The following is a 72,089-nucleotide window of genomic DNA, read 5'->3' as shown; positions in this document are numbered from 1 at the left end:
TTTGGCAGAAGAGCAGTTATCCATTGAGTATTTCTTCAGAAGTTCTGTGGTGTATATCTCTTGGTGAATGAAAATTCTTTGCTGAATTTGTTTGACTTGAAGACCTAGAAAGAAGTTGATATCTCTATTCATGCTCATTTTGAATTTGTTGGTCATGAGCTTTGCAAATTCATCTACCATATCTTGATCAGTAGACCCAAAAATGATATCATCCACATATATTTGTACCATCATAAGGTGGTTACCATTTGCTTTTCTGAATCATGTGGGATCAATCACTCCTCTTTTGTAACCGGATGAGACAAGAAATTCAGAGAGTGTCTCATACCAAGCTCTTGGAGCTTGTTTCACGCCATAGACTGCTTTTTCAAGCTTATAGCAGTAGTATGGAAATTCATCATTTTCAAATCCTGGAGGTTGCTGAAGGTAAACTTCTTCTTTTAGTTCAACATTGAGGAAGGCACTCTTAACGTCCATTTGGTGTACCTTGACATTTTTGTGGGCTGCATATGCTAGAAAGATCCGGATGGCTTCCATTCGTGCTACCGAAGCATACATTTCATCGTAGTCAATGCCTTCTAGTTAACTATAGCCCTTGGCAACAAGTCTTGCCTTGTTTCAGATGACTGAGCCGGATTCGTCTAGCTTGTTATTGAAAACCCATCTTGTACCAACAATAGTATGACCTTGTGGAAGAGGAACAAGTTGCCATACTTTGTTTCTTTCAAATTCTTCTAATGCTTCTTGCATTGCAGTTATCTAGTCTGGTTCAAGCAAAGCTTCTTTGATCGTTCGAGGTTCAACTGAAGACATAAATGTTGCATAATGGCAGTGGTCAGATAAATCTTTGGAAGATCAAGTCTGGATACCTGCTGATGGGTTGCCGATAATTTGACCTGGTGGATGGTCTTTTGTCCATACATGAAGACGTGGCATTAGATGATCAACAGATGTGGTAGAAGGAATGTCTTGGATATTAGAGGAATCTGCGGTTGGGGAAGGCAGTTCCCCCTGGACTTGAGAACATCCTGTTGAATCATCTTGATCTATTAAAGCAGGGTTTACTTGAGGAGTTGGAAGAGATTGAGGTTCCCCCTGGACTGCAGATGGGAGTTGCTCTGGAACTTAAGAAGGTTCCCCCTGGAATGCAGATGAAAGAGTGACAATTCTAGGATCGGATCTAGTGTCAATATTCTCTATGAGTTCGTTATCTGAGTCGTCCGAAGGTTCGTTTAATGGTGAGACTTCACTTCGGGCAGGAATGTAAGCAGCATCAGGTACTGGAACCTCAACGGTTGTAGCAATATCCGGAGTAGAGCTTTCCCCCTTAACCGGAGAGGTGGAAGCATTGAGTGATACGACTTCAGATAGAGAAGGTCCAGATACGTCGGCATGTTGTTGTTGAGCTGCAGATGACACTAGGACTTCGGATAGTTTCGCCGTTTCAATGGGATCAAACAGATCATCATAGTTGATTTCAACTAGATTTAGAGGTCTAGAATTGGCTGGAATGTCACTTTTCGTGATTGCATTTGTTTCGGTGGACGGAGGTGCGCTGCGGATGTGAGAGTCATCAAATTTCACATCAAAGCTTTCAATGATCAACCATGTTCTTCTAATGAGCACTCGATATGCAACCTTGTTAGTGGAATAACCAAGGAAGATACCTTCGTCAGAATTTGGTGCAAACTTATTGAGTTGATCTCTGTTGTTGATCACGAAGCATCTACATCCAAAGATATGAAAGAAACGAACATTGGGTTTGTGATTGTTGAGCCCTTCATATGGCGTTTTATTGAGACGCTTGCATACAATACTTCGGTTTTGAACAAAGCATGTGGTTGCTACTGCTTCAGCCCAAAAATAGAGAGGAAGTTGGGCGAAGTTAAGCATGGATCTGGCTGCTTCAACTAGTGTGCGATTTCTTCTCTCTACTACACCATTTTGTTGTGGTGTATAGGGTGCTGAAAAATTGTGAGAGATGCCTTTGGAAACTAGGAAACTGGTCAGAAGATGATTAGCGAACTCAGTTCCATTACCACTGCGGATGCGTCTGACTGGAAGCTTGATTTGAAGTTCGATTTCTTTGATGAAGTTAATGAAGACTTGTGATGTCTATGATTTGAGTCTGAGAAAGAAGACCCATGTGAAGCATGTATAGTCATCAACAATAACCAGTATATACTTTTTGTGGTGAAGACTGGCTACGGTTGAGGGACCGTAGAGATCGATGTGTAGTAGCTCCAGTGGTTAAGAGATAGAAGAATCCATTATCAGATGGTGACTTGCTTTGGATTGCTTACCGCATTCACACGCTGGGCACAGAGTTTCGTTGCTGAATTTGAGAATGGGGAGACCACAGACCAGTTCTCATGTGACGAGGTTGTTGATGTAGCGAAAATTGAGATGAGCGAGCTTGCGATGCCATAGCCAGTAGACTTCGGATACAGCTTTGGACAGAAAACACAGCTGCGGTTTGCCAATGATGAGAGAAACATCAAGAGGGTACATCGTGCCTTCGCAACATGACTTGATTAAGCAGGTGCTGCGATCACTCATCATTATGTAACAGAATTGATTGTCAAATTCAATTCGATGTCCTACTTTACATAGTTGGCCAACACTGATAAGATTGTGTTTAAGACCTTCTACATAAGCAACCTTCTGAATAGAAAAGTTCCCCATAGTGAGAACACCGTAACCTCGGATGACACCGTTTGCATTGTTGCCAAACGTGACATTTGCACCGTTGCATATAGGCCTGAAATCCCGAAGGTACTCTAACCTTCCGGTCATGTGCAAGGAGCAGGCACTGTCAATTAACCATTCTTCTTCTTGTTCCTCCTTGCACAAAGCCTGTGATTTAAACGGCTAGTTTAGGCATCCAAACAAGTTTGGAGCCAAGGACGATTGATGTATTCTTAAATGATGCATGGTCCGAGGTTGCATGGACAGGTCTTTTGTCATCTTTTAGACCGAGTCCTGGGTGTTTGTTCAGATTTGGATTGTTACGAGTTTTCTGAAAAGTATGAGATTTCTGACTTTGATTTGACTTGACATGAGATAAAAACCTTTGACAGTTGCACTGACATTTGCAAAAAGAGGGTTTGTCATTGAATCTGACATTGTGCTTGGTTAGCAGTTTATAGGGTGTGTTGGACTTGAATATAGTCCGAGGTGGGTAACTTTTGAAAGATTTGATGTTTGAGTTCTGAAAAGTTTGTTTTGAACGAGGTTTCGCACATGTAAATCTTTGATTTGCTCTAGGTGGATTTGATAAAATTCCTTTCCATTTGTTTTGATTTGATCTTAAAAGTGTTGGAGTGGGTAAAACTTCTTTCCATTTCGGGTCAGTTGAAGAGTAGATCTGAAAAACATAGTTTCTAACAAGTTTGACACCTTTTTGGGTTGTGTCAGAAGTAGTAGGAGTGACTTTTGAAACTGAACTTTTCTTTTTTTTTGTTTTCATGAAAGAATAATTTTTTGAAATGTAATTTGTGAGAACAAATTTTTCTGGACTCCTGGATTTAGGAATTCTTACATGTTTTCTATTTTCTGAAAAACTTTGTCTGCTTTTGTTTTGAAATCTGATTTCCTCTTTGAAAGCTCTTTTTGCCAAAAATTTTGGTGAACCGCAGTCATTTTTATTCAACTGCGGTTTCCTGGACCCTTTTGGATTATTTTGAAAATGTGGGCTAGAATCATCAGAACTTGAAGATTCTGGAATTTGAGAGCATTGGCCTACCTCAAAATTTTCTATAGACAATTCATGAAAAATTGGTTGAAGAGTTGTAGTTCCTTGAACTAAAGAGTTACAGTCAATGTTTTTTAACTGCGGTAAAGATGACTTGACTATTGCAGAGTAGGTTTTAGATGAGACTGCGGTGGGACATTTCTGGAACAGTTGATTATAGTCTGAGGACAAGGATGGAAAGTCCTCTGAGACTTCGGGGCCTTCGACAACAATTTCTTCATCAACTTCGGATGAAGTTTGAGAATTTGAGTGAGTTGTGCCACTGATGGGAATTTGATCACGTATGTGACTAGAATCCCCAGGCACAGTTTCCTCAATGATAGAATTATTGCTCAAATTGTGTAATCTACCGAAGTGAGTTTCAATATCTTCGGGAAAAGTCTTGTCATTGACAGGGAAATGAAATTCTCTATCAGGAGGGACATACACTCTGTCTTTGTTGAACCGGGGTGAGGAATCCATTGTGGTAGGATATCCATTTGACCAACCCCAATTATATGTATTGTCTACGGTTCCATTGTTTACCAAATTTTCAATAGGCTCACTTTCATTAAACATTTTTTCAATTAAAAGATTCAAGCGTACAATTTCTTTCTGAGCTAAATCTTTTTGATTCAAGGTTATTTCTAATTGAGTTTCACTTAACATTCTAGCATCTTTCTCTAACTCTAGATCTCTTTCTAGCATTGCCATCTTAAGTCACTTGTTATCCTGTCTTCCTCTCACATGGAACATCTCTTGGGATGCTATGTTCTTCTCATCTAAGGCTTTGTTATAGTCTGAAAGGACGGCAGCACAAGTGTCATTAAGATCATCTATGTAGGGTTGACAATCATGCATGCTATAATTTAAAGTTTGGATCATGAGTTTTACCTGTTCAACGATGCTTAGAGTACCATCTTTCGCCATGTAGCAGTAGTTTTTGTTCAACATTGCTGACCCATCATCATCAGCAGTGGCCAACATGCAGATTTTCCCTTTTCTTGTAACACTGCCGATGGTCTCTTCTTCATCTCCTGATGACCAAACTTGATGGTCTCGTTTAACTTGAGCCACATATGCCCTTGCCTTTTCTTTTTCTTCTAACTCTTGAGCCATTCTGAGATAGAATGCTCTGTCCTTGACTACGTTGGTCTTACATTCTTTTGCGAAGTGATTTTCTTTTTTGCACTTGTGACAAATTACAACATCAATCTTGTCTTTTGATTGAGTACCGAAGTCTTTGTTCTGAGGAGACTGCGGTACCTCCTTGGGTTGATTGTTCTAAGAGACTTTAGAATACCGAGAGTTGTTGTTCTGAGGACCGAAGTTACGGTTGAATTGTGGTTTGTTGAAATGTTGATTCTTGTAAAAAGAGGAAGGTGGTATGTGGTTAAACTGTTGGCTAACTAGAGCAATAGCCTTCTGAAAATCTTCTTCATCTTCATACTCAGAATCTGCTTCGTATGACTGTGGTGGGGTGTCATACAATGAAGAGTAACGTGACTGCGGTGGAGCTTGTGCTATGAGAGCAAGCGGTCCTCCGAAGTCAGCACAGTCTTTGAGTACAGTGGATTCTTGTGCTTGAAGTTCTCCATAGAGTTTGTAGAGTGATAAAGAGTGAATCTTTCTGTCACCTTGGACTATCATTTTGGCTGTAGTCCAATGTCTTCCTAGACCATTAAGGAACTAGAGATTGGTTTCATGGTTGCTGCGGATCGTACCAGCATTTGATAACTTTGTGACTATTAGGTTGAATCTTTTGAAGGAGTCTTCCAAACATTCACCAGCATGGGCTTTGAAGTTGTTGAAGTCGTTATGTGCTGTTGTGAGCTTCTTATCTTGTGCTTGTTCTGAACCTTCGTACAAGTTTTTGAGTACATCCCAGATCTCTTTTGCTGACTTGCAGTTTATGATAATATCAAAGTTTTCAGGAGCAACACCACATGAAATTTCATGAAAAGCAACAACATCATTTTCCATTTTATCGAGATCATCTTTGGTAGGACGGCTCATAGTTGGTTGACCTCCTCCTAGTCTGGTTGCAGCACCGTCAGTTTGGATTGGTGTGAGGACTGGGACATGTGGTCCTTCTTCCACGGATCTCCATACATCTCTACCCAATCTTCTTAAGTACCTCTCTATTCTTTATGACCAGTGATGATATTCATTTGCTACTAGTATTGGGGCTCGGTTAGAACCACCAACACTATTGGAGACATTCAGAGATAACGATTGTGGCATTTTGTTTTTTTTTTTTGTTTTTTTTTGTTTTTTGATTTTTTTTGAGAAATGAGCTTTAGTGGTATAGAAAGCTTAATGAGAAAATCAGAGTTCCGATATCCAAAAAGCAACCACTTCGGCTCTGATACCAATTGATGAGAGAGCAACTTGGAGACACACTTGAACAAATGTTAGAACAAGTAAGTTGCAGAATAGTTAATCTCTAAGGATCTAAAAGCTCAACAATAATAAAGTTAGATAGTTAGATAGTTAGTTGCGGAAAGTAAAGAAAGATAAATGACAAAAGTTATATCAAGAATACACTGAAACTGATTCATAACAAGGAATGCAATCACTCCAAGTTAGTAAGCGAGATTAAGTTTAGTGATTAAGTCTAGAAGACTTGCTCTGAAGAGAGGTTATGTTCCAGTAGCAGTTTGAGTGTGATGAAAATAAGAAAGATAACTGATGAAGATAAGAAAGATGATTGAATGAGAAAGCTTGTGTATTGAGAAGTTAAGAGTTTTCACACTCAGATATATCACAAGTACATAATACATAAGAAATAGTCTCTATTTATAGAGTTTAGAAAAGAACAACTCTATGAGCAGCTGTGCAAGGCATGTTGGACAATAGAGTGAATTACAGAGTAAAAGAAATAACTAAGACTACGGATAGGAAAGACTTGAATACTCTGGATGCTGATATGGTTGCTGATGGAGAATGGTTGCAGTCAAAGTTATAGAGATTGACTCCGGTGCTGAATTGGCTGCAGGTACTGAACCGTTGCGGTAGATAAGTTCAAGAGGGTCACTTTTATGTTTCAACACTTCGTACAATCCAATTCAGCATTCACTAACGAAGCAAATTAACATACGGTACCATTTCATAAAAGATGATGTCTTAAATGGCAACTTTGAACTCATTTTTGTTCCATCTGATGATGAAATTCCTGATGTCTTTACTAAGGCATTAGACGAAACCAAGTTCAATGGTTTTCTGAACAATATGGGTATGATAATGCCCGATCCTTAGTTCTATCAAGAAACTTGCACCTCTCTGATGGAAACATTAGAATGAAAATTAGTTCTGAATTCAAAATCATATTTCATCTCGGAACTATTGTTTCTCGGAATGCATATGATCATTTTACTTGTCTATGTTTCTATTATTTCATCCGTGTAAGTCCCTAATTTTCCTGTGTATCAATCAGATCCGTTTGATGGTGCTGAATCCTAATCAAACGGATGATGTAAGATCAAATAGAAGAGAAGGAGAAGAAGAATAATATGAATCTCTGTATGAATTGATTAGAATTAAAGTTCCAAATACAAAAGATTCACACCCAAAATGCTCTCTAGTTTCTCTCTTCTCTCGTTCATCAATCTCTACTCCTCACCCTAACACCTATATTTATACAAGGGGAACATGGGCCGGAGAACATGGACCGTAAATGTGTGGACGGTCGTAAACTTATTTACGGCCATAAACACATCTGTAAACACCATATGGCCGTAAACACCAAGTTGTTTACGGTCCAAGACAAAAAATACATTTTTCTAGAAAAGTAAACTATAAACCATATTTTTGACCCAACAATCTCCCCCTTGGTTTATAACTTTCTTTTCTTAATTGACCCAACAAGCTCCCCTAAAAAGTAGCTGGCATTTCTTGTTAAAATTCAATGGGAGCTTTGGCTTCAGCTTTCCTCTTCGATGACTTCACGACTTCAAGATGAACTTGATGAATCTTCAATAAATGACTTCATATTGAGCAGTTGGGAATTTCTTCAGAATATGACATTGAACGCACGTTGGGTGAGGAGGCTTGACGTACTGATTCTTGAAAAATAGCGCTTTCAGCTTGAGAATCTTTAGAGAGAACATCAGAGAGAACAAATCTTCTGGATCACTTTAGCAAGTACAACAATAGCGGCAGACTGATTGAGGAGGCTTCAATGCAATCTGTCACATAAACTTCAATTTCTACTTCACCTTGATTATGGGGTTTAAAGATTGAATGTTGAAAGAATAATCTTCATTTCTTGCTCTTTCGAATGTGAATTCTTCGATGCTCACGGACGAGGCTTTGGCTTAGAAATCTTCAACACAAACTCCATGAGTTTTATCTTCACCTGAAATCACTTTTCAAGACAAAACTAAACTAAAAGAAAAAATTAGCACATAGTATTTTTGGATTTTTCATATTTTCTGAAAAAGAAATAAAACAAAAATAACACTATTTTTGGATTTTTAATTTTTTTGATTTTTGTTTGTTTGTTTTTTTTTTAATTTTTAACTCTCCCCTAATATTTAAATTAGAAGAAACTATGAACATATTTAACAAAAACAAAAATAATAACTAACTTTAAGAGTGATTTGAGATCAAAGTTGTTAGACAGCCTTATTCCACTTGTCGGTACCCTTATCTTCACATCTTCGTCTGATCGATCGCCAGTATTGTGGTCCACTTAAACACAAAAAATTTGTGACAATTTTGGACAATTTACCAACGACATGATACATGCATATATCTAACTGTAACTTTATTATCATGATTGGCCCTAATTCTTAAATAAATTTTTCTGATTACCATTTAACTGACTACAACCAGGGATATTGTTGTCCACCTAAATCAAGCAGCAAGATCTACAGACAATCTGTATGTGTTCAATTTTAAGTGTACTAGAACGTGTTTCCCGTTTCCTGATATGCCCCAACCATCAAGAACTTCCAGAGTACTCCTTACACCGGGTGAGAAGAAAAACTTCAGAGAGAGGATAGATTCAGAATTCTATTACTTATTGTTTCAGAGGGGTTGAGAAGTAGAAGGTTGCATATGTTGTGTACTAGGTCGGATTAGAAGTCACGCAAAAGAGACATCATATGGCTAACAGATAAGAGGGATTTCATATATATATAACATGCAGAGAAATAGAGTTACATATGTTGTGTACCAGGTTAGATTGGAAGTCATGCAAAGGAGACAACATATGACTAACAGACAGAAAGAAAGAAAACGATTTTCTATAGACCTAATTTATCGGAATTTACCAGTCGCCCCATCCAACCGGAATTAAGGACAGAATCCGCACATCGAGGAAAAGTGAATCCACAGCTCTAGATACAGGTTATTTAATGTGACATGTAGATTCCCATGTATATCTCCCTGCTCAACCTATCCGAGCGTCGTGAAATCAGGTTAAACGGATCTAACTAGGTCAAAGTTTGTCAAGTCCTTCAATTTGTTAGGTTCAACTCTCCCTAGTCAAGTCCATTTAAAATCTTTCGTGCCTACCAGCGCATCGAGCACAGAGCATAGACGATTCAACTTAGGTACGTTACGCCGATTCAGATTGCCCGTTATCACTTGCTGATTTCATTTCCCAAAACATCTCCCGCAAGCACATTCCATTAACACCACATTTTTTATTTTCTGATTTTCTAATGTTTTTGAATTTTTTTAAATTTTCTAATTTTTGATTTGTTTTTATTTCTCCCCCTAAATTTGTGCATAGGAGAGAAACGAAAGTAAATGCGCAAATTTAAACTATGCTAAAACAAAAATTAGTCTTTAAAGCAAATCAGCTTAAGAAAAACTCCGTAGTATAGAGAAGAAAACGCAAACCGTAATTCACCGATTGAATCTGCATTCAGAAGGTCTGAGAACAACAAGCATAATCTCAGAATAGATCCAAAAATTCTTCATATCATTAAGCACTAACCCCATTTGTGATCTCTTCCTTTCTTCCTTTCCCACAAAAGGACACATACTAAATTTATCATTTTCGGCTCTTATGGTTGGTCTACTGTTGAAAGGAGTTTCTCATTGGTAGTGGGTGGCTCAACCTCTTTTTCGTATCAACATTCTTAATTTCTACTTCTTCTTCGACAACCTTCTCCACTTCTACTTCTTCCTCCTCTTCCCCATCTTCTAATTGCAATCTTGGGTCATCAACATTTTCACCATCGTTCAAGGTGATGGAAGAAACGGTATGCCTTGGGTCCTCGTCCGTCTGTGATGGTAGTTTTCCCTAAGTTTCCAATATACTCATAGATTGAGTAAGTTGTGAAATTTGTTGCTCTAAGATTTTGACGCTAGCTTTGGTTGTTTCTTGGAAGATCTGGGTAGTAGTGGCAATGCTTTTGACAATGTCTTCCAAGGACATGCTCGACGTTTCAGGTTGTTGGGGAGGTGGAGAATATGGTTGTTGGAACTGTGGAATTAGTTGGTATTGGTCATTTCCCCAAGCTTGGTATGGGTTTTGGCATTGGTTGTTTCCCCAAGCTTGGTTGTTTTCCCAACATTGATCATGTTGAGATTGATCATAACTCCATTGGTTTGGCCAGAAGTAGCTTCCCATTTCATGCACTTCCTCCCATTCCCCTTGTAAATATGGACACATGTTGGAATGATGTCCATTTTGGGTGCAAAAATTACAAGGAATAGGTGTAGGTTGCGCACTTTGGTCATTTTCAATCATCATAACTAACTGAGCTAGCTCAGAAAGTTGGTCTTCATATGGAGTATTTATTTCTGAGCGACACTTTTTGTTTTATTTTTTTTATGTATTTTTAAAGAGATTTACCTGCTCACAAAAATATTGGCATAAACAATTAGTAACACTGTGTCCCCGACAACGACGCCAATTTGTTAGGCGTGTCAAACCCAACAAATAAAGGGGTACAATAGACTCCAAATACACTACTTTAATGCACTAAAAAGTAGTACAAGACAAGCAGGGTCGAACCACAGAGACACGAAACAAAAGTCTATACCTCTTTGCGCAAGGTACTTTGATCAGAAGAAGGGGGTTTATTTGCAAAAGTGAAATAATAAAATAAAATTCGACTTGGGAACATGCAGAAAATGAAATAGATTTGTAAACAAGTTGTAAAAGTGCTTCCAGGTCTACTTCTCAATGTTGTTGTTCAACTTGATTATGACTTGATGTAATTCAAGATTGCTATTCTAAGTTGGTACTGAAAGATATTAACACGCTCTAATTCCCCTCGCTTTCCAAATTATCTAACCAAAATATGATCTTTGACTAGACCTAGCTTCACTAATTCAACCTAAACATGCTCCTAGATTGTATTGAAAAACTGCATTAAGTTTTGTACAAGCTTCCCAACAATGTCCATTTCTTCTCATACGCTTGGAAATGCGAAAACTTGTGACATATGTTTTACAATAAGAAAACTTATTGCTTGTTACCAATTATTAACTTAATAGAACGATTAGGTGCTCTAAAAGTTAACTAACCGCACAAAAATTCAATTCATGAAAGTGGCCAATCAAACACAAATCAAATTTAAGGGTTCTAGTTTAAACAAAACATAATCACTAGAATAGAATCACAAATCAAACATCAAATCATATGCTTCGAGTCAAGCAGTCAACATGTTTTGAACAAGAACTAGAAACTAGGGTTTCTTAGCCACATATGGCTAAAAACAAATCAAACAAGAATAAAGATGGAAATAATGTGCAATTACAAGTTAAAAATACTAGAAATAATGTTTCCAAATGATTACAGATCAAACCCTTGCAAAAACCTTCGAAATCCCCTCTTCAAATGTGCTCTGATATGATGTGTGTTTCTAAAAATGGCCCTCAACCCATAATATGAAAGATAGAAAAAAATGCCAAAAGTTGGTTTTTGGGTCGAACACGGCCCGTGTTGATTTGCACTAAACCGACACGGCCCGTGTTCAGCATGGTCAACAGCTCTCATTTAGGTCAACACGGCCCGTGTTAAAATAGGCTAAACTGACACGGCTCGTGTTCAGCATGGTCAACAGCTCCCATTTTGGTCAACACGGCCCGTGTTGATTTTGCAGTGTAAATCCAACACGGCCCGTGTACCCCTCTGACTCCAATTCCAAACTTGATTTTTTTCAACTTTTCCGTTCTTCGCCTGATTATCCCGAAATCTTCACCAATGCTTCCTGAAACTTCCCAAAGTGTGTTCCAACCTCCAGTTTACCTGAAAAATACATAAAAGTGTGCAAATAAGGTTGTTCTAGAGACTAACATGAATATGATGAAATGCAAGACAAATGAAGAACAATTATGCTAAATAGATGTATGGAAAGGGACTAAATGGTGCACAAAAAGGTGCACAAAATGCACCTAACATGTTTCATTCAAGAATAAATCTCCTATCAAATCGAATCTTGAGGCGATAGTTATTTCCAGTAGTTTTGTGGAAACTTCTATAGTGGAAACAACTACTATTCTTGATGATTCCACAAAAATATCAACTCCTGAGCAGACTTTCATCACACCACCCAAGGATTCGTTAATCAAGTTATCTCATGAGGTGGTTCGAACCTCAGACATATTTACACACGTATGTAATACGGATGTAAATGTCAATATAGGAGAAGGAATTTCGAACACTGAAAACCCAGCTTCAACTCAAGGTATTTTCGAAACTACAATCATCACTAGCAATACTTCTTTGCCACCATTTGACATCACAATTCCCACTACATAACACTCACCCACTTTTGATATTGTCATAAATCAACCCATTACTTCTCTATTTTCGTCTCAATCCACTGAGCCACCCAAACCTATCAATGATGATGATACTGATGATGGAGGGATTGGTGGATCATTTTTTGTCTTAAAATTTGATCCTGGAGAAGAAAATATACTAGAACATATGTTAATGTCGGGGAAGCATTTCGAAATTCTCAACAGAAAACTTAACTCTTTGTTACAATCACAAGCAGATGCAGGGGATAGGAATTATGTTTTTGGTATTGAACTTGATGTAATGATCAAAGTTCAAGAACTTCGTCTTTTGAATAAATTGAATGTGTTGGTTCAAGAAACTGGGTCTCAAATTCAAGACAAGCTTGATGTCTTGGATAAAAATAATGAGTTACGAGTGAAGTCTTCTTCTTCGAATTTTAATGATGAGCTCAAGGATTTGAAAAGGGTTGCTAAGGAACGTCATGTTCTTTTTGTGCAAGATGTAAAAACTATTCATGAAAACGTGAATAACAAGCTTGAAGAAATAAAAGTGAGTGTCTCTACAGAGCTTTGTGAGTTCGATCAAAAGTATTCTTCAATTCTTGAGAAAGTTGACATTATTGTTCATGTTGTTACTACGTTTGTTCAAACACATCAATCTTTTGTTCCCAAGTTTGATGAGAAAGTAACTGTTGATGTGAATAGCTTTGGTAAACTTAATACCATTTTTGTCGAGTTAAAGGAGCTTGTTTCGAAGTCTGGTCCTGCCTCTATTATAACTCCTGAGTTTTTAGCTCAGAAGTTTTGTCTCTTCGAGGCTCAAGTTCAAAAAGTATTGGCTCCATTGTCTCAGTTAATCAATCTCTTACTAACAAATGCCTCGCCTGTTGCTACAAGGGTGCAAGGGGGAGAAAAGAAAGATGTTGGTAAAGGAGAAATAGCAAAATCAACTGAAGAAAAAAAAGTTGTTGGAAAGATTTTCAAAGCTCAAATTCCTACAACAAAACCAAAATTTTCGAAGGCAGAACAAACAATGGCAACTACTGTTACTACAAGGACAATTGCTAAAGGCATTGTAATTGGTTCTACTAGTGAACCAATATCTTCAAAACCTAAGTCTTTAGATGCCGATAAAGGAAGAGGACAAGGGATACTTATTGAAAAATAGAAGTATGAAAGAAAAGCTGAGATAGAAGAAAAATGGAGAAGCAACGAAAAATTCAAATCATAATGAGACTTCTTGAAAATGATCCTCCCACAATGGATAAAGGTGATCCAAAGAAGTTGCATAACTATGAAAATATTGAAGCAAGAATGTCATATAATGAAATGTATACATTCGAGAAGAAACCAAGAAAGAGTTATTTAATAGAAAATACAGATATGAATCAACGTGATTTCCCAATCAATGAAATGTTGTTCCATCATAGCTCGATACAAGATTATTGAGTAATTCGAGAATGAAGAATACTTTCTTCATATGAAATTAAGGTTTCATGCTATAATGGGAAAAGAGCAGGTGGAAGTTTGGTCCTTTATCAAGATTCTTCGTGTGATAATCGTGACTAAGGATGTGTTGTTTGAAAACATGATTCAAATTTTTCGATTTCATGTTGTCAGGGAAAACAATGTGATGTGTACTTTTACAGTTGCTGACTTTCTATTAATGAACTTGAATGATCTTATTTAAGTTGCAATGATTCTCAAAGATATGGATGCTTCGAAACTTCAAGGAACAGGCAAAGAGATTTTGAGACTAGGTCTTCGTCACATCAAAATTTTTATAGACAATTACTATGATTGTCTAGCCTTAACTTATATGAGTTTTGTACTACATTAGGAAAGGAAGTAAAAGTTGCTCCTGAAATTGTGAAGTGTCAAGAAGAACTGAAGAAGTTTGTTGATGGGGAAATCTGTTTGAATCCGATGGGATTAGTTTTGTTGGGAAAGACAAGAAAGGAAAAGCTAAGAAACTCTTATTTCAAGCTTCGGAAGTGGAACGATATACTACTACTCAATATATGAACTTTATTGTTTGTATCAATAACTGTAAGAAAAAACAATGAAGGAGATAAGGCTAATCTGAAGAAGGTTATGAGTTGGTATATACAGAGGTTCGAAGGTTAATGCATATGGCTGCTCAAATACTCACAAACTGAGTTCAACACTGATTACAAAGGGGGAGAATGTTATAGTCAATTATGTTTTAATGTGTCGAAGTCAATTGAGTCAGTTTCAAAAGTCTTCTTATCTGTTTACTAAGGCATATTAGTTTCAAAGTCTTTATGATTAGTCCTTAGTATTTTTTGTATACTTTCTTACTCTCCTATAAATAGGAGTTGTACTCAGAGATAGATAGAACTGTTTCCATGTACTTCTGTCTAATACTCTCTCTGTATTCGAAAGTATAAGTGAGCTATAAAAAATATCTTATTTACTCTCTGTGTTCATATTACTTTGATTACTATGATTACGTTTATACTCGATTAAATCGAAACTTCACTTAGTGTATGCATCACGACTGTATATAACTAAGATCTTATAACCTGATAATGTTTGGCTTGGCCTTATTTCTTATTCTTGTTTCATGAAGGGCTTAGGGTAGGATTAGACATTCGAATGTCTATAGGGTCCAGTGTTATGTATGGCTAGCATACACGAGTGTTGCAAGGTTGGTGGAAATTTCATGTGTGAGTTGTACGGGGTCAGTCGGCCAGTTGTGAAGTGTTTAGCCTTCCTCTAGGAGTGAGGATTGAGCGCCCGCCTATGCTTATATATATTGCTAGGGTGATGTGATGATCCTTGAGACAAATATGGGTAGGTTTGGATGGTAGTATGGGCATGTACTATAGAAAGCACAGGACCCATACGTGTTACAAGGAAGTCACAATCCCTAGGGTTTTGTTGGGAGTTGGTTCCACGTTATTATATGGAATGTGTGATATCTTCCTTGTGTATTTTTGATATGGTGGTTATGAGGCGATTTGAGGCTGGGTCCGGATCAGAATCGAGAGCTGGCAGCTATGATAGGCTAACATTGATAGAGGAGCGCGTCAGGGAAATCATCCGTGAGGAGGTGGTTGAGATTTTCTGAGGTCAAATCCCAGAGATATTCAGGTCTATCAAGACTGCGATGATGGAGTACTTTGATGACAGATACGCAGCCATTGTTGAGACTGTTGTTGCGGCAGCCTCCGCAGCTATGGCAGCTGCGGGTGTTGGATCAGGACGTGTGTTTCAGTATCAGGACTTCAATAATACGAAGCCTCGACTTTTGATGGAGTTCAGGACCCGATTGTAGCCATGATGTGGATATATTGTGTGGAGTGATACTTCTTCACCTGTTTATCCCTGCTGACTAGAAGGTCAGATGCGCTCTAAATCTATTGAGGTATGGAGCGAAGTACTGGTTGAGACTTATTACAGGATCATACTTCAATGAGTAGAGGGTTGTAGTATCTTGGGATTAATTCAGGTATATGTTTCACACTCGCTACATTCTATGTATCGAGCGGGAGAGGTTGGCTCAGGAGTTTCTGGATTTGAGACAGGGATCAGAGACGCTGATGGAGATCACCTGGATGCTTACCGAGAGGGAGATGTTTTTCCCAAAGTTTGTTTCCGATCAGGATCAGATGACTTGTTATCTGAGCATGCTCAAGACTAACATCAGACAGTTCGTTGTTACCCAACATTGCGATACTTTATTAGAGTTACAGCAAGCCATTAGGCGGTGTGAGCTTGAGATTGAGTTGCAGTTGAGAGAGTTGAGGTAGGCCCTGGCGTTGTCACAGCCTTCGCCAAAACGGTTTAGGGTCACTGACTCCAGGTAGGGGAGTCAGAAGGGTCACACTTGTGGGAAGTGCGGCAAGGTGCATGATGGGGTTTGTCGATCTTCTTCAGGGTGCCATAAGTGTGGTAAATAGGGCCACATTGCTAGGGATTGTAGGAAGCAGACTCTAGCTTCTATGGTCAAACTTTGTTACCATTATGACCAGGTAGGCCATATGAAGGCCCAGTGTCCCCTACTAGCTGCTATGTCGGCGCAGGATACCTTGAGGATTACTGACGGCTGTCAGGGTAGACCAGATCCCCCAAGGGCTCGGGGACGTGCGTTCCAGCTTACTACCAAGGAGGCCAGGACCGCACCAGATGTTGTGGTTGGTATGTTTCTATTTCTTTTTTCATTGATTATGTTTAATGTATAGTCATATGTTTGTACCTATGTTAGGTACGTTTTTAGTGAATTCCTTGCCTGCTGTTGTATTGTTTGATTCGGGGGCGAGTCGGTCATTTGTCTCTCAATCGTTTAGTAGGGAGTTCGGTTATCTCATAAGAGAACTAGAGCATCCATTGCGAGTTCCCATCGCCAAAGAACACGGGGTTTCTGCTTCATCAGTTTATCGTGGTTGCGTTCTAGAGGTCTTTAGGGTATCCTTCCTGATTGAATTGATTCTGATTCACATGGGGGATGTTTGCATTATAGTGGGTATGGATTGGCTAAGTCGTTTCAGTGCCATGATCGACTGCGAGGATCAGCGTGTGGTAGTCCGAACCCCAAGTGGTGGAGAATTGGTTATCTATGGTGAGGACACCAGGTAAGGTTCAGGGTTTTGCTCGACAGCTAGGGCTTGGTAGCATATTCAGCACAGGTGTACTGTTTCTTTGGCGTACGTGGTAGATACGTAGGTCAGGGATCAGGTCTCGGTTTCTAATGTTCCAGTTGTTAGAAATTTCGCAGATGCATTTTCGGAGAAGTTACCCAAAGTGCCTCCTGACAGGCAGGTTGAGTTCAAGATCGACCTTGTGCCAGCTGTTGCCCCTATTGTTAAGGCGCCATACCGATTGGGACCGCCTGAGATACTGGAGCTGTCATCTCAGCTCAAGGAGCTGCTATGCAAGTAGTTCATTCATTCGAGCAGTTCACCGTGAGGAGCACCGATTCTCTTCGTCAAGAAAAAGGATGGTTCACATTGGATGTGCATTGATTACCGGGAGCTGAACAAGTTGACGATGAAGAACCGTTATCCACTTCCACAGATAGATGACCTCTGTGATTAGTTACAGGGATCATCTTGGTTTTTCAAGACATATCTGAGGTCTGGGTACCATCGGGTCAGGGTGAGGGAGGAGGACATGGAGAAGACCACGTTCTGGACTCGCTATGGACATTACGAAATCATGGTGATGCTTGTTTGGCTCACCAACGCACCGACAATATTCATGGACCTGATGACTTGCATATGCATGTCGATGTTCGATCGCTCAGTTATTATGTTCATCAATGATATCATGGTGTATTCCAAGACCAGAGAGAAGCATGGGGAGCATCTCCGTGGGCTTTTGGGAGTTTGGAGGCGATAATGGCTTTATGCCAAGTTCTCAAAATGGGAGTTTTGGTTGCGAGAGATTTGGTTCCTTGGACATCTCGTTAACAAGGAGGGCATTTTGGTCGATCCGACCAAAATCGAGGCGATGATGCGATGGGAGGTTCTGGAATCTCCCTCAGATATCATGAGTTTTCTGGGTTTTGCAGGCTACTACCGAAGATTTTTACAGGATTTCTCCAAAATTGCAGTACCCCTCACTCGTCTGACGAGGAAGGGGGTAGATTTATGGTGGGGCCTTGAGTAGCAAACAACATTTGAGACCCTCTAACAACGACTTTGCAAGGCTCCAGTTTTGACAATCCCTGAGGGAGTTGAGGATTTTGTAGTCTTCTGTGAGGCGTCCATTGCTTGGTTGGGAGCAGTTCTCATGCAGAGAGGACGAGTGATAGCATACGCTTCGCGGCAGCTGAAGTTGCGTGAGACGAGATATCCTACACATGATCTTGAGTTGGGAGCGGTAGTATTCGCCCCAAATATCTGGAGACATTACCTATATGGGGTCCGATGTACCATCTACACGGACGACAAGAGCTGGTGGCCGGACGTAGTCATTGATCAGCCGAACCTAAACATGAGGCAGCACTGGTGGCCGGACGTAGTCAAGGATTATGAATGCGAGATCCTTTACCATTTGGGTAAAGTGAATGTAGTGGAAAATTCCTTGATCCGCAAGTCGGCTGGATCTTCTATTCCAACATCTTGTATGAGGATTTACATGGACTCTCCACTTGTGGGATTGATTAGAGAAGTACAGACCGAGGGTCTGCGGTAGGATAATTGCAAAATTGAGAGGATCAGGGGAGAGATCACCCAATTCGTGCAGGATAGTCATGGATTGTTGACCCGTTGCGGTCGGGTGTGGGTGCTGATGTCTGGTGGGGTCAGACAGATTGTTTTGGAGGAGGCTCATAAGTCTCGCTTTTCGATTCACCTAGGGGCCACCAAGATGCACCTGGATCTGAGGTTGAGCTACTGGTGGCCATGCATGAAGAGAGAGATCGATTGATATGTCAAGTGGTGCTTCACCTGTAGGATGGTCAAGGCCGAGCATCAGAGGCCGCATGGCAAGCTGCAGCCTCTGGAGGTTCTTATGTGGAAATAGGAGCAGATCACGATGGATTTTATCACCAAGTTGTCGAGGACGATGAAGGGATATGATGTTATTGATGGGTTTTGATTACTATAGCATTCATATGGTGAACATAGAACCCTAATGCTTTGGATCTAAGTTTTCTCTAGTTATACATGCAATAAACAATTTTCCATAGCATGATTCCTAACTAGCATGCAACTTGACATATGATTAATAAAATCTAGTTAGAAAGTTACCTCTTGTAGTAGCTTGAATTACTAGGCCTTTAAGAACTTAGCACCTCAAGTGTGATGCCTCAAATGGTTCACAAAACACCACCAATAATTGGAGAACTTGAGAGAAAGGTTAGGACACTCAAGAATTCGACTATAGTATTTCTAAGATCACTAGTGTGTATCAATTTTTGCCAAGGGGTTACATATATATAGTGTAGAATTCCAAGGGTTGTGTGTAAACCCTAATTCTTACACTTAGGCTTGTAATGGACCAACATTATATGAAAGCTTACATAAGCTTAGCCCATCACTAATCCACCATGGATTTTTAGCCCAACCTATATGTATCATTGATTTACACAATCAGCCCCTATATATTTAATTAGTTTGTTTTGATCACCAACTTAGTTCCAAATTAATACTTGATTAATACTAATTAAATAATAAACCTCTTTCTCAAATATCCATCCTATCAGATTGTTCTGGTGAATGCAACCCAAAATGGACCATGCTACTCTCGAGTCAAGTACATACCATTTATAGTTATGGGATTAGACACATAGTCCAACAGTCTCCCACTTGGATAAGTCTAATAACTATAACTGCAAACACAACTTAAAACCGACTAGCAATTGTAGCTCTTAAAATCCGCTGTCGAACTCTGACGTTCCATTTTAGATAAGGGATCGTATAATCCTCTGTTCTTCAAGATATTGTGCAGACAAATACATGGAACATAGTCATGCTTAGTGTCCAGTAGTTTGTTTCCCGCTTTCCGATTTGTTTGACATAGAACTTAATTGAACACATCAATTGAGTTCTGACAGGTCCCGACACATAAGTCAAAAATTAATCATCGAGGGGCCCAAGATATCGCTTTTAATCCTCCATGGATCAAAAGGAGCAGATAAACTTCGACTTATATGCTTGTACTAACTACTCGTCAAATCATACACAATAGCATGTTTTATAACATCAAGTTACTGATGCGTTTTCGCACTCTCAATGTACAACCAACACATAGTCAACAACTCATACATCTCAGTTTGAAGAATATTTGATATTATATTCTCACAATCACTCGTGATAAATTCCATGAAGTGATTCATGTGAGCGTGGGTTTAATCCAATAATCAGACCTTATCAGCACTCATGAATGTTGTAGCAAACTAATGTTATGTCTAAACACTTTAGACAATCTACAAGCCACATTCATGACAGTCTTGCCTCAATATCTACTTCCAAAGTATGATTGACTGTGGATAGTTTGAATAATTTTATTATTTTGGAAGTCAAAACATGCAAAATGAAACAATAGTAAACAGTTGACACAAGATAGTAACTTTACTCATAAATAAAACTTCTTTTATTTAATCATCAAATGTCAATTACATTTTATCTATTACAAGTTTCAGAATAGCTATCTAATCATTAAAACTAATATCGTCTTTTAGCCCAATGCTCCTTGCATGCTGCAAGTGTTTAACCCTACTCAGTCCCTTCGTAAAGGGATCTGTTGGGTTCTCCTCTGAAGATACCCTCTTTTCTATGAGGATTCCTTCTTCTATTCGATGTGTTATGAAGTGATATTTTCTATTGATGTGTATGGATCTGTCGTGATCCCTCGGTTCCTTGGCAAAGGCGACCGCACTCTCGCTGCATAGAAAATCTACATATGGTCCTTTATAGCTGGTATAACTCCAAGGTCTCTGATGAAGTTCTTCAGCCATATCACCACCTTCGACGCTTCTCTTGTTGCTATGTACTATGATTCATACATTGAATCAACTAAAGTCTCCTATTTGGAAAATTTCCAATTTATTGCTCCTCCATTCAGGGTAATATACCCAGCCCGACTGAGAGCGAAAATTATCTCTATCGGTCTGAAAGTCGGCGTCACTATACCCTCTCACTCTTAAGTCATCACTCCCACCGAGGGTAAGGACCCAGTCCTTAGTCCTCCGCGGGTACTTAAGAATGTTCTTTACCGAAGTCCAATGACTATTTTGGTATGTACTTGACCCGATGGTGCATGGTCCTTTTAGGTTGCCTTCACCAAAGCATCTTGATAAGATGAATTATAGAGAGAAAGGATTAAATATGATTTATTAATATATTATATTATGAGAATAATATATTAAAGGAGAAATCATATTGTTTAATTAATATTAGTCAAGAATTAATAAGAATTAAGTTTGTGACTAAAAGAGATTAATTAAACTTAAGGGAATGGAATTTTAATTATAAGATAATTGCAATTTGGGCTATGGATTGCCTTATATTAAGGAGTGGACGAATTCTATGGGAAAACCCATTAGAAATCGTCCAAGGCCTTTAAGGAAAGGAGTCCATGGGTTGCTTAGGGCTTAAGCATCCAAATTAGGGTTTCCTTGTTAGATAACCCTAATAGCCTCACTATATATAGAACCCTTATGCCCCAAAAACGTGGTGAACAAGATCCTTAGGGTTTCCACACGTTTTGGGCAGCCTCCTTCTCTTCTCTTCTTCATCCTCTTGCTCTTGGTGTTTGTGAACCATTAGAGGAGTGACATTTGTGACTCTAAGCTTTCTAAAGTCAATACAAGGAGGATTTGAGATTGTTATTGCTACATAACATCAAGGTGTGATCTAAACCCTAATTTATATGTTATCATATTCTAGATCTAGGGTTTATAGTCTTGGATAATTGCATGTACAATAGAGAAACCTAGATCCAAGCATTAGGGTTTGTATGAGCACATAGGATGTTCTTATGGCCAAAACCCATCAGTGGTATCAGAGCCTAGATTGGTTTCTATTGTATTGATGCATTATGTAGCTGAAAATCGTTTTCTGGCCTTCTGTTCGACCTGACTCAGCTAGTCACTACTTGGACTCGGCGAGTCAGCCCTACTCGACGAGTTCCAGAGTGTGACTCGGCGAGTCGGAGCGTCAGATAGAGGAAACTTCGGATTTTGTTGCTGTTTTGCTTAAGGATTATTACCATATTCGTTTTAAACCTATAAAATACGAATTTTATTGTTTCTTAAAGCATATCCTTGCCAAAACACAAGATAATTACCAATTGATTAGATAATAACTTCCTTATATGATAAAGATTGGATTATTTGTATTAATTGGGTAACTTATTTTGCAAGTAATTGAAAATTAGGTCAAATATAGATAATGACAAAAATTAATTGTTTAATTTATATTATTTGTTATTTGATCCTTGTGTTATGAAAAGTTTCAATTTTCCCCTTTAGGTTTTATAGTTTAAATTTAAACTCAAAAGTTTAGTTTTGAAATTTAAATAGTTGAAACCCTAATATTTTGAAAAGGTTTCAAAACTTTCCCTCAAGTTTTGGAATTTAAATTTTGATTAAAAGTTTAATTTTGATGTATATTTAAATTCTAAACCTAATGTTTTGAAATGTTTCAAAACTTGCTCTCAAGTTTTGGAATTTAAAAGTTGATTAAAAGGTTTAATTTAGGAATGTTAAATTCTAAAACCCTAGTATTGTTTTGTAAAGTTCAAATCACACCCTTATGGTTTTAGTAATTAATTAAGGTGTATAATTAAAAGAGGTTTAATAAATCCATAAAATTTTGGTTTACAATTTAATTGAATTAAAAGTATAATTGTTAAATTTGAACTCCTAGTATTTTAAAAGTGTAAGATACACCCAATACTATATATAACATTAAAAGTCTAACATTATATATATTTATGAGTAAAAGTCAGTCTTACCGTTAGTAGGCCTCATTCACGAAGCTGGTCTATAAGGGATGTTTAAGAAAATTGCCAATAAAATGGCGATTGAATGGGTATCCACTCTTACCCACCGCACTCTTGACTAGTGGAGGGTCGTTAGCCGAACGGGTAGGATAGGAGAAAACCTTCCATTATAAGTATAATGAAGTACAAAAGTAACTAAATGTTTTACAAATTCCCAATCTTAGTTACTTAGGCAAAAGTGAATTGATGCAATTCCATGAAATTACACTTTGTGCCCTTGCGAAGACGTTAGTGGAGCGTGTGTGGTTTACTGGCACACTAAATGGTTCTAAGCAAAGGTAGCAAAGGGTGACTTAATGTTTGTCATAGTTCGGTGGAGTGTGTGTGGTTTACCGGCACATCGAATAGATGACTGTAACATGTGAGGGCACCATGTAAGTTTACATGGTTATTCACACCCGCTTTGTGATCCTCGGCATCCCAGTCACAAACTAGAGGGGCATATCGAAATTTAAACATGCCATTGAAATGTTCAATGAATCTCAAAGGATCTAGGAGTTTTCATAGATTTAAAACTTAAATTTCTTTTTCGTTTTTCATGGTGGAAATTAGTGAATCGTCATTCACTTACCTTCAAATATTCTGCAACTAGATTATGGCATCCCTTTTTCTAGGTTGTAGCATATTGTGTTGGGTCCTAGCCTTAGTATCTCATTTGGGTGATTTACTAAGGACTCAATCAATCAACTAACTTGAATTTGTTTTCTCCCATTTTGTAGATGTCAAAGTTCGACAACTATGGTCTTCCCAAATCCCGTGGAACAATCATTCCACATGAAGATGATATTCCACGATTCGATCGAGGAACAAGAGATCATGTTTCACTTCCTCCTCCTCCTCCAATTATTCTCCCTAACCCACAAGTTCGAAGGCTTGAAAAGTTCAAGCCCTTTTGGCAAGTAAACATAAAGAAGGAAAGTTGGTGTGTGCACACGTCCTAGGGATGAAGTCACACATTGATAGGTTAAGAATGTTGGGATCTGTTGTCTGCGAGGAGATGGTTGTTGATTGGGTTCTTCAGTCACTTCCTAACTCATATAGTGAGTTCTTAAGAGAGTGCTATATGATGAACTGCGACGTGACCCTTATAGATCTCACCTATATGCTTATTGCTGCTGAATCAGCAATGGTTTGGTGCAATAGAACAGTAAAGTTGATTGGTGAATCTGCCTTCAAGACCTCTATGGATATAGACAATGGCAACGAAAGACATTCTATGATAGAAAAGTTTGATCATAAGAGAAAGGCAATGTTTGAAGTAGTTCCATGTCCTGTTCCAAAAGAGTCAATTTGCTTTTATTGCCATGAGAAGGGGCATTGGAGATGAAGCTTCCCTATTTACCTAAGAGATCTAAGAGATGGGAGAGTCAAAACGTATGGCTCTGTTTTAGGTAAAATCCATTGACTAACTCTTTTAAGCTTCTATTCTAGATTCTTAATACATAATGTGATAAGATTACAATTCATGTTTTGTAGGATCGAAGAAAAGAGAGGAAGCTTAAGGGAAGAAGTGAGCAGAATCTAACCGTGAAGAAATGGATTTCGATCGCATTACTTGAAGATTAGATTCTTGAGCTACTACTTACAGTTAGAATTAGATTGCTAAGAAAGATGTATTAGCATAGTTTTTCAATGAATTGCATTGTAAGGACAAATTTTTCCACAATAAAATAAATTTTGATTTTATATTATTTATTTATCCTTGCAATGGCGTATATGAAAAATTGATGTTTTAATGTTTCTAATATTAGCAATAATGGATTTGATTCTTAATTATGTTGTTTGTGGAAATGTCGAGAATTTACCAAATAGGGACAGTTTCTCATCGCCCAAGTTTCAATTGGACAAAAACTTGGAATCATGCAACTTGGTTGCACGATGAATGAGAAATTTCATATTTGGAAATTAGACTAATTCATTGACAAAGTGTCAAGTGAAGGACTAGGAATTCGAGTACACAAAGTTGCGTGTTGATCGAGTCCACCATAAGAGTAACAAGATATTCGTTGTGATTTAGTAAAGGCTTAGTAAATATGATTATACTTATAAGATTAAGTGTAATTCTGAATTGATTGAAAAAGTTTAAATCAATAGCAGAACGAATAAGAAGAATCAAGTAGGCAAAAAGATAAAAGTTTCTCCATTCTAAGAAAAGGGGAGAGTACCTTTTATGCTTTATGATAGGTCTTAATGATTAAGAACCATATCTCAATTGATCCTCTAAGTGAGTCTTAGTATAATTGTATGTCTAAGAAGAGGAACCAAGAATTGAGGAAATGGTTAAACCAAGAAGTCAATCATACTTCGTTCCAAAACAAGTCTTAGAGTTAAGATTGTGAAATTGAGTGAAAACTATTAAGAAGGTTTATAGCATTCATCAAATGTGGAAAGTTGTGATGTCTTGGATAAGACAAAGACCAACTAGGACCAATTTATGAAGTGTTTTGATAAAAACTACACTAACTCTTGAATATTTGTTTGTCAAGAAATGTTTATTGACAAGAGAATCTTATATGTCAAGTAGTCAGTGGGAGTCTTAATGGTCTTGAAAGGTTTCAAGAACAAATCAAAATAAACCTTATCGATCATCACTAGCACACGAGTTGAGGTTTACAACCTATCGTGTTGACACTATTATGTTTCTGTGCCATTCCAATTAAGTTAATTATGCATGTGAGTTCTATGAGTTCTCACTTGAATGCATAAAAGCCAGGCACCTTGATCAATGAAAAGTACATTGATATGAAAAGGTGAGCTGCTTGACTACTTGGAAGACATGGTGGGCAGCTGTGCTAGCATAAGGCAAGAAATCAAGATTAAGAAAGTTCGGTCCATATGAGTTTGAATTTGTCGTAAACTTTGGTTTTGACAAATTCACAGGGATAGGAACACATACACCATTAAAAATGTAAGTGTCATAAGATTCCTTCCTTCATGAAAATGACTGTGTGAGGAAATGCTTTCACTAAGAGAGATTTTAAAAAGATAGTGATTGTGAAATTGTATTCTCGAATTCGATTATGGTTACGATATCCCTTTCCATGATCGAAATTGTGAGATTTGGCAATTTGTCTGAATTGTTTAGACACACATATGAACTATCTAAGGCAAAGGTGTATAAGTTTAAGAAGCCTTGATAAAAGATTATCAAAGCATTGGGTATTAGAAACATGAACTTAAGAAATTCAATAAGTATTGTTTTTCTAGAAGTTAAGTTGGTTTCTAAATACATGTCAAAGCTAGTGGGAGCATAAGTGTTATGTTTATAATAATCATCATGATAGTGAGAGAATAAATGTTATGATTGCATGATTATTATGGAAACTATTGCAAGTTAGCAATATTAATTATAGAAAAACAAAAGTCAAACTTTGCAAAGTTGTAAAGGTTGAATAGTTGTTTTGCTATAATTAAGGGAGAGAATATTATCTTCATTTCAAATCTAAAGGCTTAGGTTGTGGAATGTTAATAATTTAGTCAAGGAAACATAGTGTGTTCTCAAATTTCGATTATGATTACGGCATTCCTCTTCATAGTTCGAATTTTGAGAACGTAGCACATAAAATATTATGACAGAAGATTGATAAAGTATCAAATCTTTATGTAAGACATTATGCATCGTGTCCCATACGCTTTGGGTATAGGATCGATTGCAAATGCTATAATATTTGACCATTCTAAAATTTTCCAAATCTCTAGCGCATTTAGAGGGAAAAAGGACAAGAATCGGTTTTGACTAAGATAATTAAACAACTATCAAAGGACAATCCAAAGTTTGCCTAGGATTGGTCGCTTGTGAGTAGTTGGAAGTCCAGTATTGGATGGACCATATCGACATTATTATGAATAGATAACATTCTATTGAGAATGAGTTGTCATATGGTAAGTATGGAAAGTTTTCCATATTAGGAATTGAATATTAAAAATCTATGTCTACATTAGAAACTTTTATGCAATAGGATGTTCAAAGGAATGTACTTTGAGTGAGAGACATCATATCTAAGGAATTGTCTTGTAATAATCTCCAATAGAGGACTTTGTAATTTCATTGTCAATAGTCATTGTTACTTTAGTGCGGTGATATTACGAAAGGATCATTGCATAAAATGTTAGAATCTAGCATATTCCATAAGTGGCAAGAATTTGATATTCTTTCACTCATGAAAAAGGATTAGGAGTTGTGAAATGAGTATGATTGGAAATGTGTTCAATTTGATCTATTTCACAACGTAAGAACCATAGTAAAACATTGTGTGCATGCTAAGAGCATGGGACAAGTGTAGTAATAATTCAAGTAAGAAGTTGATTACCTGAAACAACAAATAATGAGTAATCGATATGGTGATAAATAAAAGGTGTTTTATTTATGCTCAAATGTTTGAGGCCATATGGGATTAGTATTATTCTTGTGTTTCACTTTGCATGTTTTGACTTCCTGAATAATTTAATTGGTTAAGAACAATCAAATTATTCGAACGGGCCACAGTCGTTCATATGTTGGAAGTAGGTATGAATAAATACTGTCATGAATTGGTGTGTGGATTGTCTAAAGAGTATTAGACATAAGCAAATGTTTGCTACAACGTTCATGAGTGCTTATGAATATGATTTGAGCATTGGATTAAACTCACGATCACTTGGATCACTCCATGAATTGTATCACGAGTGATTGGTGAGATGATAATATCTTATATTCTTGAAACCGAGATGTGTGAGTTGTATCTTGCAAATCGGTTGCACATTGATAATATGTAAACGCACCAGTGACTTGGTGTTATAAAACATATTGTTGTGTGTGATTCGGTGAGTAAGTGCAAGCAAGCATTGAATCAAAGTTTATCCGTTCCTTTTATCCAAAGTAGGATAAAAGCGATATCTTTGGGCCCCTCGATGATTTAGTGATGACAAACGTAAATGCTCGGCCGGGCTAGGGCTAATTTGATTTGTTCAATTAGTCAGTCGTCATAAATCGGAAGTCGAGAAATAGTACAGAGAGAATGATTAGAAATCATGTCTTACGATATCTAGAATGGAGGAATATATGATCCCTTATCTAAAGGACACGCGTATTTGATAGGATCAGAGTTGACAGCGGCTTTGGAAAGCTACGATTGCAGATCAGGATCTGAAGTCATACGCAGAATAGTTATCAGACTTATCCAAGTGGGAGACTGTTGGATTAGTGTCTAAGTCCATAACTATTTTGGTATGTACTAGACCCGATGGTGCATGGTTCTTTTGGGTTGCCTTCACGAAAGCATCTTGATAGGATGAATTATGGAGAGAAAGGATTAAATATGATTTATTAATATATTATGAGAATAATATATTAAAGGAGAAATCATATTGTTTAATTAATATTAGTCAAGCATTAATAAGAATTAAGTTTGTGACTAAAAGAGCTTAATTAAACTTAAGGGACTGGAATTGTAATTATAAGATAATTGCAATTTGGGCTATGGATTGCCTTATATTAAGGATTGGACGAATTCTATGGGAAAACCCATTAGCAATCGTCCAAGGCCTTTAAGGAAAGGATTCCATGGGTTACTTAGGGCTTAAGCATCCAAATTAGGGTTTCCTTGTTAGATAACCCTAATAACCTCACTATATATAGAACCCTTATGCCCCAAAAACGTGGTGAACAAGATCCTTAGGGTTTCCACACGTTTTGGGCAGCCTCCTTCTCTTCTCTTCTTCATCCTCTTGCTCTTGGTGTTTGTGAACCATTATAGGAGTGACATTTGTGACTCTAAGCTTTCTAAAGTCAATACAAGGAGGATTTGAGATTGTTATTGCTACATAACAATCAAGGTGTGATCTAAACCCTAATTTATATGTTACCATATGCTAGATCTAGGGTTTATAGTCTTGGATAATTGCATGTACAATAGAGAAACCTAGATCCAAGCATTAGGGTTTGTATGAGCACATAGGATGTTCTTATGGCGAAAACCCATCAGGAATGTCGTTTGCTATGAGAAGTATGGCATCCACATACAACACCAGAAAGTTAAATATACTCCCACTAGCTTTGACATATACACAGGACTCATCCTCGCTTCTCGAAAATCCAAACTCTTTGACATTCTTATCAAAACAAAGATTCCATCTGCGAGATGCTTGTTTTAATCCATAAATGGATTTCTCAAGATTACACACTCTATTAGGGTACTCTGCACTGACAAAACCCTCTGGCCGACTCATGTAAACATCTTCAGCTAACTTCCGATTAAGGAAAGCGGTTTTGACATGCATTAGCATTTGCCATATTTCATAATCATGAAATGCAAATATGGCTACCATAACCCTTATAGATTTGATCTTCGCTACTGGTGAGAAGGTCTCGTCATAGTCAACTCCAGGAGTTTGAGTAAAGCCCTTCGCAACCAATTGTGCCTTATATGTGTGTACTTTCCCATCCATGTCGGTCTTCTTCTTGAAGATCCATTTGCATCCAACTGTCTTACGACCTGGTACATTGTCAACCAAGTTCCAAACTTGATTGTCATACATGGACTAAATTTCGCTTTCCATAGCCTCTTTTCATTTTGTAGACTCGGGGTCTGCCATGGCTTCCTTGTAGTTATTAGGTTCATCCAAATTTACCAGTGTACTATCATTCATAAATGTATCACCATCTGTAGTAATATGGAATCCATATAACACAGGTGGAACACTTACTCTACTGGAACGCCAAAGAGGTAAGGACTCGTCAACTGGTTCAACAGGAGTTTCCTCCTCGGTTTGAGAGCTAGTGTTTGAGGCTCCTTCATCATTTAACTCTTGAAGCTATTCAAGTTCAATTTGCCTCCCACTTTCCTCTTGGCATATGAGTTCTCTCTCTCTCGGAAAACCGCTCTCCTCGTAATGAACACAACATTGTCACTCAGTCTATAGAATAGATATCCAAAATAATTCTGTGGGTAGCAGATGAAAATACAACGCTCACTATGAGGTTCGAGCTTTTCGTGAGTCTCAAGCCTCACGAAAGCCTCGCAACCCCAATCTTTGATGTGTGCTAATGAGGGAACCTTCCCTGTCCACATCTCACGAGGTGTTTTGGCAACCTTATTAGTAGGGACTAGATTAAGGATATGGGTAGTAGTCTCTAAGACATACCCCTAGAATGAGATAGGTAACGAATCTCGACTCATTATGGAACGAACCATGTCCAACAAGGTTCGATTGTGCCTCTTGGCCACACCATTAAGTTGTGGTGTCCTGGATGGCATCAATTCTGAAATAATTCCACATTCCTTAAGATAGTATAGGAACTGGACACTAAGATAGTCACCACCTCAATTGGATCGGAGCATCTTTATCATCCTGCCCAGCTGATTCTCCACTTCTTTTTTAAACTCTTTGAACATTTCAAAGGTTTCTGACTTATGCTTGATTAAGTAAATATAGCCATATATATTGTAATCATCAATAAAAGTCACATGGAAGCGGTTAGCATCCCTTGTGGCGGATCTGAATGGTCCATACACATCGGTGTGTATGAGAATCCAACAAACCCTCACCCCTTTCACAAGTACCAGTGAAGGGTGACTTGGTCATCTTTCCAAGCAAACAAGATTCGAAAGTGTCATCCGACCTTAAGTCGAATGACTCTAACATACTAGCCTTTTGGAGTTGGCCTATGCGCTTCTTGTTGTCATGTCCAAGACGACAACGCCACAAGGATTCCTTATCCAAACTATTGGAAGAATCAATGTGCAAAACATTATTTCCTAAGTTGTCTACAGCCATCACAATTTCATATACACCTGTACAAGGCAATGCTTTAAAATAAAATACACCATTATAAAAACCATTAATAGAACCAATTTCATTATCAAATGAAAATGTAAAACCTTGTTTGTACAAACCATGAAAGGAAATAATGTTTCTCGCCATATCATATGAGTAGCAATAATTATTCAAATCTAATTCTAACCCACTACTAAGCAATAAAGAATAAACTCCAATCTTGGTGACATGCGACATTTTCCTATTCCCCATGATCAAGTTCATCTTTTCATGCTCCACATCCCTACTTCTTCTTAGACCCTGCAAATCAGAACAAATGTGGAAACCACAATCTGTATCAAGGACCCAAGAACTGGAATGTGATGAGTTATTAGATTGCATAGTATAAATACCTGCATGGGTGAGTTTTATCTTCCCATCCTTGACATTTTATAAGTATTTGGGGCAGCTTCGCTTCCAGTGCCCTTTATCACGACAATAGAAACACGCTGGTTCTTTTGGATTGGTAGAGGGATTAGCAGAACCAGCTTTGGTCCCGCTAGAAGATGATCTATCATGAGACTTTCCCTTGTGGCTCTTAGGAGGAGCCTTCCTCTTCTTCCCTTTCCCATTTCTAATTTCCAGGACTGGGGCAGCAGCAGTAGGAGTAGGAGTAACAGATTTTCCTTTTAGACTACTTTCAACAGTTCTCAAAAGGCCTTGAAGCTTGCTAGAGTGACCTCCTCCTTGTTCATATGATATGTCATATGAAACTGATCATAACAAGGAGGTAAATAATTTAGGATCATATCAATGGCCAACTCTTCATCTAAGCTCACATTCAACTTCAACAAGCGGTCCACAAACCTTTTCATTTTCTGCAAGTGGGTCGTGATCGACTCTCCATCCTTCATCTTTGACGTAGTCATGAAGGCAATGATTTCATACCTTTCCTGATGAGCACTTTGATGGTATCTTTCCATCAAGTCTTGGTTCATCTCGATAGGGTAGTAATTCTCATAGGACTTTTGAAGTTCAGCTGTCATAGTGACAAGCATGATACAAGAAACCTTTGTGGCATCCTTCTCATGTGCAATATACTCAGCAACCTCTTAAGGAGTAGCAGTGACTTCATCAATCTCCTTGAAGTGATCGAGTCGTGAGGTGAAAACTTCCAAATCGATTGGTTCTCGTGCTCATAAGTGAATCCGGGTCCTCGGTTAGTATTCCAATGAACCTTCACTAACGGGTGATGGCGTTGCTTCGTCCGCTTGACCTCTCAGTCGAGGGTCACTACGGTTCTAATACAAAGGCGAGGATCTTGTTAATCTCGATCTCGTCAAGTGGCATACGAGAGTCCTAATGGAAAGGTATGGTTTAAAAATCGAGACGCGAAGAGTAAAATGTACGTTACTGAGTTCGAGGAGTAGGTCTAGTCTGTGAGATACAGGACCGATTTTGGTAAGAATCTCGGAGGTCCTAACTATATTGGATTTAGCTTTCCACGCTTTACGAAGCGTATTAAGCCATTCCCAGAGTGAGACTTCCTAAAGGATTTGGTCTCTCATTTGGAATTCCAAAGGTTCCTTCTCTCGATTAACTTCCCAGTCAAGGACCACCCCTTGCTGGGTCAAAATCGAAAGGGTTTCTGTAATCTGAGAGGAGTTCTGAATGGACTACGATAGTAGGTCTGCATGACCTAGAATTTGGCGAATTTCTTCCGGCGTCTCTGGTGTTGAAAAATTCTCAACGGTTTTGACAAATTGAAAGAGTACTCAAAAATTCCCACATCACTAACAGTGTGTCTTAGGAATCTGACTCTCCAATTTCAAAACTCATTTTTAGAGAACTTCGTGAAAGTTCCTCTAAAGGTAAAGTTTCCATGGGTTCTTTCTTACTACGAGGGTAGATAAGTAAGTCATTACATGGAGAAATGACGAACTAGTCCCAGTAAGAAAGGCGTACCCTACTCATTTAGCTCATGAATATTATGGGCGTATTGGTCCTATCCAAGGGGTATCACTATGGACTTGAAGTGTTCGCATCAAGTTCGAAGGGTAGTCTTCAGGATATCCTTCCCTAACACTCGAACTGGTGATATTCGGATCTTAGGTCCATTTCTGAAAGTAATTCTTTCCCTGCGTTTGCTAAATAAATTCATCTATGCGAGGCAGAGATATCGATTTCTAAAGGAAATCATAACGGAGTCCCCGATCGTCGAGGTACATATGATGAAATCCTTCGACTTCTGGAAGAATAAGATCGGAGCTCTCAAGGGTGAGAAGCCTGATCTTCCAATTCTATCGTTGAGTAGTTCGCTGAGTTGTTCGGGCTGTTTTGGTATCTCTGTAGGGTTTTAGACTGTGAAGCGATTTGGTTATAAGTGTCATACTGGGTTCTAAGTTTTTTCACATGCCAATGCAATTACTCGAAGTCTTGGGCAGTCTCCATCCTGAAGTTCATATTAAAATCATACATGTTTCAACGATCACAATCTCGTGTATACGAGTCGTATATATTTAAGATTGAAAAGGTAGTCGAATAACTGATTCTTCCTTAAGCTCACATCCCATCGGGGGAAAAGAAGTTAAAGTGGAATCATAAATTCTAAACCTGTAGAACATTGATTATATATCACACTTATGTACACATTCTTCAGTGATAGGTCAACCGTATGAATCTTTGGATTGAACTTGACGTACTGCATGAGTGATACTGCAGGGATTCCTTCGGAAAGGAAAAGAACTATGCGGTACTCCATGCATGAGTACTTCGGTGTTCTGCTATGATGGCTTCGCTAAAAGACATTTACTGAGAAAGAGATGTACTTATGAAGCAGGTATTGCGAGGATCGAATTTACTCGAGTTGTATGATAAAGTCGCAATCATATGGAAACTAAAGACATTAGATTTAAACATAAGGCGTTACATACAAAACAGAACAGTGCAATTTTTAACTGGGTTACAATACTTTTAGAGTAACTATATAGGAATACTGTTGCGAACAAAGTATACTAAAAAAGACAAGCATACATAGCACGAGAGTCCTTTAACTGACAGGATCTTGCAAAAGATAAGACTCGAGTTGCACTAGTTTTTAAACATGATTTAAAAGCATATAAAATACTGACGATTGGAAGTGAACTGATACTATAATAGGTTCCTTCGCTGCCTCTTTCCATTATGAGGTCAAACTCTTCTTGTTCCATCATCGATCTGCCCTGATGGGCAGTCTCTCTTTAAGTGCCCTATCTCGCCACATAGATGGCATATCCGAGAGTTTTCGACATTGGTGGTCGAAGTAATGTGTTGGATCCGAGTTCTGCAGTAGCGGGTAGTATGCCCGTCTCTGTTGCGTTTAAAGCAGTGCGGTATACGACATCCTCCTAGGTGATGGAAGGCGCACTTATCGCACTTCGGTAAGTCCCCAACATACGGTCTGGCTGGGTTAGGGGCAATTAGGATACCAGAAGGACAGGTAGTTTGAGATACAGATGTGGTGGCTGTGAAAGTTGTTACTAGTGGTTGTTTCCTGTTCTCCCTTCGGAGCGATTTATCCTTAGATTTAACCCAAGACTTTCGTTTGTTACACTTAGGCTTGGGACTCGGGGCGTCGTGGTAGTTTGCTGCTTGTTGAGGTGCATGATTGTATTGGAATTTGTGTTAACAATCCTGCCAACATTTGCGTTGTTAGCGTTAAGGTGGGTCAGAATAGCAGACACGGCAGCCGAGACTACAGCTTGAAAGGTAGCTGCATCAATCTGAAGATTTGGTGGTTGGTTGAGGGGTTGATTGTCTTTCCTTGGCGACATGATTCTGTTACACGGAAAGAAAAATGAATTTGTGAGCGAGAATGGTTGAACCTAGACGTAGTTCGATCGCTCATGTAAAGAATAGAAGTATGTTCTCTAAGGTTCGACGTATATCCCTATGATGCAGTCCTTGTACGGAAATAGAAGTATGTTCACCAAGGTTTGACCTACATCCCAATGATGCAGTCCTAGCAAAGATCGGAAGTAAGTTTGTACAATGGTCTCAAGATGTTTTTCGTTCTAGCCGAGGTATCGTTGGTTGGTGAATAACATGATCCAACCATTAAAAGAGACTTGGAGATGTCTCCGGAGTCAAATTGCTATAGTCCGATGACTTGACTAGAGCATGTTTCAAATAGACTCTAATGAAAGTATGATAAGAGTATTTGAATAAAGAATGACACAGAAGTTAGCCGACTGTCAATATCTTTGATATTCATGACGTATAAGTTCGGGAAAATGACCTTGTAAAAAGGTCTTACATCATACCCAGAGAAGATAGTTCTTGACAGCATAAAGACCTAACCAAAAGTACTTACGGTACAAGATAGTTTCATAGAAAATGCCACATCGGGCATAGACAGAAACACGATTCCTTTCTAACAAGGAATATAAAGTAAAGTATCTACTACTAGCGATGGTCATCACTCTGGTGAACTCTCAGTTCAGCCAGTTGGCGTTCCACATCAAGTAGGTGTCTTTCGTACACCCTCTGGCGTACTCGAAGTTCTATGACTTCGACTCATGATTCAGCCAGTGCTTGCAGTAGGGCTTCATGGTTGCTCTCAGATCTCTCGCGAGCATCTACTAGACGAATGGTGTAGAGGGATTAGCAGAACCAACTTTGTTCCCGCTAGAAGATGATCTATCATGAGACGTTCCTTGCGGATCTTAGAAGGAGCCTTCCTCTTCTTCCCTTTCCCATGTCCAATTTCCAGGACTGGGGCAGCAGCAGTAGGAGTAGGAGGAACAGATTTTCTTTTTAGACTACTTTTAGTAGTTCTCAAAAGGCCTTGAAGCTTGCTAAGAGTGACCTCCTCCTTGTTCATATGATATGTCATATGAAACTGATCATAACAAGGAGTTAAAGAATTTAGGATCATATCAAAGGCCAACTCTTCATCGAAGGTCACATTCAACTTCAACAAGCGGTCCACAAACCTTTTCATTTTCTGCAAGTGGGTCGTGATGGACACTCCATCCCTCATCTTTGTTTTATTCATGGAGGCAATGATTTCATACCTTTCCTGACGAGCACTTTGATGGTATCTTTCCATCAAGTCTTGGTTCATCTCGATAGGGTAGTAATTCTCATAGGACTTTTGAAGTTCAGCTGTCATAGTGGCAAGCATGATACAAGAAACCTTTGTGGCATCCTTTTCATGTGCAATATACTCAGCAACCTCTTAAGGAGTAGCAGTGACTTTATCAATCTCCTTGAGCTCTTTTTCGAGGACATATTCTTTGTGCTTGTAGCGAGTGACCATCCTAATGTTCTGAATTCAATCACTGAAGTTCGAACAATCAAAGATGACCCTCCCACACAAGTTCATGAGTGAGAAAGAGCCTAAAGGATTTGAGCCAGAAGCGGTGTTGGAAGGCATCTGAAAAGAAATACAAAGTTTAGATTACCTAAAAATCCTTAATATAACACCCAAATGAAATATTAAGGCTATGACCCAACACAATATTTACAATTCGGAAGAGGGATGCCGTAATCCAATTGCAAAATGTCTGAAGGTAGGTAAATGACGATTTACCAATTTCCACCATGAAAAAAGAAATTGATTATTAAGTTTTAAATTGGATTGAAATTCCTAGATTCTTTTGAGATTCATTCAACTTTTCAATGGCATGTTTAAATCTCGATTATGCCCTTCAGGTTTGTGACTGGGATACTGTCACACCCCAAAACCAAGAACGGCGGAAACGTTCCGAGGTGGAGGACGTCATGTGAAGTATCATAACAGTGTGAAGTAGTAAACAAGCAACAACATCATCCATTGCATTAAAAGTAAAGTTTTAATACATGTGTGTTCTTTCATAATGTACAACAATAAAATGAATAATCAAAATAGGACGAGTCTTGTCTGTGCTCCGTCTTCTCAAAACCTGGCCATCGTACCTGTCTAACTGGTGACCTGAAAATACAAGTTATTTTGAAAGCGAGTATCAGCCTAAAGCTGGTGAATTCATAAGTATTTAAGTGTCATTGTCTTGTTTTGGAAAGTTCTTATGAATGCCATGTAAATCTTTAAATGAAACAGTTGATATAAGTATGAAAAACCCTAGAAAATCCCATGTTTCCTACAAGTATGAAATGTAGTCTTCTACCAAGACCCGAATGTTTTAGTTATGACAATGTAGTCTTCTACCAAGACCCGAATGTTTTGCTATGATAATGATAGTTTTTCCTTCTTTTTGACTATTACATACAGTACTTAGTCTAACTCATCGTTTATGTGAATGTATCACAAAATAAAGTAAATAGGAAAAGAATATAATAGTCTTCTGCCAAGACCCGAATGTTTTGCTATGATAATGATAGTTTTTCCTTCTTTTTTACTATTACAAACAATACTTAGTCTAACTCATCGTTTATGTGAGTGTGTCAAAAAATAAAGTAAATAGGAAAAGAATATAATAGTCTTCTACCAAGACCCGAATGTTTTGCTATGATAATGATAGTTTTTCCTTCTTTTTGACTATTACAAATAGTACTTAGTCTAACTCATCGTTTATGTGAATGTGTCACAAAATAAAGTAATAGGAAAAATATAATCATGTAAGTGTTATCCTTTTGTATTAGGATAACACGACATCGCGATTTGTGAAATGTATAACCTTTGAACATCCGTAGATTGTTCAATTGTCCTCTGTAGCTACAGCAGGGGAGAGGAAGGGTTAGTCCCGTAATCGATGTTCCTAATATAAGTATTAACCGTAGGCATCCGTAGATGTTCATCAACCTCTGTAGCGAACAGTAGGCCTAAGGAATGGTTAGTCCCGTAAAAGTATTCTAATATAAGAATCAACCGTAGGCATCCGTAGATGTTCATCAACCACTGGTGCTAACAACTGGGCTTCAGAATGGTAAGTCCCGTCTAGATATCCTGTTGAACTAGGATAGGCAGGATAATTTACACAGAAGGTACTAATAAATCATCCTAATGAATCGAGGTACAAGTATCCATGTAAATGTATACAGGAAAATGTATCTACGTAAAAGTACTCATGTAATGTATTCATGTAAGGTACTCATGTAATGTATTCATGTAAGGTACTCATGTAATGTATTCATGTAAGGTACTCCTGTAATGTATTCATGTAAGTTACTCATGTAATGTATTCATGTAAGGTACTCATATAATGTATTCATGTAAGGTACTCATGTAATGTATAGTGTAGACTCATGAATGAACTAACTCTGATGTAATTCCTTGTAATAGGAATAATGTTATGTATCTCCTAACTATCCCTATAATAGTTAACTGGAAGGTAATTGATTGTCCAAACAGGTTTATACACCCTTGCTACACAAGAGTGTGGGAAACTAAATGAAGGATGAAAACTATAACATCAATACATATAAAAGAACATAAGTGTATAGATATAGTTTTATTCAAGAAGGTAAAAATGGTTTTGTAAGACATCTAAGAGTTTTGAACAACAATTAACAATGACTTGATGTCATTTTAATAAACATTTCAAATGTAATACTTTTGCTATCAAGGTATTTTTAAGATATAAAACCATTTCATGCATCACATTCTGTAGTATGTGAAATCTGCTGGATGAAAACACAGTTATAAATACATATGATTGATTTAATAACATGTTGTTTTCTGCCTGTATTCCCCCCCCCCCCATTTAAGCATTTAAATCATTTAAAACATTGATTAAGGGGTATGAACTCACCTGTTGTGGGTGATACGGATGAACTGAAGAGGTAGGATTGCTAGGTGTCAAGTGAAGTCTTGAACACACTCTATGATCCTAGTTAACATATAATATCACATATATGTAACAAATTAGTCTATAAACAACTAATAAATAAGTCAAGACACCCTAGGACATGCTAAACACCTTTATCAAGTGTTATTAGCCTCTAGGATTGCATCTAAGTGTTTGTAGGGGAAGCTATTGTGTGTAGGGCTCAAGGAAAACTCCACCATGAAGTTCACGGCCCTAATGACACTACCAAAGGAGTTTACGGTCGTAAAATCATGAGTTTATGGCCGTAAGCTCACACTTATGTGTCCATGTTGTGTTTGATGCTCTACAAGACCCTAAGAAGCATTTCTACTTAATGGCTTGGTCTATGCAAGAGTTTAGGGCATTATATAACTCCTTTTAGGAGTTTACAGCCCTGGGACCAAATCCCATGGAGATTACGGCCATAATCTCCCTTGTATGGGTGTTTTTGGTGTTTTCAAGTTCCTAATTCAACTAGGAACTAAACTAGGCTAGTGTACAAGGCTTTATAAGAGTTTATAGCACCACTTGGCACTATTGTTTGGAGTTCACGGCCCTGGAACTTCTTGGGCCGTGAACACCTTACTCTTGGTGTTCTAATGGTGTTTGCTAGTCTTAAACACATTAGGTTAAAGTGCTATGCTAGTCTCTTAGCTTAAGGAAGACATTTGGGGCATTTTGACACCTTAAAATGGAGTTCACGGCCCAAGAACATCCTTGGCCGTGAACTCACTTTCAACCCTTGATTCTTAATGTTTTGGATGTCTAAACAAGCTATGGGTAGTCTCAAGGTTCATTTCCAAGGTTTGGAGGGACATTGGGCACTGGCCCTTATAAAAGAGTTTACTCTCTAGGTGTTCTTGGGCGGTAAACTCTCAAATCTTGGGGTTTTGATCCGATTTTGATGTTATTAAGCACAATCTAAGATATATAATACAACTAGATGGAAGTACTCACGATTTGGGATGAAAACCTGAAGATCCGTGAGAGAGAATTTGGCTTTTCTCTAGTTGGAAATGTAACTAATGAATGAATATGGTTCAGATTTCTATATTTAGTCCTGGGATTTTTGGCAGAAAATATTTTATTCCCGGAATGAACTCTAATATCATAGAGTTTTGGAATAACATTGTTGCACAAACCCTAGTGCATCTACTCTCCTGATATCTCCTTAAGTGTAAATCCTAAAATACTCCAACTTATAGCCAAAAGTCTAGAATTTCACTATAACTGTTCTAACTTCTATTGACTTGATATGGTTTGTTCAGAATGGAAATTTCAGGTTGTCACAGATACCGATGATCACAAACAAGGTGTGAATAACCATGCAAATATAATTGGTACACTCAATGTCATTTATCACCTAATCAATGTGCCAGTTAACCACACACGCTCCATTGATCTATGACAAACATCAAGCTACCGTTTGCCACCCTTAGTAGTCTAAGTTAATGTGCCAATTAACCACACAAAGTGCAAATTCATGGAATAACATCATTTTCACATTTTTTCCTAAAGTAACTAAGATTGGGAATTTTATAAAACATTTAGTTACTTTATAATTATCATTATACTTTTAAGCAGAATTAATGTCCTCTCCTACCCATTCGGCTAACAACCCTCCACCAGTCAAGGAAGCGATGGGTGAGAGTGGACACCCACTAAACCACCATTTTATAGCTACTAACCTTATACCCCCTTATAGACCGGCTTCGTGAATGAGGCCTACTAACGGTAAGACTGGCTTTTCTTATACATATATATAATTATTAAACTTATAATATTATAACAGTATAAGGGTTGAATTTTAAACTTTTAAAATTCTAAGGTTTGGAATTAAATGTTTCAAAAGTGAGACTTTACAAATTTCAAAACTTGAGGGCAAGTTTTGAAACTATTCAAAACTTTTGGGTTTCCATAACTTATGAGTTAAGGTATTTTAATGAATAAGACTCTTGAATTTCCATAACTTGAGGACAACTGGACAAGTTATGGAGTTCATTAAAACATTTAGATCAATTTTAATTAATAACATTATTATGTAATTTATCATTGATCTAATCTTACTCATCTAGCACGAAAATTCATATCAAATAATGCAAATAATCATCTTATTATCTTAAAATTTGACAATTGTCCTTTAATTGGATGAGGATAATCATTACCATATCAAGAAAAATGAATTTTATGATACAAAACAGTTTGTGATAATGACCCTAATCAGTCAGAGGCCAGAAATTCGATTTTTTCAGCTTTGAAAAATAACCAAGCATCAATATAATAGAAAACAATCCTAGGCTCTAATACCACTGATGGGTTTTAAGCACTATAACACTCCTATGGTGCACATAAAACCTTAATGCTTTGGATCTAAGTTTTCTCTAGTTATACATGCAATAAATTTTTTTCCAAAGCATGATTCCTAACTAGCATGCAACTTGACATATGAATATAAAATCTAGTTAGAAAGTTACCTCTTGTAGTAGCTTGAATTACTTGGCCTTTAAGAACTTAACACCTCAAGTGTGATGCCTCAAATGGTTCATAAACACCACCAACAATTGGGGAACTTGAGAGAGAGGTTAGGGCACTCAAGAATTCGACTATAGTATCTCTAAAATCACTAGTGTGTATAAATTATTGCCAAGGGGGTACATATATATTGTAGAATTTCAAGGGTTATGTGTAAACCCTAATTCTTACACTTGGGCTTATAGTGGACCAACACTATATGAAACCTTAAATAATCTTAGCCCATCACTAATCCACCATGGCCTTTTATCCTAACCTATACGTATCATTGATTTACACAATCAGCCCCTATATATTTAATTAGTTTCTTTTGATCATCGAATTAATTCCAAATTAATACTTGATCAATACTAATTAAATAGTAAACCTCTTTCTTAAATATCCATCGATCATATCAGATTGTTCTGGTGAATGAAACCTAAAATGGACCATGCTACTCTCGGGTCAAGTACATACCAATTATAGTTATGGGCTTAGACACCTAATCCAAAAACTATATGGGTCATCGTGGATCGACTGACCAAGAGCCCGTTTTCTGGAAATCCTGGAGAGTTCGTCGTTCGAGAAGTTGGTCGATATGTATATCCACGAGATCGTTGCTCGCCACAGGGTGCTGGTCTCTATTGTCTCAGACCGTGAAGTTCGATTCACCTCCCGTTTATGGCAGAAGTTCCATGAGGAACTGGGCACGAGACTGCATTTTAGCACCGTGTACCATCCATAGACAGATGGCTAGAGCGAGCGGACCATTCAAACCCTTGAGGATATGTTGCGGGCCTTTGTTATTGACTTTGGTGGGAGTTGGGATTCCTACCTACCCCCTGCAAAGTTTTCCTACAACAAAAGCTTTTATTCCAGCAATGGTGCTCCACCTTTTGAGTTGTTGTATGGACAAAGATGTCGTACCCCAGTCTGTTGGGGTGAGGTTGGCCACAGGGTCATGGGATTAACCGATGTGGATCTGCAGACTACCAAGAAGATTCAAAAGATTCAGCAGATCAAATCAAGAACACCCGCTCTGATTACAATTGTAGTGGTGTTGATTATGATGACAAATGCGGAATATAAAAGATCTAGTGAATCATCATACAAATCAAGGGGTAAATAAATCTAGGTTTAGCTCTCATTGTAACATCCTAATCTTCGGGTATGAATTTAAAGCTTATTATTTAAATTTTAAGGGAAACTCGTCGTGTAGAGTTTTAATGACCGTGCATCTTACAGGGTCTACTCGACGAGTTGGAAGGCCTAACTCGACGAGTTGAAGGCTGAACATGAAAAGCCTAATTTTCAGGGTTTTGCACCCTATTTAAAGAACTTATTACCGATTATTAGCCTCCCTCATCATCCCCTCAGTCCATAGAAAACCCTAATCGTGCCTCTTTCCCCCAATTTGAGTGTGTGTGTGCTTAAATAGTATTATTTAATGCATTTCTTGAAGGAGCTTGAAGTTGGTTGTGCAAAGTTTAAGGGAGAAGCTTTAGATTTGGGATTTTCAGTGTTGTCGCAGCCACTTGGGGGTATAAATTCGATACCTTGACCACCCCTTTTGCTAGATCTCTTCATTTGAAAGTTTATGACCATTATTAACTTCTTTTGGAGTCAATCGTGGATTTGAGCATGTCATGAAGCTAAGGTTTCGGATATGGACATCTCATGGCCTCCGTATACTTAAAGTTTCCAACTTTATCGAATCTTGGCCCTCCTTCATGTCCTAAGTCCATTGTTAAGCCTCATTTTAGTGTTTTAGCCCTCTTGATGCCATGCATGGATGTAAAGCTAGCAACCTTACGTGGTATTTCAGTCCTAAGAGACCAGATATATAGTTTAGGGCTTTGGTTTCGGTTGGAAGTGTCTGAATGCATTAAGGGTAGGAAAAATCGATGAGTTTCTCTGCCAACTCGACGAGTTGGATCGAGTTTTCCAGACTTCTGGATATTGAGCGAACTCGGAAAGTTGATGAGATAACTCGGCGAGTTGGCTAGGGTTTTTCCCGGTTTTCTGAATACTAAAGGAACTTAACGAGTTGCTAGATGCACTCGACGAGTTGGGTCAACATGGACTGTTGACCTTGACTGTCGACTGTTGACTTTGACCTTGGTTAACTAAGCTTTACTTTAAGGGTGTTTCGGTAATTTAGTATTTTAATGAAGTGGGTCACATGGTGGTTGTAGGCAGTCGAGATCAGTGCTGAGGGTTGGGATTTTATCTTCTTGATTCAACACATCTTGTGAGGTGAGTTTTCCTCACTATACTTAAAGGTCGAAGGCTCCAAGGCCGACCCTTTGGATTGTTATCCTGCTTTATTACGGTTGTGATATGTTAGATCGGTATCCTGGTAGATAGGATGTTTGTATGTGTCTATGATTTGTTTGATCGGTATCCTGGTAGATAGGATGTTGTTATGCTTAGTGATATGTAGATCGGTTTGACTGTTTGTAGACTGTTATGTGATTATCTGATATATGTGCATATGTTTGATTGGTGGTTGAGGCTTTTCTGCTTTCTGCATGAGCCAACAGACTGGGGCATTCCAACCCGATGGTTGTGGCTCGAGAGTATTCCATCCTGAAGATGATTGGACTCATAGTATGTGGGCATTCCAACCCGATGGTTGTGGGCCGAAAGTATTCCATCCCGGGGGTGATTATACTCATAGTATGTGAGCATTCTAACCCGATGGTTGTAGGCCGAGGGTATACCATCCCGAGGATGATTGGATCCATAGTATGTTTGCTTTCCAGCCTGATGGTTGAGGGTCTGGGGCATTCCATCTCAATGGTTGATTGGGCCCATAGTATGTTGTTATTATATGTGTTATATTGTTGTGCGAGTATTTTGGTGTGACTCACTAAGCTTCGGGCTTACAGTTATGGATTTTGTTTCAAATACTTTGGATGATTGCGGGAAGGTGAAGACTTGATCGTGCACCTCGTCGTTTTTCATGTTGTGATTTCTGGGAAAACTCAGATATTAGATTATTTTGAAAACAATTTGTAAGCAATGGGTGGTTTTGGAATGCTTGAAAATTTTAAATTTTTCATGAATTTTGTTGATGTTACACACATTAGATTGATTAGAAAGAGTACAAATGGGTTGTAATAATTCTCTCTCTAAACTAATGCTCTCATAGTGTTCATTACATAACTGAGTGTCACTCACTTCCTATTTATAGGAAAGACAACTCATTACACAATACAATAGGGTAAGCACTAAAACATCCAAGCGTGACTTTGCACCCTAACATATATGACAACAATTTTTTAGGCCGGAGGGAGTGGTAACACTCTTAGCATGTTGTCACATAGGATTTTTTTTAGTTTTTTTTGATGTCACATAAGCTTAGCATGTGTAGAACAAAAAAGATAGGGAGTGGTAGTTTGACAATTTAATAAGTTTAATTTTAGAGAAAAAAATAAAATATATAAAGAAATACAAATCAGCCAATCACAACAAGCCTTCATACTTTCTCTCTCCTATATCTTATCTCCTCTCTCCTCTCGCTACACCCATAGCAACTTCTTCTTATCACCCTTCTTAGCATAAGGTAGGAGGTGGTGTAGCATCTTTAGCACCTCCCTTAGAACCTACGACTCCTTATAGTCTTAATGGAGATGTAATAACTATACCTTTAGCCTATGACACTACTAGAAAACAGCCCTTTAATGACACGCAATCAATAACACACTCGAATTTACGATATGCATTTTTTGCGTGTCCTATAAATAATGTCAGCTTTCCAAAATGTAAAGGATAGAGGACACGGATTTGTACGTGCACTAAAATTAGTGTCCAATAAAAAAAAATTACAAACACGGAGGCACCCATCATAGTTTGCGTGTGGTCTACACATGTCGTTTTATAATTTCTTAACAAAACACGTGTCCATGAGTCCCAAAGCACAAAATCAAGACTAGGGCTTTTTTCAAACATCTATCTCAATTTCTCTCTCTCTCTCTCTCTCTCTCTCTCTCTCTCACTCACTCACGTTCCAGATGGTGGCTTAAGGCTAAGAAGAAGACAGCGATGGTGTCTCAGAAGAAGGAATACGCAACGATGGTTACAAGCAAAACTAGGGCCTTTTTTATCGGAGACCTTACAACCATATCGCTTCACTCTCTATTGCAGCGTCGTTCGGAAACTAAGATTCCTCCACCGTACTGGTGCTGCGACTCCTCAGGCTACAACATCCGCGACTATTATCTATTAATCTCTCTCATACTCATCACATAAGAACGACAAGTAATCTATCACCATCGTTAGATCAGTATCGACTCCTCAAGCTCACTGGTCCACCTCCCCTCCACCCTACTCCATCTACTAAGACTCCTTAGGTTTTCAAGCCCTAGGTCTTGTAAACAGAAGTTAGATAAGAAGCCAGAAAAGCCGGAGATGATAGATTCAAATGTATAGATTAGATAATTATGATTTAAATATGTTGTAATCCATATCTTGTAATTCATATATATATATATATATATATATATATATATATATATATATATATATATATATATATATATATATATGTATGATAATACACAGTGGTGATTATTAAAGCCAAAATCATTGTGTTTCTTCATGGTATCAGAGCCTTGATCCCTAGGGTTTCTGATTTCTCAAATTCCTCTTCATCTTTCCGGCTCTGGCTCTCTTCCCAGATCGCTATTTTCTGATGGCTGCTTCTACACTTTTTAACTCCTCCAAAATTGCCACTGCAATTACCTGTAAATTGAGTCGTACAAATTACTTACTGTGGAAAGCACAAGTTGCTCCCATATTGAAAGGTGTCCAGCTTTATGGATACCTAGACAGAACCATCCCACCTCCGGCAGCCAAGATAACCACAGGTATAGGCGTTGGGGCACAACAAGTTGATAATCCATAATATACGACATGGGTCGTACAAGATCAAGCTATTCTTAGAGGCTTGTTGTCATCAATGAAAGAAGATGTGTTATCACAACTCACGTGGTGCAGCAACACATCAAACCATTTATGGACTTCTCTTCAAACGATGTTTTCAGCCCACCACAGAGTCAATGCTATTCAGATTCGAATGCAACTCTCAACAATAAAGAAGGGAGAGATGAACGTATCTGAGTACTACCAGAAGATGACTAGCTTTGCCAATACTATGGCAAACATTGGGCACCCTATGATTGATGAAGAAGTCATAGGTTATATACTAGCTGGCTTAGGCCCGGGTCATGGTGATCTTTTTACAGCCATTACTGTTCTTGGTAATCAGCGAGCAGTAACATTACCGGAATTCTATTCCTATCTCACAGCACAAGAAGCACAATCCACTGCCATGAGTGGATCAATTGACTTTGCTTCATCAGCCAAAAATGCAATACGTCAAGAATCAAGTGGAACCCGCCGCAACTACAACAATAATAATGACTATCGTCAAGGCAATTTTCGTGGTTGAGGGTATTCTCGTGGTCGCGGCCGTGGCCGTGGCAGGTACAATAGCGGGACTGGCCCACGATGCTAGGTATGTGGAATCCAAGGTCATATGGCTTTGAGTTGTCGAAACCGGTTTAATCATGCTTACCAAGCGGAGGAGTATCGCGGGGGTAATAGTGCTACCGCAAATCACTACAACAACCACAAAAGTGACCAGAATTGGTACATTAATATAGGGGCGACTGGCCACCTCACAAGTGATCTTGATCGTCTATCCATTCTGGAGCGCTACCATGGAAAAGATCAGGTTCAAGTAGCAAATGGAATAGGTTTGCATATTTCCCATATTGGTCATTCAAAAATTCCCAGTTTAAGACGACCCTTTGTTCTTAAAAATATCTTGCATGTTCCAAATATTAATAAACATTTGCTTTCCGCTTATAAACTTGTCTCATATAACAATGTATTCATTGAAAGTCACCGAAATATTTTCTTTGTTAAGGATAAGGTCACGAAGAAAACGCTTCTATTCGGTAAAAGCAAAGTAGGTGTCTTTCCAGTGCCACTCAGTCACCCATCCAACTCCAGACCACCTTACTATGTTGCATCTAGTGTCAAAGTTTCTTCGTCTCAATGGCATCACCGTCTCGGGCACCCTACTTCAGCAGTTGTTAGGTCTATTCTAAAGTCAAATAAATTAGATTGTTCTTTTGATAATGTGTCATATGTTTGTGATGCATGTCAACGTGCAAAGAGTCATCAACTTTCTTATAATAAATAAGTTCGTGTCACTTCTTTTCCTCTTGAACTTGTTCATACTGATGTTTCGGGACCCGCTCAAAAATCTAGTGGTGGTTTTCGATATTATGTTAGTTTCTTGGATGATTTTAGTCGGTATACTTGGATCTATCTTATCAAAAATAAGTCAAATGTTGAACAGGTCTTTTATAATTTTCAAAATCATGTTGAGCGTATGTTGAATGCTAAAATTCGTGCTATACAGTCTGATTGGGGTGGTAAATACCACAAATTACATAGATATTTTCAACAAATAGGCATCTCTCATCGTGTGTCTTGTCCCCACACGTCACAACAAAATGACGTTGTTGAACGCAAGCACCGCTATATTGTAGAAACCGGATTGGCTCTCTTAGCTCATTCTTCTCTCCCACTTCGTTTTTGGGATGAAGCTTTTCTGACCGCATTTTACTTAATCAATTGAATGCCTAGTCTCACCATATCTAACTCAACATCTGTGACACGACTTCTCAATCTCACACCCGACTACTCCTTCCTTCAGAATTTTGGGTGTGCGTGTTGGCCCAGTCTTCGTAAACATAACTCATGAAAACTTGAGTTTAGATCTAAAATGTGTGTCTTTATAGGATATAGTTCCATGCACAAAGGGTATAAGTGTTTGGATCAAACCACCGGTCAAATTTATATTTCAAGAGATGTAATATTTGATGAATCTCGATTTCCCTTTGCCGATCAATTCAAACCAACTACACCCTCCTCTCCATCTACAGTCGTGTCCTTTCCTCCAACCGAACCAGCCATTGTCAATGACCATTTGGGAATTTATGACATGTCTTATCTATTAGCTAACCCCTCTAATGCAGCTACAGAGTCTGGTTTCTTTCATCATAATGCCACAGGTCAGCCTCTACCTAATGTGCTACTAGTTGTACCTCAAGCACAAGAAACGCCCCCAGCATCGCCAACCCATAATGCTCCTAGTGATGCCAACAACAAAAATTCCAGTGCCGATATTCCAGCATCTTCCGTTGCATCCAGTGAGACTCCACCAGCATCACCGTCTCCATCCAGTACTTCCTCAGCCTCGAATTCACCATCTCCACCTGGTATGCTCACACGTGGATGTGCAGGGAAAGTCTTTCCTCGCAAATTTACTAATGGGACAGTGTTGTACAGCCCTCACAGAAGTGTTTTCTTTTCTTCCCTTACTTCTCATAAGCAGGCATTCAGTGATCCTAAATGGAAGGCTGCTATGGAGGCTGAGTTTGAAGCATTGCAACACAATCATACATGGCGTTTGGTTCCTAGGCCACCTGGTGTTAATATTGTTGGATGTAAGTGGGTCTTTAAACTTAAGCAACATGCAGATGGTACAATTGATAAACATAAGGCACGGTTAGTTGCTCGTGGGTTTACTCAGCAATATGGTGTAGATTACCAGGACACTTTTAGTCCTGTTGTTAAACCAGCCACTGTTCGTTTGGTTCTCTTTCTCACTGTTTCTAAAGGCTGGACCTTGCGTCAAATTAATGTAAGCAATGCGTTCCTTCATGGCTTCTTAAATGAAGAGGTTTACATGCACCAACCCCCTGGTTTTGAAGACCCTCAAAGACCTCAATTTGTATGAAAACTTCAAAAGGCAATATATGGTCTCAAACAATCACCACGGGCATGGTTCTCTCGTCTCAGTGATAAGCTACATCAGCTTGGTTTTCGTGCCTCTAAAGCCGATACATCACTTTTCTTCTTTCATAATGGTGATATTACAATCTACATGCTTGTGTATGTTGATGATATCGTCATAGTTGGCTCCTCCCAACGTGCGGTTGCACAATTAATTCATCAGTTGACATCTTCTTTTCCAATTAAAGACCTTGGCAGTTTGCACTATTTCTTGGGCATTGAAGTAGCTCACAATTCAGGGGGAATCACTTTATCCCAACATAAATATGCAACTGATCTGCTTCATAGAGCTCATATGGAGAATTGTAAGCCTATTTCAACACCCATGTCAGTATCAAATAAACTCTTGCAAGCTAGTGGGAGAGCACTTGGTGAAAATGATATTTTCAAATATAGAAGTATGGTTGGTGGCTTACAGTATCTAACACTTACTCGACCAGACATCTCTTTTGCTGTAAACAAAGTGTGTCAATATCTCTCAAAGCTAATTGATGTTCATTGGGATGCAGTCAAACATATTTTGAGGTACATAAAAGGAACAGTCAACACAGGTCTTAGCATTCGAAAATCCACTTCCACACTGTTAAGTGTGTTTACCGATGTTGATTGGGCTGGATGTTTGGACTATTGAAGATCTATCGGAGGATTTTCAATCTTTCTAGGTCCAAACTTTATTTCTTGGAGCTCACGCAAGCAACCAACGGTATCTAGATTGAGTACTGAGGCAGAATATAAAGCTCTAGCAAATGGCACTGCTGAGGCAACATGGATTCAATCATTACTAAGAGAGTTGGGGGTTCAACAGCATAGACCACCAGTTCTGTGGTGTGACAACTTAGGAGCCACTTATCTAACAGCAAATCCAGTATTTCATGCAAGGATGAAACATATAGAAGTGGACTTTCATTTTGTTCCAGAAAAAAGTAGCTATGGGAGCTCTTGATTTCGGTTTATATCATCAGATGATCAGATAGCTGATGACTTCACAAAGCCATCCACTCGCTACATGTTAGACAAACTGAAGCACAATCTAAACCTTGTCTCGGTAAAGAGTGAGGGGGAATGTAAACAGAAGTTAGATAAGAAGCCAAAAAAGCCGGAGATGATAGATTCAAATGTATAGATTAGATAATTATGATTTAAATATGTTGTAATCCATATCTTGTAATTCGTGTGTGTGTGTGTATATATATATATATATATATATATATATATATATATATATATATATATATATATATATATATATATGTGATAATACACAGCGGTGATTATTCAAGCCAAAATCATTGGGTTTCTTCAGGTCTTACTGCACTAATGTATGAAAAGGATGCTCCAACCCTGCCCTATTTCTTCAGCTCTTCAACAAATAAGAGGAAACGCAATTTCTCATTCATCTCTCAACTTCATCTTCTCAATCAAGCATAAAGGCTTATGATTTTTCTTGCATCTACGATTTCACCTGGTATTTTCGATTTGTCTTTTATGCCTCTGTTATTTTTCTGCATCTACTTCTTATCCTAAACACAACTTGATTTCACCATTTCAGCTTACAACTATTGGTTTAGAACTTTAGATCCTTCAAGGAATTTGGGAAAAGAAATGGCATACCTATTGCCACACCTTGTGAAGTTAAATGAGTACATTTTTTCACATAAACGAGTTTCATATTTCCTTTTTTGTTTTTGTCAAATTTTCAAATTATGAATTTTTTCTTGTCGGGTTATATGGAAGTAACGTATGTGGTGAAGGGGGAGCTGAATTTCTTGCAAGTTCTTTTCAAAATATCATTATACAATTAATGTTATTTATTTTTGTTATAAACATGAAACATTTACCAAAAAGCCCTCCCCCACTAACCAGACATAGCAGCCAACCAGTACCCCGACCAAGTGGCAATTTAGCTACTAGCACACCGTTGTCTCCTACACCCACTTCCATTACTCTTCAGCAAGCAGATCCTAAACGTGATTCACGAAGGGTGAGTTTAAGTTTAGTCATATCATATTATATGTTTTCTTCATTATTAATTTATTATTATTAAGTTAAAAGTTCAACATGATGTTTACAGGATCCTCGTCGCCATGACCCAAGGCGTGTTGTTGGAACCCCATCAGACCATATTGTGGAAGATGCTACAAGTCTGACACAGAGAGTCTGATTTTGATGCCTCTATTCTGTTTAGACAACTACAACCTGCTCCACCTGTTAATGATGAATTATAAATTCTTATACCTAAAATAGAAACCAAGTTTCATATCCCAGAAAATATTACCAACCAATCATCTTTTACAAAACAGATTCCTCTAATGAACAACAAGTTGGTCCTGATGAGAAATTGAATATTGTTTCAGATGTAGCAATTTCTCCTATTGACTCACATGAACAAAAGTCAACGGATATTATTACAATGACAGATGAAGACCACCTGCCATCATCTTCATTCTTGGACGAGGATCAGCTTTCACCACCAGGCAGAGTGGAGACGGCTGTCATGGAGGAAACATATGTTGATTTACCTGCAGTTCCATCTTATGTGGAGTTGACTGAAGAAGAGCAAACAGATGCAAGGAAAATGGCAATCAAAAGGATTATAGACTGTTGGGTTAATCGTTTATTTATCGGGTCACAGGTACGGGTCATTGGATCGCGGTTCAATAGTTTTGTTTATGGGTCATGGGTCATGATCCTGTAGCTTAGGGTATTGGTAACAAAATGGAGGATATCCACAAATAATAAAGATGGAAAATAAGAATTGTTTACTTGTTCAAAAGTAAGACCGATTCATGGGGGTTTTATCCCATATCTTGCTTTACTTTAGGAGTAAGTTTACATGATTATGATCTATTAACTAGATTAGATAGCATAGTTAGAGTAGTATATATAGCAGTAGCTTTCCTTGCATTAGTTGTAACTTTGTTTATTGAATATAAAGAACAAGTTTTCGTTCACATCATATGTGAGTAGTGTGTGTTGTGTGTGTGTTTTAAAGGGCCTGTACTAACATAGACTCTTATAAACAGTTAAGACAGGCGGAGTTTATGCAGACACGCATGACATTGCTTTCTCGACTGGTTGCTTAGGTGGGGGTAGACTCCTCTTTTGATTGGTTAACGTTTCTCCAGTTTAACTGCTTTCCTTGTTTCTCCTTTGGGGATATATTCTTATTGTTTCTAACTTTCTTTTGTAAAGGAAACCAATACACGTTTTATATGTGAGATAATATAATATGTTCTTTATAATATAATTGATTTTTTTGTGTGTATAATGTGGTTCATGTTGTAATGTGTCATGCTCAAATCATTCATATCTAATATATTCTTTTCATGGGAGCAAATATAAACAACATCAAGCCATTAGTTTAACAGACAAGTGACAAGGTCAAGCATCAAAACGTTTCTAAAAACCGAAAATATTAGCTACATAAACATGGCCTTATATATAAAGTTATTAAAATATTTTTCCCAATTAATTTGTAAACTGGAAATAGCAAGTTAGCAGGTTGGTTGTGAACAGGGGCTTATAGCTGACAGAGAAATATTTTACTTGATGCTTCTGCTGCTTATTTTTTAGGAAAGATGACAGGAACATGTATAAGGTCAAGGTTACTTAGCAGGACAAGGAGTTTGGTGGAGCACTTGCAGATTTGTGTTGATTTGCCAACGGAACAGAAGAAATAACAAGTATTATAATGATAGGGATCATTTTCTAATATTAATATATATAACCAGCAAGTAAAAATGCTTAAATGACTTGTACTGTGCCTTACTGTTTTAAGTGCAAGCCTGACAGTTCTGGAGGAACAGAGATCGACTGTGTAGGGTAGGTTGTAACTGTAAATAAAGGATTAGGCATTCAATCAAAAACCATCTATTTGTATGTTTAATGTGAAACTTGTTAAATTCTAAAATCTGATAATAGAGAAAACAAATTATAATGTGAAACTGCTTTTGTGACATGTTAGCAACATCAAAAGGCAGAATGGATTTCTTTCTTGTTATCTAAATCAATATCTTTGACCAAATATCTTTCAATACACAGAGTGACAACAAAATTTTCTTGAGACAGCAGTAGATAATTCTGCATTTGTTGTGCTGCCTGCAGGTTGATGTTGATGATGATGTAATTTTAATGATGCAAAAGCATGTCGTCTCAGACTACCAGCATCAGAAGAGCATCAGAAGGTATATATATATATATATATATATATATATATATATATATATATATATATATATATATTGTTAAGGCTTTATGGAAAACAAAGAACCCTAAAAATCATAAAAATGCATAAAAAAATACTTAGAGATCAGAAAACTTTTTTTGAATTTTTTTTATAAAAAATCGCAGCTTTTTATTAAAATTCGCTGAAAAAAAAATAAAAAATCAATTTCTTTTTAATAAAAAAAATTCAAAATTTTTTTCAGCGAATTTCTTTAGAAACCTACGATTTTTTCATAAAAAAAATTCAAAAAACAGTGTTGTGATCTTTAGGTATTTTTTTATGCATTTTATGATTTTTAAGGTGTTTTTAGGGTTTTTTTTTGTTTTCCAAATAACCCTTCCATATATATATATATATATATATATATATATATATATATATATATATATAATATTCTTTATAAAATATCATTATATAATTAATGTCAAACCCTTTTTTTGTGTTTTAATACACATTTTCATGGTTGCACCTTAACCAAGGGAATGAGCTTGTATTGCTGTCAGGGTGTCAGATTGAACCCAATACTCTTAAGGGGGCGTTGTATATGAGAAGTTCCTTCTAGGTGTGGTAAGAACTGGGTATTTAATTGATCCACATAAAACTATTAAACTCCTTTTTTTCAAAAAAGAAAGTATGAGATTGACTATCAAGCACTATATTTTTGTAGGCTAAATGTGTGCTGGATGCCTTACCAGCAAGTGATAAGTCGTTGAGCGGACTTTTTACTGAAGCTCCTTTTTTGCCTGAGTCTGCATTTGAGCTTCTTGATGAGATATGCTGATCAGATAATAACTATGGAAAAGATATTTGTGATGGTGATCGTGTCACTCAAGGTCTCTGTTCTTTATGGAGCTTGGTTTTAGGGGGCGTTCTATATGTTTTTAATTTTTGAAATGAATGTATTTTCTATTGAGCACATGCTTTCATGTATTTCTCCTCACTTTGATGCATCTTGCAATGCATTGTGCTATTCATCCTAAAGATGACATCCGTGCAAAAGCTATATGACTGGTAAAACTTGTACATTTTTTTTATGCACAAAGTCAAAACTACTTGCTGCTTAAGTTTTTTGTTTGTTGTATTCGTTGTCAGGTGGCAAACAAACTTTATGTAATTAGTTTCATCTCGGAGAAAATTGAGGATTTTGCCACACTCAAATTGCTCTCAGCTATTAACAAACCAGTATCAGGTGTTGAGCTGTCAGCTTGTGGGGCCAATGAACAAAGACCTGAATGGCAGGTGTGCTACTGCTATGTTTAATCATTAACTCTTTTATGGTAACGGCGTACATGTAGTAGTTTGAAATACTTGATCCATTTTCAGATGGAAAATCAAGAAACATCATCAGTTAGTGGGTCTCAAATCTCAGAGCCGGGAACTTCTAAAATCGAGTCAATGTCACCTGCACAAGCTCAACAACACCTTTCTTTGTTTTTTGCTTTATGCACCAAGGTTTTCTTTCATACAATGACTTATTTGCTTATGTTTTGTTTTATTGTTTCTGTTTGTTACATACAAATGCTGATTTTTGCAGAAACCTAGTCGTCTTCAACTTGTATTTGACAAGTATCATCATGCTCGAAAGGCTGTTAAGCAGGTGGGATTTTTTTTTCTTGTTGAAGTTTTGTGATAAATAGATGTGTTGATTAATTTTGTTTCACTTTCTTGCTGATATAATGCACGGGCTATTCATCGCAATGTACTTATCCAGGCTTTAGGCCCATCATATTCCGATTTACTCTCCATAATATTTGATCCACCTCAAGGAAGTGAAAACCTCCTGACACAGGTGTGTTTAATTAATCTTTAAAGCTTTTGTTGTATGCTTTGTTTTGTACTTTTGTTGTGTTGATATAATTTTATTGTGGGGTTTGTACAAGGTGCTTAATATTCTATGTGAAGGGACGACTCCTTCGGCCGATTTAATCTCAACTGTCAAGCGTTTATACGAAACTATACTTAAGGTGATACGAATTTCCCACTGCTTTTAAAAAAAATGTGATGATGTTTTTGCAATTTTGTGTTTACATGGAATGGATAGTATTTCTGTCTTGCAGGATGTTGCAATACCTATTCCAATATTGTCTTCTTTTACCAAGAATGAGGTTTTGCCTATTTTCCCAAGTCTTGTGTTCAGCTTCCATTGGACAAGTTTCAGACAGCACTGGCCCACAGACTGCAGGTTTCAATTTTTTGTGGTTCCACATTAAGTATAACTGAAGTAGTAGGCATGAATATCACTTACAACTCTCATTTCATATCCTGGAGAAATTGATTTACAGGTATCCTATACATATTGTTCACTAACCTTTAAGTCTTTCATGCAAGTTTCCCTTATATTCATAGATGTAAATGTTTAATATATACATATCTATGTATAACTATAATAGATGTTTTTAAAGTTCAGTTGGTAATATATTTATTTCATATGTGTCTTACAGGCTCTTACATGTAACCAGTTTCTTGGTAGACAACATTGTTCTTGATCAAGAGTTGGGATTGATATTAAAGCTAAGAGACATGATGATTGGTTGGATATATGAAGGGTTTCAGAGCTTCTTAGGACGGCTTAATGATGCATTACTTAAACAAGAAGGTGCCCCTTTATAGCAGTGTAGCATTAGGTTATATAGTTAGGTTATATAGTTAGGGAAAACCTTTTAGTCACAATGTCAAGTCAGATCCCTTTAATATCAATATATTATAATTTTTTGATATGAATTTATTGGATGAAATTGATTGTTTTGGTATATATTTGTTTCTATATTTTGTATTATGTGTAAAAGAGTATCGTAAAGGCACGTCGTATATGCACATCGTAAATGGTTGCTGAAGTTTAGGACACACAAAGCGTGTCATCTTCATTTTTGACAGGAGCTTTAATGATACGCAATGCGTGTCCTAAACACGCGTCGTATGGTTACGACACGCAAATGCGTGTCGTCTTCCTTTATGACAGGGCCTTCCTTGATACGCACTGCGTGTCGTAAATGCGCGTTGTAATAGACGGCGCGCAAAAGCGTGTCGTCTCTCGTTATGACAGGGCCTTCCTTGACACGCATTTGCATGTCGTCTAAGCGTTTTATGAGACGCATTGCGCGTCATAAAAGGCTGTTTTTCTAGTAGCGCGGGGTGTTAATTTAGCATCTTAGGTTGTGGGGAGTGGCCACAACCAAGCCACCAGAAAAGCACTGTCAACTCAACGTCACGTCAGCTCCACCACCAACTCACTACACATTGGAAAAGGTTACCACTCCACAATATTCTTTATTATTATTATTATTATTATTATTATTATTATTATTATTATTATTATTATTATTATTATTATTCTTTTATGATTAAATTAAATAAAAAAACATAATTTAAAACATAATAAACTAGTTTTGCATTAATTAAAACTACATTACATTAATTAAAAACATAGAAAATTAAGCCTAAAAAATAGAAAACTAAAGTTAAATTACTAAAAAGACATTGAAAATTAAACCTAAATCACTAAAAATATATAGAAAATTAAACCTAAATTACTAAAAACAAACATAAAAAAACATAGAATCTAGTTGCCATATTTGTCGAGAACTTGTTGTTGAATGTTAAAAAACACGCTTAAATTTTACGGATTGAGATTCGATTGCGGCACCGTATTTACAATTTGAAGATCGGTGGATGCCATTTTTCGCCAACGAGTTTCATCCGTTGATCGGTGGATGCCACTTCTTGAAGCTCCACTCCCATCATCACTTGATTCCATGGAATTGGTGATTCCATTCCTAGGTTCCTTGGCTGAAACAGAGTAAGACTCTTGACCCAAGGGTTCAAAGATAGAGTCATTGTCTTCTTTAGGAATAGAATCAACATGTTGGACATTATTAAAAAAGAATTGATGCCTTCATGTTCTTCCTGCATAATAAGTGATAAATGCATCAATGGAACCTGAGAAAAACAAATAGAAGAAGCATTGTAATAATAATTTAAATTAATAGCAAGTGAATGAAGTGAGAAAAATTATAAACTTTGCCCTACTATTTAAACTGGAATTCATGATTACATTATATGAGCATATCAACCGGAAGGGAACAGCTAGTGTTGCCAACACTCCTTAAACTTGGATTCCGGTACCCGAGGGCATAAATCATTACATGTAAGCTTGATATATAAAAAGAAGATTTTAGAATAATCAATCACCATAAAAACTTATGTTATATAAGATCTATTTATTAAATTTGTGTTTATTGAGATATTTTTGCCAAAACTATAGTAGTAACAAAAAAAAAGGTTATAAAAAATCGAAGAATAGTACCGGTCGAAGGCTTCACATGGGAGTCGACGACATGCAGCGGAGAGCGGGGGAGGATTCTCTTACCCGGGTTCCTCTTGAAACCGGGTAAGAGAATCCTCCCCCGCTCTCCGCCGTATGCCGTCGACTCCCATGTGAAGCCTTCGACCGGTACTATTCTTCGATTTTTATAACCTTTTTTGTTTGTTACTACTATAGTTTTGGCAAAAAGATCTCAATAAACACAAATTTAATAAATAGATCTTATATAACATAAGTTTTTATGGTGATTGATTATTCTAAAATCTTCTTTTTATATATCAAGCTTACATGTAATGATTTATGCCCTCGGGTACCGGAATCCAAGTTTAAGGAGTGTTGGCAACACTAGTTGTTCCCTTCCGGTTGATATGCTCATATAATGTAATCATGAATTCCAGTTTAAATAGTAGGGCAAAGTTTATAATTTTTCTCACTTCATTCACTTGCTATTAATTTAAATTATTATTACAATGCTTCTTCTATTTGTTTTTCTCAGGTTCCATTGATGCATTTATCACTTATTATGCAGGAAGAACATGAAGGCATCAATTCTTTTTTAATAATGTCCAACATGTTGATTCTATTCCTAAAGAAGACAATGACTCTATCTTTGAACCCTTGGGTCAAGAGTCTTACTCTGTTTCAGCCAAGGAACCTAGGAATGGAATCACCAATTCCATGGAATCAAGTGATGATGGGAGTGGAGCTTCAAGAAGTGGACGAGCCACCATGAATCTTTACACCTATACCTATCTTGATGAGCAACCATGAATCAAATTACATACTATGTTCTGAAACGTTTTTATTTTGGTAGTTTCTTTAATGATAGTTCTCTCATCTTTTTTCATTCCAGGAAAATTAGGTGGAGATCTGCATTATACAATTGATAATGGTGTTGACACGTGCAGTTGCACTTGTTCTATCTCTTCCTTCATTCGTTACTCCTAAACCTTTTTTTTCACCGTTGGTACGCTTAATAGTTTTTTTTAGTAAAACCTAAAATTTAGTTTTCTAATCTAATTTAACAGTAATCGATGTATTGATCTGTTTCTGGTGTTGGTCGGAGTTGGATTATTTATGTTTCATCTAATTAAATAAATTTTATAAATCAAAAAAAAATTCATAAGATACATTCAAGTTTAAAATTTGGGTTGAAAATTTTGAGTCGTGAATGAATTGTTTTAATGAATTGTTGTGAGGACTACACTTGTTGTACGTAAGTTTTTATTTTCAATTCTTTCCGAATGTTTTTTTGTTTGATTTAGGATTTTTGAAATTGTGATTTTTTCTTTTTTGGCGTTGTTTTTAGGTAGCAAGTTTTGGTCCTTACCTATGGAAGAGAAATGTGATAGCAATGTCATTTGCACCTCCAGATAACCATGAAGCACAAGTTCAGTTTGCTCTTGAAAGAAGAGTTCCAACTATCCTTTGTGTTATTGGTTCCATTAAAATGTGATTTCCTTCTAAAACTTTTCACATGGCTCATTGCTCCCGCTGCTTGATTCCATGGTATTCAAATGGTGCGGACAATTTTTACTATTTTAATTAATTTGGTAGATTTTTCAAAATTCAATGTCTTAAACGAAAGCACATTGGCATTTGTTGATGTAGATGGAAAGTACATGATGGAAATTGACCGAGTTCTTAAACCGGGTGGGTATTAGGTTCCGATGATATTTGGTAAAAAAACATTTTATTTTATTTATTAATTCTTGAATTCAATAAAAAAAAAATATATTTTTTTTATATTATAGGTACAAGAAAATGGAATCGTGTGTGAGTCCTGGAAGTGGAGGTGATTAGGTGGTGTTTCTTGAACGACTTTATGATGCGTTCCAACTGATGATAGTTAGCAGTTTGATTACGGGTCTGTCGGTTGAGAAATATATGGAGGATGGTAAAAAAAATAGAAAATACGTGGGAATGGTTATAAACGGATGAATGAAATGATTGATTCTAGAAGGTATCAGAATGTAATGGATATGAATACCACTTTCGAATGATTTGCAGTTAGAATTCATTCCTCCAAGTTGTGGGTTATGAATGTTGTTCCTACTTCTGCTGAGGCAAATACTCGTGGAGTTTATTTACGAGTGTGGCCTTATTGGCATATATCACAACTGGTATATAATATACAAATCTTTTAAAACTTAAAATCTATTAATTAAAAAATTGATTATTAAATTAGAAAAGCATTAATTAATAAATAAAATAATATTGCAGGGGTGAAGTGTTTTCGACGAATGCAAAGAAGGTATAGTAAGCACATTATTCGTATTCAGCTGTTCCATTCAGTTGGAGATTATAGACTTTGAAAAAAAAGATAATAAAATCTCAAGATTTATGATCATGGATTTTTTGCATGAAAGGGTGAATGCAAAGAAGGTATAGTAAGCACATTATTTGTATTCAGCTGTTCCATTCAGTTGGAGATTATAGACTTTGAAAAAAAAGATAATAAAATCTCAAGATTTATGATCATGGATTTTTTGCATGAAAGGGTTCTTAAATGTATTAAGGTTGTGAGCATGGGTTTTACTATCATTCACCCCAATTATAATCTCCTTTAACCAACTCTATTTCTCATTATATATATATATATATATATATATATATATATATATATATATATATATATATATATATATATATATAATAGCCTGCCACTTTCATTTTTTTTCTTATTAAAACATTCTATTTTCCCCAAATACAATTTCAATGTTTTGGGCTAAATACAAGAAATAGTAATGTACTTTCATTTAATTATGTATTGTAGCATTTTGCTTTCAGTTTTTCCCGCTATACTTTCATTATGCTTTTTTATTAATAAATTCTTTTCCTCCAAAATACAATGTCCTAATAGGGAAAAATGAAAGTAGGATTTTACCATAATCAGATGAATAAAAGTGCATCGCTATCTCTTACATTTAACTTTTTTAATTGTTGGACATAATTCAGAAAAAAAAATTTCTACTTTATTACATGCTTACAAGGGACAAATTAGAAAATACAATAATATAAAGTTCAAAAAACAAAACTACGTTGTAATTTCTTGCATATAGCCCAACCATGGTCTAAATGCAATAAAACAATTTTTTTTTCTTTTCTTAATGTATTACTTGTTGTATGCAATATATAAGAGTTAAATGCAGAAAATAGCAATGGACTTTCATTTTCCTTTTTATTATTTTCATTTCTTATTTGCTAGGGCTTGCATTGTATTTTTGAGGGTAGAGAATGAGAATCAGATGATAACAATGCAATGTTTAGATTTTTTTACCATATTTGTAAATGGGTGAATTGTAGAGAATAGGAACATACTTTGTTGTGGCTACCAGTTAAGGCAATAAACTATGCTTACACACAAACAACTTCTAACCCCCGCAACGTGTGTAACACCCATAAAATTTGAGCCAAATTAAAACATTTTAATTCATTCAAAAACCATTAAGTTCATACATCTTGTTTTCAAAATAGTTTAAACATCAGAGGAGAGCATAAGCTCCAGGATGAGTATGTCCTAGATTACCGGATTCATTCTCGTCTCCTTGTCATGCTTAGTTATTCTGCATTGATCCTTCTTCTAATCTTGCTTTCTATGGTGGATCAGGATGAGAATGAATCCGGTAATCCAGGACATACTCATCCCACTTTCGACTGGGTTCAAAAGGACGATGGAAGCGAAAAGATCACACCGAAAAAGCCGGAATCGGTGTATTGCCTGGGGATGATAGCCTTGTTGATTGCAAGTGCTATCTTAGATCCATTTTGGAGCAGGCTAAATCGCAGTATCCCCCAGAACCATATCAAATAAATCATAAATCATAAATCATGAGGAGCGGTACAATCACGCCGTCGTCTTGCCACGATCTCCTGAAGTATCTGAAACAATACACTGAACTGTAAGCCCGAAAGCTTAGTGATTTACCCCCAAAATACCAACCACACATAAACATACTCATAACATATCACAAATAGAACAGCCATGCACATCGGGTCTACTGTGTGTCTGGTCCGCCCGCACCGGGCCTTCAGTCCATCTGGTCCACCCTCCGAGTCTAGCCATGTACGTTGAGTCTACAGTGTGATTGGTCCGCCCGCACCGGGCCTTCAGTCCACCCGGTCCACTCTCTGAGTGTATAGTATGACTGGTCCGCCTTCTCCGGGTCTACAGTCGGCCTGGTCCACTCTTCGAGCCTCGACACGTCTGGTCCGCCCTCTTGGGGCCTTCAGCCTATCTGGACCGTTCGCTGGGCCTTCGGAATATCCGGTCCGCCATGGGTATGTTGGCCTACAACACAAAGCAAGACCCGCCTCAACCCAACCCCTGTCAAACAACCATGTGCACATAAAACAATTAATCACATAACAAATCCTCAACCAGACAAACAGTCTAACAGATCACATAGCACATCAACATCCTAACCAGGATTCCGACCTAACCTGTCACTAGCATAACATTACCCTATATACCGTGTACCTACCTTAACCAGGTCACTAACATAACATTACCCTAAATACCGGGTACCGACCTTAACCAGGTCACTAACATAACACCATCCTAAATACCAGGATCCAGATTTAGCAAAACAATAACATAACAACAATACCCATATTTCCATCTGATAAAGGGTCGGCCTTGGTGTCGTAGACCCTGTCGATATAGGGAGGATAACTCACCTGCAATTTCCGACTGAAGAGATAAGACCAAGCTGCTCCGACTACCGACATGAACTTCACCACAGAACACTACCAAAGAACCAATTCCATAAATACCAAAATTACCAAAATACCCTTGGAAGTCAAACTGGTCAACTGTTGGTCAAAGTCAAAGTCCTCAGTCAAAGTCAACCTTCTTGGTTGACTCTACTCGCCGAGTCAACCCGTCGACTCGTCGAGTTCTTGTACTCAGAAAACTCCCATAACACGACTCAACTCGCCGAGTCACCCCAAGACTCATCGAGTTCAACGATCTCGGAATTCCATCCTGTCCAACTCAATGAGTCGCCAACCGACTCACTAATCCAAAGCTTTAACCAAAAGAGATTGGAGTTCTGCAACCTGACTCGCCGAGTCCAAAAACAGACTCGCTGAGTCCAAGGCAATCTTCAACAGACTCGCCGAGTCCATGCACATGTTCATACAACTCGTCGAGTACACCCATGTAACTCGCTGAGTCTCTCCAATTCTCAATCCATATAGTGGCTTTTCGAGCCATGCAGGGGCTCCAATCCATAGATCCACTCTTTTACAGTCTAACCCTCACATAAAGTTGCAAACTTTACGTGAAACCAAGGAGATATAGGCCCAAAATACACTAGGGCTAGGGTTAAGGACTAGGGGGCTTCACCAACAACTCTTAAACAGAAGCTTTATGACATTTTGGACCATCACAAGCCTAGATCTGGAGTAGCAACCTCAGATCTAAACTCCAAACCCGAAATAGATCTCAAACAAGCTAAGGAATTCCAAATCAACCACCAGGGATGAACCAAAAAGGAAATAGCTTAAGATAATGGCTCCTTACCTTTGAGATTTGCCCAAACTGATGTAGATCCCAGGTCTACACAAGCCCCTTGATGCTAGCCTCTAATTCCTCAAGCTCCTTACACCAAATTCCTCTTCCAAGCTCCAATTTCCTCAACAATGAAGTCTCACATGAAAATTAGGGTTTTCTGGAACTCTCAGGGGGGATAGGAGGCTGGGAGAAGGACATAAAGTCCTTTAAATAGGGTGCAACCCTCGGGATTAGGGTTTTCTCATTCCAACACCAACTCGTCGAGTACATCTTTCGACTCGGCGAGTTGGCCACTTAACCCGCGATCAAATCCCGCTCCGACTTGACAAGTAGCATACCTACTCGTCGAGTAGCTTCCTTAATTTACACTTAGCACCCTTCAACTTCTTGCTTCCGAACTTGGGATGTTAAAACGTGGGGCGAACGCTTCTAGTTCATATAAAAGATGTATGTATAGTAAGTAGTGGAGATGAGTAGTTTAACAAAAATGGTTTGGACTCTGTGATATCGTATAATATTCTTTTATCAAAAAAGCAAGCCATCAACATCAAATGCATAATATTTATTTTATCAATATAACAATATTAAAAAAAGGTCACATCTTCTATATATATTTTTATTAGGCATGAGATCTATGTATTTGCATGGGTTTATGTAAAAGAAAAAACTAAATATAAAATTCTAAACATTTGAGAAGTTTGGATTTATAAGAAAAATTAGAAAAATATTGAATTAAAAAAAAAAATTTCTCTAAGTTTAAACAAGTAATTTATATATATAAATAAATGAAATTAATGAAGCTTTAATTTAGTAATTTTAAAATTAAAAGGAAAGTTCATTAAGGAAATTAATATGCATTTATTATTGAATATAAAATAGAAAAACCATAAAATAACATGTGGAATAAAAATTAATTCAAAATAACCACAAAATAACATTTGACAAATTGAATGAGAGTGTGACAAGTGGAAAAAATCTTTATTTATTAGAGTAGATTTGCAGTTGGAATTCATTCCTCCAAGTTGTGGGTTATGAATGTTGTTCCTACTTCTGCTGAAGCAAATACTCTTGGAGTTTATTTATGAGTGTGGCCTTATTGGCATATATCACAACTGGTATATAATATACAAATCTTTTAAAACTTAAAATTTATTAATTAAAAATTGATTATTCAATTAGAAAAGCATTAATTAATTAATAAAATAATATTGCAGGTGTGAAGTGTTTTCGACGAATGCAAAGAAGGTATAGTAAGCACATTGTTCGTATTTAGCTGTTCCATTCGGTTTGAGATTATAGACTTTGAAAAAAAAAAGATAATAAAATCTCAGGATTTATGATCATGTGTATTTGCATGAAAGGGTTCTTAAATGTATTAAGGCTGTCAGCATGGGTTTTACTATCATTCACCCCAATTATAATCTCCTTAACCGACTCTATTTCTCATTATATATATATATATATATATATATATATATATATATATATATATATATATATATATATATAATAGCCTGCCACTTTCATTTTTTTTTCTTATTAAAACATTTTATTTTCCCCAAATACAATTTCAATGTTTTGGGCTAAATACAAGAAATAATAATTTACTTTCATTTAATTATGTATTATAGCATTTTTCAGTTTTTCCTACTATACTTTCAATATGCTTTTTTATTAAGACATTTTTTCCCTCCAAAATACAATGTCGTAATAGGGAAAAATGAAAGTTGAATTCAGAAAGTTTTGTTCTACTTTATTACATGCTTACAATGGACAAATTAGAAACTACAATAATTTAATTTCAAAAAACAAAACTACGTTGTAGTTTCCTGCATATAGCTCAACCATGGTCTAAATGCAATAATTTTTTTTCTTTTCTTAATGTATTACTTGTTGTATGCAATATGTAAGAGTTAAATGTAGAAAATAGCAATGGATTTTCATTTTCCTTTTGTTACAATATATTATTTTCATTTCTTATTTGCTAAGGTTTGCATTGTATTTTTGAGGGTAGAGAATGAGAATCAGATGATAATAATGCAATGTTTAGATTTTTTTTACCATGTTTGTAAATGGATGAATTGCAGAGGATAGGAACATACTTTGTTGTGGCTACCGGTTAAGACAATAAACTATGCTTACACACAAACAACTTCTAACCCCCGCAACACGGGGGGAACGCTTCTAGTTCATATAAAAGATATATGTATAGTAAGTGGTGGAGATGAGTAGTTTAACAAAAATGGTTTGGACTCTTTCTAATAACGTATAATATTTTTTTTTATCAAAAAAGCAAGCCATCGACATCAAATGCATAATATTTATTTTATCAATATAACAATATTAAAAAAAGGTCACTTCTTTATATATATATATATATATATATATATATATATATATATATATATATATATATATATATATATAATTAATTAAGTATGATACCCATGTATTTGCATGAGTTTATTTAAAAGAAAAAACTAAATATAAATTTTAAATATTTGAGAAGTTTGGATTTGTAAGAAAAATGAGAAAAATATTGAATTATAAAAAATTAAAGTGTTTTTTTTCTCTAAGTTTAAACAAATAATTTAGATAAAGAAATAAAGGAAATTAATGAAGCATTAATTTAGTAATTTTAAAATTAAAAGGAAGTTAAGTAAGGAAATTAATATGCATTTTTTATTGAATGTAAATATTATATGAGATTAATAAAATAGAAAAATTATAAAATAACGTGTAGAATAAAAATTAATTTAAAATAACTACAAAATGATATTTAACAAATTGAATGAGAGTATATAAAATGTGAAAAAAAAAAATCTTTATTATAGTAGATTATTGACTATAGTTGGGATCAATAGTAGCTCCCCATCTTAAATGGAGCCTACCCCCCTCTACATATTATAATGTTATAGATCTACATATTATAATGTTATAGATTCCAACATTGCATACAACTTATCTTTTATATCATACAACTCTTCATAGCGTAATAGGAAACCGATTATACTACATACTGAAGGGACAACAACTCGATCGATTGGGCTAGCTAGAATTTATATCCATCTTTCCTCGAGACATTTAAGAATCTTGTCATCGATCCCCATATCAACGTTGTAAGTAGGTGTTGCTGTTTCGATTCATCGGAAAATGGCTGATGAAGTGAAGTTGTATGGCGTTAAAGAGAGTCAATTTGTTTGTATTGTAAAAATCGCTTTGAACATGAAGGAAATCAAGTACCAAATTATTGAAGAAGATCTCAGTAACAAGAGTCCAGACCTTTTGAAGTACAATCCTGTTCATAAGAAAGTACCCGTGCTGCTGCACAACGGAAATCCGATCGCAGAGTCTCTTGTGATCGTTGAATACATCGACGATGTGTGGAAAGGGGCTCCGATTTTACCTCAGGATTTTTATGAGAGAGCTGTCGTTCGATTCTGGGCAAAATTTGTTGATGATAAGGTTATAATTTCATATATGATATATTACCGTTTATAAAAAAACAAAAGTGAATATTAAAATTGTAAGTCATACACGAAAATTTTGATAAAGATGTTTGGACTATTATATATCTATTTTATATTTTAGTGTTATGATTTTTTAAATATAATAACATTCTATTATAGACTTTTGTTATAAATAAAACGTAAATCATAAACGTAATTTGTGTTTTGTATTGATAATTATTTACACATTTTATGGTTTGTTCAGTGCATCCCTGCACTCAGGGTTGTTGGCAGCAATTCAGATGAGAAAGTTGTTGCAGAAGCTTGTGAGCAACTGCAAGTACTAGAAAATGAACTCAAACTCAAAGGTACAAAGTTCTTTGGAGGCAACAACATCAACCTGATCGACATTGCTGCAGTTTTCATAGCTTAATGGCTTAGAATAAGGGAAGAAGCAGCTGGAATAAAGTTCTTCACTGAAGACAAGTTTCCAAAACTAACCAAATGGGCAGATGATTTCGTTAACTGTCAAGTCGCCAAGAATACATTTCCTCCACGTGAACATATGCTTTCGTTTTACAATAAGATGTTTGGTAAGGTTAATTAATAATAGTATGTGACTGTTATATGAACTTGGTGGGTTTGTTAGGGTATGCATATGTGTATGTGGTTATTGAAGTTAAAGTTTTTGTAACATCCATCGATCAATGTTGCAATAATAAGCTCTTGTAGGCTTATCTATTATTGTAATATGTAGCATGTGAGAGTTCGGATGTTAAGTTCATGTTTTTACGTACTTTGTGGTATGCACAATATAAACCCATGATATATCTTGCAATTCTCGTTGTGCATAGAGTTGGCCCGGACTCCGGAGGCTGGGGGTTGGCGCAAGCTACATTACGCCCAGGCCCAATTTTTTGGGGCCCAATATTTATCAGTTTAATTGTATTGATATACTATTATAATAATATGACCAAGCTACAGTGCCCCCAAGGCCCAACCGTTTGGGTCTCCGGTATTTATCAATTTAATTGTATTCATATATGATAAGACGCATACTAAAATCCAAATAAATAAGGCGCACACTAAAATGCAAATAACATGGCGTAGGCCAGATGGCATAGGTTGAATAAACAATTTGTATCTTCTTCAAGTGGTTCATAGTTAGGGATCTCAATTCTCGATACGATTCACGATACGATACGAAAACAAATGGGTTTAGATTGAGATTTTTTGACACGTCAATTCGTCAAATAAACGGGTCGTGTTCGGGTTAGTAATTGAGTTTGCGGGTCAACCCGCCAATCCGTATAATTATTTTATTTTTTTATTTTTTATTCTTTAAATGGTATTATTGTTTTAAAGCAAACTTCCGGAGGTGATTAACCATTTGGTGATTCACCATAAAATATACTTGATTTAAGTTATGTGACTACTCTTATCGGCCTATGCGTATTACGTGCCTTAAATCAACTAGTCCTTATTATTATGCAAATAATATATGGGTTTATGGGTCAATCTGAATCTGACCCACGAACCCGCCAACCCATATAAATAAACGAGTTGATGGGTCATATATAAGTTTATGTTCCAAACCCATCAACCTTGATCTATATAGTTAAATTGATCGTTTTCAGGTTGGTGTATTTTAACCTATCAATCTACGACCCTTCAACCCAAACACAACACGATTCTCATGCCTATTCATAGGCATAGGTGTCTACTATTTTAGACCAAAGATGTGTAGTTGGATTCTTGTATAAGTAAAAAAGTATCTTTTTAATTTAATTACTATTGATTTTTAAATAAGATTAAATACAAAGTTAATTTAGTTTAGTAGGCTTTGTATACAACCTCCATTACTTGATTTTCTACATTTTATTTGTTAATAATAATTTATTTTTAATCTTTTTAGGAAGAAATATTTTATTTTTTATTTGAAGACCCGATTTTATTTTTAAATTTTTCTACAAAAGTGATCCACATTAAAGACAATGTTTTACCAATTTACCCAAAGGACCATAAAAACAAAATAAGCATTTCCTATCTACTATAATAAATAAAAATAATGTTGTCATGTGTTAATCTCTAATGAGTTTTGACATTTGTCATTTTGTGATATTTTTTAAATAAATAATATCTTTATCAATTTATGGTTTTCTTTCTAATTTTTAAAATTAAAAAACCACATAATATTTATGTATGTAAACTATCAAATATAATAAATATTATACTAAATTGCAATTAATATGTTTCTTATTTCAAAATTTCATTCTTTATATTAAATTTTTATTTTTAAAAATACTTATTATTTACATTTTAATATTTTATTTTTTTAATTAATTCGTGTAATACACGGGTTTTACGCTTAGTTTTGATAATGTTTAATGTGAGTTTTTTTCTCTCATTTCCATCGAACATTTTTTAAAACTCTTTCAACATCGAATTCAGAATGTTCATTGAAACATGGCTTTGTTCTTGGAGTTTCATTAACAAAATTGTTAGAAATGCATAGTTTGAAGTCCAAAATATATCTTTTTTTATTGGAAAAAAACATTTAAATGTAGGGATAATAACTTAAAAGGGTAATATATTTTTCGATTTGATTTGGTCATTGAATTATTTTTGTCCCCAAAATTATCATTTATCTTTTAAACTGTACTCATTCAGTCGTTATTACCAGCTACTCCAGGTTAGTCGGTAAAAAACGACTTAATATGGTAATATATTTCTCACTTTGTACACTGTAGTCCTTAATATTTTTGTACATATTTAGTCCTTTATATTTTTTTGTTGCAAAATAAGTCATTTTTGTTTTTATAGTCATTCAGTACTTATGAATGATTTATTTAGGTTTTCTCACGACATCTTATGTGGGAGAATCATTAATGAGATGTTTGAGACTTTTGATGTTTATGTTCATCGCAATCTCGACTACTTGGTTGCTTAGGTCATGTGTTATGAACGTCATAAGTTCTTCATACGATCTCGGATTTTAACGATCTCTATCCATTCGTTCGTAGTTTAGTCTACTAGTACTTTCATTTAGATTACTCCTGTTAAAAAATAATATATTTTTACTTACGATCTTTATAACCATAAGTTTTTTATGAATGCATGTATGGATGTTTTTTATTTTATAAAATCGTAAGTAAAAATATATTACATTTTAATAGGAGTAATCTTGACGAAATTTGTAGTAGACTCAAAAAAATGAGCACGTAGATATAAAGACCATTAAAATCTGATATCGTATGAAGAATTTACGATGTTCAGAACACAAGACCTAAGTCAAACCACATGACTTACGCAACCAAGTTGTCGAGATCGCGATGGACAGAAGCAACAACAGCTCCAAACACCTCATCAATGATTGTCCCTCGTAAGATGTCTTGAGAAAAACCTAAAGAAATCATTCACAAGTACTGAATATGTACAAAAATAAAAGACTTATTTTGAAACAAAAAAATATTAAGGACTAAATATGTACAAAAATATTAAGGACTAAATGCGTACATAATGAGACATATATTACCTTAGGTCGAAGGGTATGGAGCGGGAAGGCTTCCCTCTCACTGGAACAGAGTACCGTGGGTGAGGGGAGCTTCCTACATGAAAGAGGTGGGGGGAGGGGGTGCCACACTCTTTCTCCTCATTCTATTGGCCAGTTCTTTTTTATATCTTTTTTAATATTTATAAAATTATATATCTACTAAACAAATATAAAAAATATATATCTAAATTCATGGTTTTTAATTCTCTACAAAATGAGTATTAATATATGTATGAAATATATTTAAAAAAAATAAAAAAATAGTGAGGGGAGCTTCCCACCAATTCCTTGGGTTTTAGGTGAGTGAAAGGAAAAGTGAGGAAAATGGTGTTGTGGCCCACAAAAAGTGAAGGACACTCCTCACCCATACCCTCCGGCCTTCTTAAGTTATTTTTCCCGGTTAACCTAGAGTAATCGGTCATAATCACTGAATATGTAAAGTTTAACAAGTTTATGAGGTAAATATGAACGAAAAAAAAATCAATGACCAAATGTCTACAAATCGAAAAATATGTTACCCTTATAAGTCATATCCCTTTAATGTAACATAAAGTTGGTCTTAAAATTGGTTCCATTTCGAATGGTGATTATTTTTACAGATGGTACAAATTTTATTTATAATCAAATAAACTCACATTTATGATGGTCATTTGCTTTGGTTTTGTTTTATGTTGATATTTTTGGTATAATGACTTAATTGTTAAGAAGTTGATTGGTAATTTGGTTACATAATATATATCATTAAATCGAAATAAGAATCGAATAATAGTTTCATGATCTCAATCCAATTTTACGGTTATAATCTTACAAAATATAAAATGATTATAAGGCTACTCGATATGGGTAGTATGTTATAACATCCAAACATTGTCACCTCACATGCCTATATATATATATATATATATATATATATATATATATATATATATATATATATATATATATATATAGAGAGAGAGAGAGAGAGAGAGACTATAAGCAACCAACAGTCTTTTCAGTTTTAATATGTTGTAACACCAACATTTCTTAACAAAACATGAGGTGGTGGCGGCGTTCATCTGCATTTAATGGAGTTATGTATGACTCATAGGACTCTCTAACACCCTTTAATCAACCCATATCCACCGGCCTAAGTAAATTTTCTATCTTGACAACGTTGTTTTAAGTTATATAATATTTTTAAATTGTAATTATCTTTTTCTTCGTTTACTTTTATTCAATATCCTTACTAATTTAATTATTTTAAATATTAATATTATTTATTATAACTATATAACAAAAATATATGATTCTTGTTATAGTTAGATATATATATCGGTATCTATTTTTAGTTGGTTTCTCATTAGTATTATATATTCCCTTCGCCTTTTGCATTTCACCATTTTTCAATATTATAAAAATATGGAAATAAATAAACGTAAAATAATATTAGACTAGTGGATATGGATAACAAGTTAAGGGTGTTATGTTATCACACCCCAAAAGGTACCTTTTCATATGTCATATCAAAATGTTGTTATAACACCAAATGGAAAAAATTGGAAACTTGTTATAACATCTTTAATTTTCTATGTCATCATTTTTTTTATATATATTTTTTCGTTTTTTTCTTTTTTCAATTTATTTATTTTTAATTGTTTTTTGTCATTATATTTTTTTAATCACATTGGATTAATCAAAAAAAAACGAAACATGCAATTTAATTAACTCATAGAATAACCATAATATTAAAACTTAAAATAACATCACACACATAAAAAAAACACAACGTTAACAAAAAAAAAAACAATTGTCCGAAAAACTAAAAACTGATCAACTAGTCATCCAAATATTGTCTTTCGATTTTCTTCTTCATCTTTTGAAGCACTTACGCTTTTCGTGGTTCTATATTTGTTTCGATGGTCTGGATAATTGCTAAGTCCTTCGCCATTTGACCTTTCTCGGTTTGCTTTCGAAGACACTCCAAGTGCTCACATTGCACATCAATCTTTTTTTGGGCAACCAGATTATGTTGGTCGAACTTTGCTTTCATTGTCGCCAACTCTTGTGCCCTTCTACCAATTTCGTTCGCATGACGTTGAGTACGTTTCGCTTTGTCGCATCCAATCGGTCGACGATGGGATATCATCTGTGTCTGCATTGAGGTCGACGTTCGTTCGTACGTCGAAAAGGTCAAACGAACTAGAATTACAGGACCT

At 36.5% G+C, this 72,089-nt stretch overlaps 2 protein-coding genes and 1 long non-coding RNA gene across 4 annotated transcripts; all 3 read left to right on the top strand.

Annotated features, from left to right (window-relative positions):
* Nucleotides 1-50,097: 50,097 nt before the first annotated feature.
* On the top strand, nt 50,098-55,771 carry LOC145069749 (uncharacterized). Of its 2 annotated transcripts, XM_079016698.1 has the most exons (14): nt 50,098-50,290; nt 50,375-50,806; nt 50,897-51,457; nt 51,849-51,908; nt 52,930-53,009; nt 53,554-53,617; nt 53,718-54,061; nt 54,143-54,289; nt 54,374-54,502; nt 54,585-54,647; nt 54,762-54,839; nt 54,931-55,014; nt 55,108-55,332; nt 55,492-55,771. In XM_079016698.1, exons 9-13 carry the CDS (start codon nt 54,374-54,376, stop codon nt 55,258-55,260), a joined length of 507 nt encoding a protein of 168 aa, XP_078872824.1. In that variant the 5' UTR covers nt 50,098-50,290; nt 50,375-50,806; nt 50,897-51,457; nt 51,849-51,908; nt 52,930-53,009; nt 53,554-53,617; nt 53,718-54,061; nt 54,143-54,289; the 3' UTR covers nt 55,261-55,332; nt 55,492-55,771. The 2 variants fall into 2 exon arrangements, with proteins under 2 accessions (XP_078872824.1, XP_078872825.1); XM_079016699.1 differs by lacking the exons at nt 50,098-50,290; nt 50,375-50,806; nt 50,897-51,457; nt 51,849-51,908; nt 52,930-53,009 and having other exon boundaries at nt 53,493-53,612.
* Nucleotides 55,772-58,675: 2,904 nt separating this feature from the next.
* Nucleotides 58,676-59,488, top strand: LOC145070136 (uncharacterized). Its single transcript, XR_013689840.1, has 3 exons — nt 58,676-58,891; nt 58,983-59,024; nt 59,126-59,488. It is a non-coding gene; the product is annotated as an uncharacterized LOC145070136 (long non-coding RNA).
* Nucleotides 59,489-65,835: 6,347 nt separating this feature from the next.
* On the top strand, nt 65,836-67,117 carry LOC145067231 (putative glutathione S-transferase). Its single transcript, XM_079014417.1, has 2 exons — nt 65,836-66,354; nt 66,604-67,117. Exons 1-2 carry the CDS (start codon nt 66,043-66,045, stop codon nt 66,769-66,771), a joined length of 480 nt encoding a protein of 159 aa, XP_078870543.1. The 5' UTR covers nt 65,836-66,042; the 3' UTR covers nt 66,772-67,117.
* The last annotated feature ends 4,972 nt before the right edge of the window (nt 67,118-72,089 follow it).

The sequence above is a fragment of the Lactuca serriola genome, chromosome 8 (assembly GCF_051521515.1).
Source record: "Lactuca serriola cultivar US96UC23 chromosome 8, Lser_US96UC23_V15, whole genome shotgun sequence".
NCBI lineage: Eukaryota > Viridiplantae > Streptophyta > Magnoliopsida > Asterales > Asteraceae > Lactuca > Lactuca serriola.
The sequence above is the reverse complement of the archived record's forward strand: the minus strand, read 5'-3'. Positions and strand labels throughout refer to the sequence as shown.

Excerpts from the sequence above, each read along its gene's own strand:
- LOC145067231 (XM_079014417.1), top strand. The coding sequence starts at position 66,043 with ATGGCTGATGAAGTGAAGTTGTATGGCGTTAAAGAGAGTCAATTTGTT. Across the intron at positions 66,355-66,603 it reads CAAAATTTGTTGATGATAAG|TGCATCCCTGCACTCAGGGT; the intron begins GTTATAATTTCA and ends TGGTTTGTTCAG.
- LOC145069749 (XM_079016698.1), top strand. The coding sequence starts at position 54,374 with ATGGAAAATCAAGAAACATCATCAGTTAGTGGGTCTCAAATCTCAGAG. Across the intron at positions 54,840-54,930 it reads GTGAAAACCTCCTGACACAG|GTGCTTAATATTCTATGTGA; the intron begins GTGTGTTTAATT and ends GGTTTGTACAAG. Across the intron at positions 55,015-55,107 it reads TATACGAAACTATACTTAAG|GATGTTGCAATACCTATTCC; the intron begins GTGATACGAATT and ends TCTGTCTTGCAG.